This window comes from Mytilus edulis, chromosome 3 (assembly GCF_963676685.1).
Source record: "Mytilus edulis chromosome 3, xbMytEdul2.2, whole genome shotgun sequence".
Taxonomy (NCBI): domain Eukaryota; kingdom Metazoa; phylum Mollusca; class Bivalvia; order Mytilida; family Mytilidae; genus Mytilus; species Mytilus edulis.
In genome coordinates, this window is record NC_092346.1 from 16,935,276 (window position 1) to 17,000,605 (window position 65,330).

The 65,330-nt window shown below is 31.4% G+C and overlaps 1 protein-coding gene and 1 long non-coding RNA gene across 3 annotated transcripts in view; both read left to right on the forward strand.

The window, feature by feature from the left end:
* LOC139514800 (uncharacterized) overlaps positions 1-39 on the forward strand; it is a 1,582-nt gene extending 1,543 nt beyond the window's left edge. Inside the window, exon 3 of the long non-coding RNA XR_011662708.1 lies at positions 1-39. This exon is cut by the window's left edge and continues 33 nt beyond it. This is a non-coding gene — a long non-coding RNA (uncharacterized lncRNA).
* A 29,751-nt stretch (positions 40-29,790) lies between these two features.
* Positions 29,791-59,255, forward strand: LOC139515903 (reticulon-4 receptor-like 1). Of its 2 annotated transcripts, none has more exons than XM_071305657.1 (8): positions 29,791-29,875; positions 46,820-47,001; positions 48,205-48,276; positions 49,577-49,648; positions 51,164-51,235; positions 52,005-52,076; positions 54,144-54,215; positions 56,294-59,255. In XM_071305657.1, exons 1-8 carry the CDS (start codon positions 29,858-29,860, stop codon positions 56,457-56,459), a joined length of 726 nt encoding a protein of 241 aa, XP_071161758.1. In that variant the 5' UTR covers positions 29,791-29,857; the 3' UTR covers positions 56,460-59,255. The 2 variants fall into 2 exon arrangements, with proteins under 2 accessions (XP_071161758.1, XP_071161759.1); XM_071305658.1 differs by lacking the exon at positions 29,791-29,875 and adding an exon at positions 44,659-44,770.
* Positions 59,256-65,330: the final 6,075 nt, after the last annotated feature.

A 65,330-nucleotide genomic window follows, 5' to 3' on the forward strand; every position in this document is an offset into this window, starting at 1 on the left:
GAATGATACTTTTGAACATCTCCCCAGTTTACAAATTCTGTAAGACTTGTGTTTATAAATTTCAACAATTATTTGATAATCAATGATAAAATGACATAAACATCTTAGTGCGATATGTATTGATGAACAGTCACTTTAGTTTGAGATTGAATATTTGTCGCTCACCCAATCCTTTTGACAAGCAAGCTAATATCATTCCAAGCGCCCACTTCTTTCAAGCATATTGACAAAGTATTGTAAACGTAATCAAGGAAGTTGCTGTTTTGTCTTGCTTACCACATATGAGACAGATTCACCGCATGACAACTGCTCTTTTATTATCTAACCAGAAGTGATACGTAACCTATTGCAAGGCTACCAAAAATGACAACTTCAAAAAGGTTCCCAAATATTTGCTATGCGTTAAAAGTATTAACAGCACTGCATATGATAAATTTCACAATCAAACTAGTATTTCATAATGATCAGTCCCTTTAAATCGGAAATATCTCGCGACTACCTTTTAATTAAATTACGCAAAATATCATTTATTCGTGCATTATTTCGACAAATGTTTTTATAACCAGCTCAGTATTTTCCTATTATTGAGTCAAAAATGACTCTGTATGCAAATCATGTTCATATATATCATGCTTCTAGCTTAGACTTAGTCAGCACCGTACACCAATACGATGAATAATGATAATAAAATATGGAAATATGGTATGAACGACCTATAAGTAAATATCCACAGCATTTAAAACTGAAAAGGATGTAAACAATTGTAGGAAACCTTACGACCTTCAACATGGAGAATTAATACCGTATAGTAGCAAAAAAGGCACCACATACAAAATGTAGAACAGTTCAATTGAGAAAACTATAGGCTTTATTTGCAACAAAACAGTTTATGAAAAACAAATATGACAGGCTTGAACGATCGACAAGAACTGATTGTTAGTAGACATTGTTGTTAATGTGACCCGATGCTACTGTGAAAAGACTTTTCGTATTTTTAGAACATTATCTACCATGTTAAACGCGTTGTTGATCTGATGTGTCAAGGAATGCATTAATTTACGAGATAGTAATCTGCCTTTAGCATAAGAGTGGCGACGACAAGTTACTTGTTTGTTAATTCCTCCTGATTGTTAGCCGCGCCTACCTGAACAAAAAATGTATTTAAAACAGAATACAGTTATTTAATTTCAATTTCTTTTTCAAACAGAAGTCTTCGACTAGTCTGTGATTGTAAAAACTATCCCTTTTGGTCCTGGTTGAAAACAAATCAACAAGAGGGAATTGTAACATGTTTAGATCGAGGAAATGATAAACTATTCTATCTCCCAGAAAGTCTTTTTGTTAATTGTACCAGTAAGTATATTTTCATTTATTTCAAAAGCAATTGCAATGGCATGAAAAAGTTGTTTGTTGATTAAAGCATCCACTTATTTCTATACCAACATGTTTAAGATATGTTATTAGCAGTGGACTGTATGACACACCTGGAGCAGAAAACGTTTACCCTACAGGGAACCTGAATTTTGCAAAGAATTTTTACACAGGTTTGCTTTACTTTTAATTAGTTTTCGATGATGCATGTGTGCTATTTATTTTTTAGAATGTCTGTGTTGTCTTTACCGATAAAAGACCTGTATATTTTTTTCTATGAAATATTATTTTCCTTTCCAACTTTCACATGGTTTTGTCAAATTTTTTGAACTCATGATTTTCTATTGCTCATTTAGTATCTTCTCGATGATATGATTTGTTTTTGTAGGCGTCTACAGAATAATCATCTCGAAGCTATGTAATATTTGCTTTTTAAGATATAGTAAGAATTATATGATCTCAGTTGATGGTGTATAAATATAAAAAAAAAGACCTTTCCACCTTTTAGAATATTCTTGACTTTGAAATATTGGAGGTAACAGGAGTTTTTCGATATTCAAATCTGTTCATTCAATTAAGATGACACACATCAAAATAACGATTTCAGTGCTCGCTTGGAACTGTTTTGAGAACGATGTGTCGACAGATTTAGCGTCTCCTGTAATGTATTCCGTTACCCGACATTCAATTCGCAACCAGTCAAAATGATCTTCAAATGACCTTACCAAGTCAGGAATATGGCAGTTGTTATCAAATAGTCTGTTTCTATGTATGTCGACGTATTCAGTGTTTCTGTTATTCCGTTGTTTTCCTCTTATAGTCGACTATTGAATAGCAGTAAACTTCCGTGCCCTTTATTTACCATCGGAACTCAAAATACAAGATGCATTTCTTTTTACATTGACACATAAATTCTTTTCAACAATGTTTCATTTCATATAGTTATGGCGATCAAATGTTACGACGAATGCTGCTAGTTGTGAATGACTTCTTTATTCTTCCGTAGAAACAGAGATCACCGACACTTCATAACGGGATTTGTTTTGATCAGATTTTAGGTTTTCGGAGTCTGTCGTTCGGTTGTATTTTGGTTTTTTTTCATAGCGTGTTCGACTTGCAGAAGTAAGTGGTGGTTGTTCCATTGGTATATTCTGTCCCTTTTTTTTATAAAATAATTGTATACCTACAAAAACCTGGGGTAACTTATAATTTTGTCCAAGTATAGAAGCGAAATCATTTTTTTTTTTTCTTATATTGAGATTGGTTTAAATGAGTACGAGAAAGAGTGTCTAACAGTAAGTACAACCGTTGAGTACTAAGATAAGTGTATAAAAGTGTATTTTGCGCAGGGTATTTACAGTTTGTTGATTTTGTAGATTTCTTGAGCTGCAATGTCATTTATAGAATTAACAATTATTCAACGTTCTGGAGTAATGTTATATTTGCTAGTTATTATCACACTTTTAAAATTGGAGTTTCTGATCTGTAAAATCATATTTCATTTTGTTGTATGCATCCACAAAAGTTCGGATTGGTTTGGTAAATGTTTACTACACAAAAACTACACTGATCTCAGGTAATGTGTTCACCTTAATTGTGTCTTAACAAATTGAATTTTTTTTTTTCAATTTATATTATTTATAAAGATATGCATTTCTTTTGTCGTTGTTTTGTGTTTCATTGTCGTGAACTCATATAGTCAAATTATTGAAAAAGCTTCTTTAAAAGTTGTAAAATTTGTTCTATCCATATACGTAGACTATTTTTGTCATCCTGAGTACTGTTCAAATGGTGGATCTTGCAGTCAAAACAGTTATGGCGATTTATTATGAGCATGCTTTGGAAACTGGACCGGTGCTACATGTACAGATGAGAGTAAATCTATTTTGCTGATGTTAAGGCCAAATTAACAATGAATTTTACAAAGAATGAAAAAAAAACAATTTTTCCCATTCCATCGTTCTTAAACTCAGATACAAACCTCATACTTACGTTCATTCTAAATTTTAAAAAAAATCCAAAAACAGGAAAAATATTCCTTTTTAAATTCAGTTCAATTGAAAAAATAGCATTTAAGTGCATAACCAAATTAATTTGTCAAGTCTGACTTGTCAAACAAGTGCATTTATAATAAGACACAAATAATTAATATAAGACTTTATTCACAAAATTGTCTTATGCGTTTCTGTATTTAACATTTAAATGTCTTTCGAGTCTTTCGACTTTAATTGATTACCATGTCCCGTATCTATTATGTAAACTTCTTAGATCGGGTTGTTAAGCCTCTCACGAGGCGACCTTTTCACGTAAATTTAGTCATATTTACACTCTTCAATTTCAATTTTCTTTAGTCAAAGAAACCATACAAGGTAATGCATTTTCGATGGATAAAGTATTCTTGGTAAATTATAACATTAAGGCCTTTCGAGTGTCCCGTAGATTTATTATAAAAGTAATGAAATTTATAAGAACGGGACCGACTTTTTTATAAAACAAAACCCCGTTATTACTTTTATATATATTTTTTTCAAAATATATATGCATACTAGGTATACAGTCCGATGCTGTAAAAAGGTAAAGGCTTTGTTTAGCAATAGTTTGAAAAGAAATCTTCAGTATCTATGTAAATTATGACATGCGATAGTTATTTCGTTTAAAGGAATTGATATGATGTCTTCGATATTTAGCTCCAACAATATCCCAAATATGTTTAACTTATTTAAACTTTATGTGTTCCCTTGCAAATTGTGACATGTGTTTGTAAAACTGTATATTGGTTGACTTGGAATATAGATTGATGGTGAACGATTTGTCAATTGAATTTATCAGTCTAAAGGTTGTTTCATACTCGTATAAACACCATTTATAAAAGCAGACATATAAAATGTCTGATTCATTTTTGTCGAGAATTTGCTTTAAAAAAAGCTGAAACTTAGTCATAGGTCATTTTCATTTTTGACAAAATTTAAAGTTCTCTCATGTTAGATTTGCTTTATATGTAATACTATTATGCTATACACTATACATTGTTTTTAAATGAATAATAAATTAAAATATAAATTAAACACAGCTTATAGAATTATATATATATATATAGCAATGTACTCACCTCATGATACATGTATGTATAACTAATTTAATACCTACATTTAATGTTGCTGTTGTATTATCTAGGATAAGTAACTGCTATAAACATAAAGATGCATTTGTACTAACGATAGGAAATGTATCAGATATAAGATATTATTTTAACTATACATACCATTGAGTGTTTATTGATGTAAATAATACTATTGATAATTTCTTTATATCATCGTCAGTTCACTTTATTAATATGAAAACAGATTATGTCTTTTATTTTTATTCTAAGGGTAAGTCTGTTAATATTTTAAGTTTACCTTAAATATTCTTTGTTCTAATATTTTTCATATTTAAACATATTGGTCAAGGTTATAAATAGATCATCAATCATTCATTTACTAAATGGAATATTGAAATTATTAAGAATGTATTTGAGAAGTTACTATTCCTATAACAAGCTTGCCGATGATCTTTTTATTCGAGTTTTATTTTTCATTTCATTTGCATTCAGTTGTAGTACATATGTTGTTGTTTTTTTTTATTCCAAGTCATGTTCTGTTGTAGTTGTAAAAGATATTTGGCATCGTTTGAGTCGTTGCGACATTGTCGACATTTGATAATAATGGATCAAACTGTAGCTTTTCATATCAGAGAAGTAATTAAAATACTTTTAATCCTAGTATCTAGTGATGAGTTTATTCAGAGGTGAAATTAAAGTATCTTCTGATTCATTACTTTGATAAACCAATTTAATATCATCATGCGGGTAAGGAAAGAACAGGTGAACATGTTTGATATTTAATGATGTACCTTGATTGATAGTCAATAAACATCAAACTCGTTTTGAAAATACTGTTGATGGACACTAGGGATCCATTGTTTCATAACTGAAAATTCCAACCACAATAATATATTAAGGGGGCTCCTGGGTAATTATTTAGTTTATGTAAAGCTTATTTGAAAACAATAATTAAAAATATAGGTCACCGATGAGTTAAAAAAGATATTTCAAATTTAATGCCAAAAATGGCATTTTTGCACCAAAGGGAGATAATTTGGATCTTTTTCAATTTTTAAAGTCATCTGGGGCCAAACCAAATCAATTATTTGGGTTGTTTTTTGTACCATATCATAAAGTATCAACTAATAGTGTAATAAATAAAATTTGTAATGAAAAAATAAAGGTTTAATTTTTTTCTGAATTTTTTTTACCTAGGAGCCACCTTAATTGCAGCATAGTTCAATCACTCATTTATAAATTTCACGTGTGTGTAAAAAAGGAGACTCTAAGGTAATACCCCCAGCATTATTATTATTTCAAATATGGATGTTTTATTTTCAAAACATTTAATTACGGTTGTTAAAATCTTAACCTTTTCCAAATGGTGAACCTTTACAAAATGCTAGTTTCAAAAGTTGTATGTCACAATTTATATTATTATCAGTGATATTTATAGGTATAATCCAACCAAATATCACAACTACAAGGGTAAAACGTATGCATCTAAGTCTGTTCCTGTCCATGTTTCATTTGGGACGCTCCTGTTATCGGGAATGAAACTGTACTTGTTGTTGATTGTGTTTATGCCAACTTATATTTACCCATCTAAATATAAATTGAATAACCACAGTTAGTTTGTCCCTTGTCGTTTTCTGTCTGCAATTGGTTGCATCTGATCGATTGTTGAAAAATTTTAAAGTTTACCCAATGTCACTTTCCTTTTTTATTACTTCTGGTCAATATCGGGAACGACATATTATTAATCATTAGCTGCATAACTGACTTAAATAATCTATGTATGACATATTCACTTTTGATAAACACGAAATTCAATTTTGAAAAACAATATATATTTGATGTCCCAACCGTTATTGGTTACACTATGTTTACATAACTGAATACTCTTTTAATGTTAACATGGTTAATGAAGTAGCGTATGGTCGAGTTCTGTCACAAAATCACCGAAATATAAGCACCATTCTTCATTTATATTATTATATATCTTCTTCAAATTTGAGTCATAAGATTGCAGTGTGTTCTATATTAAGATTGCATATATATACTAGTGTTGTTATCGTACAATTATTTCCCTGACATTGCATTTTTACAGGATCATAAATCAATGGGGCTCTCGCTAGGCAATTTTGCCATCAAACGTGATACTTTCATGGATAAGATAACAAAATATAGTACAGTACAGAATGATAAGAACTGAGCTGAAGTCACTGAAATGAAAGACACAATATAGCTGAAATTATATAGGGAATAACTTCTTAAAACAATATTGGTACATTCAAATCATCATTCTGTATAATAAAGGTCATGTCCGACAAAAATGTATTTAATCAGAGTCATTCACTTTTCATTTTATATACTGATTGTCATTTAAAGCTCCCCTGACTGAGTGAGCTATGCGTTCATTTTCTCTTTTTATTCATTCATATTTCACATTCAATTTTTCCTCGGAAAGAAACTCCTGTGCTACCAATGAACACAGTTTTAATCAAATTTTCTTATTCTAGTACCATTTATTCAAGATAAGCCATAACAGGCTCCTGTAGGCCTCTATAGCTATAAACATAAAAATATTAAGATTTGGTTAATTGCCAATGAGACAACTTTTCGCAAAAGATCAAAATTACAAAGAAAACTACTATTGGGTACATCATTAGCACATTTAGAAACAGTTAGGATAAAACTATATGTAAAATTAACCAAATCATATCAAATATTGGGTATAGTTAGTAGTAATATTTATTTACAACTATACTGTAGGACTTGACGAAGATGTAACTGACCAGCTAGGAGAAGTTTCACCTTGGAAACAAATTATAAGTGAGGAAAACTTCTAAATAATGGTACTTGGTCTTGAGACCATCAGACTGTATATGTATCTCTGTGTATCTGTGATATAATCAATCAAAATTTACTGGTGCAAACGGCTTCATTTACATATATTTAAAATAACATAAGAATAAAATTCAAAATAATCTCATTTCTCCAAAAGATACACCATACATGAAAGCATGTGCTTCCCATGACAATGTCGCAACAATGCTTAGGGGAAAAATATATTACTCATACGGTTGAATTAAGAATATAATTAGAATTGAATGATTTTTGTAATATTGTTAGGTGGTAAAAAATATTGACTGTGCAAACATTCTTAGTATAAATCGATTCACCACTTTAATGTGCTTTGGTCAATGCCTTTACATCACAATAAAATACCGCACGATACAGAACAATCATTGGCATGTTGACATGCTCTTGTTTCGAAATTATAATAATCGTTATAAAAAGAAGATGTACTGTGTATTCATTTGTTGTCATGGATATCAATTTCGTGGATTTTGTTGGTACAGGTGGACCACGAAATTAAATATTCAAGGAATAAACATATTTTTTTATGCTTGTACGCAAACTTCAGTAAAACCACGAAAATGAATATCTTAATACACGATAATTGGTTCCTACGAAAATAAATGAATTCACAGTAGTATGATTACCCCTGAGACAACTCTGTACAAAAGACCAAATGGCATAGCAGTTAAATACTAAAGGTCATCGTGCAGCCTTTAAGAAAGAGCCAAATTCATACTGCAATCTACTATAAAAGGCCACGAAATGACAAATGTAAAACAACAAAAAAAACTAACAGCCTGATATATGTACCAAACAAGTACAGAAAAGAAATCCATATATTTTATAAAGTAGTAAATTTTTTGAAATAATTTACCTTATATTTTCTGAAGATTTAATAAACATTTAGTTACATTTATTCAGTTTGATTAAATGATAATTTTGTAAATTTCAGCTCGTCAGTCGGATAGTGTACATATAGCAGCAGTTATAATGAAGATGAAACAGCTTATGTGATGCCATAAATATATTACATAACGAAACTTGCATTCTTTGATTGGCTAATGTACCATAATGAAGATCCTGTGAAAAGTTTAACACCATTTGATGTTTTACAAATCTTATTGGTTTTTTTAAATTTTTATTTACTGTGGATTCATTTTTATTGGTGGTACACCAATTTTTGTGGTTTTCGTAGGACACAGCAAACACGAATTTAGGAATTCAACGAAGAATAATCCCGACAAATGTGAAATGAATCGGATATAAAAAAGAAGATGTGGTATGATTGTCAATGAGACAACTATCCACAAAATACAAAAATGACACAGACATTAACAACTATAGGTCACCGTACGGCCTTCAAAAATGAGCAAAGCCCATACCGCATAGTCAGCTATAAAAGGCCCCGATAAGACAATGTAAAACAATTCAAACGAGAAAACTAATTGCCTTATTTATGTAAAAAAAAAAATGAACGAAAAACAAATATGTAACACATAAACAAAAGACAACCACTGAATTACAGGCTCCTGACTTGGGACAGGCACATACATAAATAATGTGGCGGGGTTAAACATGTTAGCGGGATCCCAACCCTCCCCCTAACTTGAGACAGTGGTATAACAGTACAACATAAGAACGAACTATAAAAATGAGTTGCAAAAGGCTTAACTCATCAGATGGACAAAAATACAAGTGGACGTGGTTACTTCCGGTTTTCTTTTGCAATACTAGTGTATTGTTGATTCGGGACAAACATGGTAACAAAACACGTGTTTTAAGTAAAATAGAAAAGTATTTTGATTACATCTATTGATATACTAGTGTTCCACTTTCATTGAAACATTTTAACAAACATTACATACAAGTACATATAATAAATAAAATACACATAACAACACATTTGCACACATATTTTTAACAATCTTTAACAAGACTTTAATTCACATTCATACAATGTCACTCAGTACGAAACAAAGCACTAGCTAGAATGTTATAATGTCAAATTTGCAATAAACCAGCTTTACGGAAGCCAGTCTTGAGTAGGTCAGTACGGGTGGAAATGATCTGATGTATTGAAACTACCCACTGGGCATGAATGGGTTTCATTAAGGACGTCTTCATATCTACGATGAGCGTTGGTGCACGTTCACCGGTGATGTCTTCTTGATGGTTTGGCTGTTGCACTACTTGTGTTGAGTACCAGTCATGGAAATTAGATTGTAATTGTTCTTTATATTCTCAGTTTACAGATAAGTCCAACGGCTGTAGTTTGTCAGTACAGGCTGCAGGCACAAACAAGGGAATGATGTCATTTTTCTATAAGTGGCTTAGTAGCTTTTCTCCTGTGTGGGCTCTGTAAACATAAAAGATAGCTACGGCTTTCTGGTTTTATGAGAAAGAGGAAGATCTTCAATAATACCCTCTACGTAAGGCCTGATGACTTTATCTACAAAACGGATCATTGTGTCTTCGTTGCTCCAATATGTCTCGGTACTTGTAACATCCCAGTTGTCTGGCAAATCGACACCTTTAGGTAAGCTACGATCTGTTTTACCCTGGTAGATTAGCTGAGGTGGCAATAAGGACCCATTCATAGATGCTGCTAGAAGTAGTGTTATTTGACGTTTGTCATCAATACCGGTGATTGGTACCTGTTGGGAGCCCTGTTGCTCCATTGTCCAGTCGCCGCCGGGTATCAGCTGACACCCGGTCTGGTCCCAGTTAATCACAAGAGAGTCAGGAATGCTGTGTTGCTTAATGACTGTGCTGACTTTTTTTTACTTACCCCTGTTTAATGTCGTCAAAATCAGCTGGTTGAAGTTTTACACCCTTGGTTCCCTTACGCTTAACGAAGCCCATGCGGCGGAGAACGGAAATAGCGTAGGTCTTTGTGATGTTGATATGCCCGCCATACTTTTGCAGCTTATGTTTAGCGAACTTTGTCACAACGGCCTAAGCTGCTGCCATACCGATGCGTGAGTTGATGCCTCCGCCGTTCTCACGAACGTTAAGGATCCATTGTTGAACGACGTTATCTAAGTGACCAAGTAAGAGAGGATTTCAACGTGGCGATCTTGGTAAAACTTCTATGTCTACACCTCCTTAAATAAATAATAAAAACTTTAAAATATGAATCATAATTTACGTTTTTAAATTGATAAAAATTATGCATTAGAAAATAACGGTAAACGAGTTGATAACTACCGTGTCAAATTCCAGTTTTATTGCTGATTAAAAGGATTAAGGATGGGATATTGGCCTTAGGTGATATTCGTGTGACAGGAACAAGAAAATTCACACCTTTGACTTTAAAAATATGTAAAACAATCGTTTAATAAGATTTATATACCTATATGGAGTTATTTTCTTTCAGAACGACAGGTCATTCTTTTTCAGAATCAACCTGGACGATACCATGTTTCAATGATAAATGCTCCAAGGCATAAAATAATGACTTATGTGAGGTCATTATTGTCCTTGATAAACATGCAATCTATGATTTACTTCAAAAGTTTATTCGTCTAATAGTTTTTTGTTGCCGATTTTGAAATTTATTTTTTAAAGTTCAATCGATGATAGGTGTAAAAGAAACCGTCATTGTAGTCCCGCATTTTAATTTTAGAAACAAATAACGTGGAGTTATCGCTACAATAAAGAAACATTATCATATATGTCAGATGAATTTTAATGTAGACTTTCATAAGATAAATTCAGATTTAACATATTCGTGTGTAAGATTTTGAAAATATTATTGGGTCAAACTGAATAGGTTGATTGATTTTTGGTTGCTTGTATAACGTCAAGTGGCAAATATTTCATGCATGTTTAGTACGATACACACTGAATAGGAAATCATACTGTGACCTACATGTATTTATATTCGTCTTCGTGTCAGTTCTTAACTTTTTAAAATTTATGTATACCTTTTACTCTAGCAAATGATCAACGAATAAGATAATCTTATATTCTATTGAATAACATTAACGTAACTCACGAAAGGGTCGGGTGCGGAGGGTATATAATTATATCCTGATTATCTTTTAATAAAATGTATTGCTATTCAAAAGACAATCTTTCTGAATTTTTCATTCGATTCAAGTAAAATTGTTAAAAAAAACACCACTTTTCCGCGATGGAAATAACATAACAAATAGAAGAAAACAAACATACCCCTCCCCCTTTTCCATAAGCTAAGTGGTACCAGTAAATTACTTACAATGTGTCTTGAATTTGTCATACACCGTTATCGGATGGTAACAATACACTTGTGTCTTACTTCATGCAGTTACAGTAATATTTTTATTGTGTATGGATAATAATTTTTAAAAGTTTTATATCTAAATTATTTAGTGAGTTTTATTTCACATTCTAAATAAGCCGCAGGGCGTATTAAAACCTGAACGCATTAGAAAGGAATATCCCACTTTAGTGTTGTCGGTAAAATAGGATACTAAATTTTACAAATCTTTATAAAATTAATATTTTTTGACGGTATATAAGTCAGATAATGCATATTTTAAGGTTTTTCTTGTCGTTGAACACACCTCGGGGTGTCCGGATTGTTCAAAGAAAGACCTCCCTCCCCTCGGGGTGTTCTACGAAAAGAAAAACCTTAAAATATGCATTATCTATAACATCTCTTGTCCCTTCCTTGTTTCTCAAGAGAGAGAAAACCACACCAAAAAACACTTCTTTCGGAAACTATACATTGTTATCTATTATCTCTGAGTGTTCTCGGTAATATATAAAACAAAAGATTCATCACTGATGCTCGAGTAACAAGAATGTGTCCATAGTACACGGATGCTCGAGCCGCACTATCAGTTTCTATGTTCAGTGGACCATCAAATTGGGGTAACAAATCTAATTTGGCATTAAAATTAGACAGATCATATCATAGGGAACATGTGTACTAAGTTTCAAGTTGATTGGACTTCAATTCATCAAAAACTTTAACCCGAAGCGGAACAGACTGACAGACGAACGAACGAACGGACGGATGGATGGACGCACAGACCAGAAAACATAATGCCCATTAATGGGGGATTAGAATAAGTTGAATAGGCAAAATAGCGTATGAAGTATAACACCAGTCGGGGGAACCAAAGTTCCGAAGGTTTTTGCCAAATGAAGTTGAGGTAATTTATAACTGTGGTAGAAAATCCATAGTAATTCGAAAACATTCAATGTTTTTTTTTTAAAGTAAATGTACAATTATGCCCATATCGTAGATGAATCATGTCAACACTGAAGTGCTGACTTCTATGATGGTGATATCTTAGAGGAGGTACGTTTAAAAGATGAGTTATTGTAGTTACAGAGAAGAAATTTACAAGTGGAATAATCACATACAAAAAAAAGTAAAATAACAAAAGTATCGAACTTTCAGGAAAATACAAAACAAAAAGCCCGTTGTCAAATGGCAAAATCAAAAGCTGAAATAAATCAAACGGCTGAATAACAACTTTCATATTCCTGACACACATTTTCTGATGTAGAAATTGGTGGATTAAACTGGTTTTATAGCTAGCTAAACCTCTTATTTTTATGACAGTCGCTTAAAATTCCATTTTATTGACAATGTGTGAAATTTCTCTCTTGCAGCCCTACTTTTAATCCATTCATAAAGAAATAATAGATAAATACAAATTGTATTCCATACATTATGAAAATGTTATTTCTACAGTAGCAATCTGGTATGCCATCCAATTAGCACGCAATTACATTTTTTTAGAGCTAGGTTCTTCCAATAATCAGTCTTAGAACTTTGATCGGATTTTGGGTTATAGTTTCACTAAAACATTTGAAAGCTGAAACCATCAGAATCAAGAATTACCACTGGCGGCCATCTTCTTAGCTGATCAGAATAAAAGGTGGAAGTTTTATGGAACCCTTTCAATTCATGATAGCAGCTAAATTTTGTTCAGTTTTGTCCAGTTGTTTCAGAGAAGTTGATGGCAATGTGATCTGATACAGGCTTCATGGAAACATATGAGCCTCTCTAGCCGTCAGGTACACTTCCGGATCCTTACGAATTGATGATGTTTCGAAGAGAATCTCTACATCATTAATACTATACAGAATAATAAATTCACATTGTAGAAATTTAAAAAGGTGTGTAGTCAGAATCAAGAATTGCATCTAGGGTCTGTCGACATTGTTTTTCATCAGCTTGAACAAAACACGAATACTTCATAGACAACAATCCAAACATTATGCATACATTATGTGCTTCAGTTTGGCACAGGAAATTAAGAGAATACGATGCATTGTCTAACAAACGGAGACGGATGAAAGTGATGACAACTGTTCACTAGTCACTATACGACCTGTAGTCTAGAAAAGCTATAAATGGTCCAAGCTCCTTAACTCCTGTACAAATTTCCATTAACATTCAGTATCGTATCGTCAAGAGAATATAAGGACAAATCATCTAACCAAATATGCAAGATTTCTGTCAAACAATCTCTGCCAACTGGAACCCTGAAAGCAAGTATGGATTGGGACGGTTATAACTTGAAGTCATTGCTGTATGTTTGACAGATATACATGTATATCGATTTCATGGGATAAAATAAAACTTCAAATTATATAAACTGAGTTTTATTCATGAATTTTTTTTTATTTTAATCATAACAATCTACATGTTCACAACAATGAAATAAATAAAAACAAACAACGATGTCATATATTTATGCATATCAATAGCAATACAAAATGTTATCTTTCAAAAAAGCTGAAATAACATCCATTCAAGTTTGCAATGAAAAACAACAACATCAATTATCCATTGCTTACATCTCAACATCAAAACTTAATTAACACATTTAAGCTTAACATTCAAATCTAACATTCCATACTAAATTTTTAAAATGTTCATATTTTGGGCAAATCACAGAAACAATTTATTTGTCGCAAATTGAGTTTAGGCGGAGCGTCGCTTGGTAGACGTAATTTGCGACAGTGAACTCTATGTTTTACGAAGGCCAAGCTTAAATACAATGCAGTTATCTCCTAATTTGTAATTGAACAGACAATACTTTATATAATATATTATGGTAAATGATACAATAAGGTTAATTTTTAAAGCAATTTGTGTAATTTAATGAGCACGCTAAGTTATACATGCATACCTTATCTACTTAATTATTTACAATTTCTATAATAATAATTGTAATATGTGTATTGCACACCTGTGTTTGATATTATATAGACTTGATATATTACTTGTACAATTTGGATGAGAATGAACAAAACAATAATGATGGTTTCCAGAAACATATTTATAATGTATTATCAAAAGTGGGTAGGGTAAAGAGAAGTTGTTAGCCCTATCGTTGAAATTTGTAAACGATATAAAAACTAAAAAGTCTTTGTCTATGTTAAAAGTTCCCATTTATTGCTTCTTTACAGATATAATTATCATAATGCTTTATACTGGGCAAAAGTAAATGTTTGCAAATTGCTTTGTTATAATATACGCATTTACTAACTTTACCTAAATCATGTATAAAGAAAAATGGTTTCAGATTTAATGTTGTCGAAATTATATATCAATAAAAAATACAAGTAACTGCTATTTATATTTTAGTAACTTTTTTTGTATTTCAATTAAATGTATTGTATAATTTAATTTATTCTGATACTTTAAATTTCTTTTTATTACATCCAGGTTAATGAAAAAATTAATAAACGTATTTATTGTCATCATCAGTAAAACAAACCTAAACACTACAACCAGATTATATCTTCACGATCATTGTAAAGATTTTGTAGGTTATTTTTTGTTACTTTAGAAAAATGTAAGATGTGAAACGAGTGCCTATTAGACAACTCTCAATCCAAGTCCCAATTTGTAAAAGTAAACCATTATAGGTCACGGAGCCTTGGCTAACACAGAAGAGCAAGCTATAAAGGGCCCCAAAAATGACAAGTGTAAAACCATTCAAACAGGAAAACCAACGGTCTCATCTATAAAAAAAAAACAAAACAAACGAGAACCGAGAAACACTTACGAACCACATCAACAAACGACAACCATCGAACATCAGGCTCCTGACTAAGAACAGGTGCAAACAAATGCACCAGATTTAAAGTTGTTAAAGGTACCAACTTACCAGATCAATAGTTTAACATCACGACATAAAATTGAAAATAATTTGAATAAGATTATAGTATATGAATCAGAAGTATTGTGGTTTTATTTTATTTCACATAATCACAACAATGTCCATACCTATGAAATACAGGAATAAACATACTTTAATTTACATTGTACCTACATTGTATTTACATTGTGTCATATTGATTCGTTCAGTGTATGTTCACTTGCGTTTGTAAATATGTCTTTTGTTTGAGTTAATCCATTTCAATGCCAATTCAATTCATAATTTATAGAGTGTGACACTCTAAAAATTATGAATTGAATTCAAAACAACAGCAATGCAACATATAAAACCGAACTATTGGTATAAGTTAACAACTGCCATATTCCTGACTTGAAATTTTAAGAAAAAAATGTGGATTGAACCTTGTTTTGTGGCTCGCCACACCTCCGCGATTTATGAAAATGTTAAATATACCGCTATATAAGTATATACTGGTCTAAATTTAAAACAACGTTCAAACCTATGATTGCGTTGGATAAAAACCCCATTTTTTTTTATACGTGTGCATGTATAACAAATTTCGTTGTAGAGGGTTCTAAATACAGCACAAACAACATTTTCCGAAAGACCAAAAAAAGTGAAAAAGTATATTTTAACAAAACGCATTTGACTAACAGGTCGCACAACTGATGATCTTAAACCCTGCCAACTGCCATTGACGATGTCCAAAAAAAAAGTCTTTATTTCTGTCAGAGATTACATAATAGATAAAACCATTGTCCATTTATAGGCGATCTTGTTATGGTAGAGCATTTAATGCCATATCTTTGTAATATTTTAATTGATATTAGATAGTTATTTTTCAGGCGAAACTACTATATCGATATTTTTTTCAATTTTCAATTTGAAAATTGCTTTTTAAAATAACCAGGAAATTGAAAAAGAATAAGGGGTAACCATATAACATTTTAGATACAAGCTGTTGAAATTAACTGAATGATATTCCAATAATACATAGGGGAAACGGTAGGTTTTATTATATTAGAAGCAATTAGTCCGTATGTTGTTTGTTTTTTTATTGATTTCCGTTTTTAAGCTATATCCTGCGAAAATTTACAGCATTAGCAAAAGAATAAAACAAAAACAAAAAACAACCATCAAAGTTAGTAATGTTTACATTGAAAACGCCAGAACTTATAACGGTATAAATTTTTGTGACATACCGTTTGAAAAACATTCAAATGAAAGGAAACATTACTGACTAATTTTCAAATCCAGACACACATTAACCAATAGCTAAATAGATGTAATGTAACCAAAATTATGTTTTTCAATATCAAAAGTTACTGATCGAGTTTGAATTCGTCACGTTAATTACAGCGTTTACATATTAATGATACATTTTAGTCGGTTTCAAAAGGGTAACTCTTGCGTATAAACTATTTTTCCTACATCTATGTATGTATTTAATCTTAAAGATACCCATCATCTTCAATATCCGGTGATTTAAATTTGAGAAATTTCTACAACAAATCTCTATTTACTTTTTCGTATACATGAACGTATTCAAATCGGCAATTCTATATCCACAAATGATCGGTTTCGAACGCTCTCAAATAAATGACAAAGCACAGTATAATGTTAATTGACCGAACGGAGCTTCAGTGCAGACGAAAATATTTCTTGAACTTGTACTTTTCTATTTTTCATTACTAGAAGACTAGCCACTCCCTTTTAAGGTTAACCGTTCATCAATACTGGATCAGAGTGAAGGTTCATAAACAGATATCAACGGGCTTGTTAGCTGAAATCAGATGATATGAGAACAACAATACCCAAATTACAAACATTATGAAATGGAAATAGTATAAAGAACAAACAACCAGAGCGTAAGACTATACTCGAAATCAATGCATTTTACTTGTGACGACAGCCACGAATATTATGGATTGTCTTCTTATGATGAGGGCTTTTTATTATAACCATATGGCCATAAAGTTTTAGTCATCAACATAACATTTCACCGACAAAAAAAACAAAATTAGGTTGTGACCAGCATTTGTCATTAAAAAGACTATGGTTCCTTATATCAGCTGGTTGGTAGTTATATCATTGGCACATTTTCTTATTGTAATATAGGGGCCTCGGTGGCCGAGTGGTCTAAGCAGTTACTACTGTAATCACTAGCCAGCCAACACTTGGGTTGTGAGTTCGAACCCCGCTCGTGTGGGTGCACTCGACTCCAATCTTAATTGACTAGGAATGTCAGTTTTCATATCGAAGGTCGGTGGTTTTTCTCCGGGCACTCCTTATTTTAATAAATATGACAATTCCGAGAAAATTACGTTGACATCGGAATATTTTTAATTTTTCAAAAAGCACGAAATACGGAAGTATGTGCCCAATGCATGTGGTCTTGTAGAAACATTCATATGCTACCTCGATTTTATCAAATGACTTATAAATGCAGCCATTATCAGGGCATTACTTTGTTTGCTCTTCAAAAGGTTTACAAAAGGTTTACCAAAGGTTGATCAGTTGTGAATCTGTATTATTTTATGTTAAATCACTACATTTAAATTTTACGAAAAATGGTCATTATCCTATCAAACAAATGTATCGTTATTTGAAAATATTCTCTTTACACATATTTTAAAATATCGTGTAGAAACCTCTTCATAGATACCAGAATTAAATTGTGTACGCCAGATGCGCATTTTGTCTGCAAAAACTCATCGATGACACTCGAATCAAAATATTGGAAAGACAAAATCAAGTTTTGTTTATATTCTTTAGAGTTTATTTACATATTCCCCTCTCATAATTTACTCTTACTTGTATGGAATGTATTATCTAAATTGTATTTCATTTCATTTCCAGATAGTTGGATATTTTACTTGCAATTTTCATCAAAAAACCAACTTGGTGTAAATTTCTAGTTGTTTGTTAATGTGCCTAATTTTTTGTTACGCCTAAGGTAATATTATCAAAAGAAATAAAGTCCCCAAAACATTCACTTAAATTGAAGACAATCTTCCCTGAACCAATCAAAAATCTATGCCATGATAGGAATATATTGAAGATATTTATTGTTAACAGTAAGACGAACCAAAACGTCTTTCTCTTTTTTTCTCTTACTGCGAAAAAAAATTCCACTGTATGTAGACTGCAAACATGTTTTGCAATTTTCCTTCAGTAAATGATACTACAAGGTTCATTACGCATAGTTAAAAAGGATATTTATGTTGATAAAGTCTAACAATTCTCTAAACATTACGCTTGTAACCACCAGGAAAATAAACTATTCCTTTCTGCTCATCAACAAATATATAATTCAAATCTCAACCTTTAAACAGAAAAGATGAGGTTATATGTGCACTTTCGAATTCCTGCATGGACAATTATTTATCAATCCATACAGTTATCCAAAACTTGTTTTGTCGCCTTTATTCATACATTTGTACTTGTTAAATATGTAGCCACGTCAGATTCACAAGCAAATCATCATGGCGTATGTTCAGATTTCGACGGGAAGACTTCAAATTTAACATTAGGAACCCGTAGACAAGCAGGACTGAAACGCAAACTCTACAAAATATATTTTTCCAGACGTCATCTATTTTTTGTGTAAAAAGTAACATTTTATAGTGTTTCAATTGTCATAACTTTAAAGAATTCCAAGCAAAGCATTGCTTTTGCCATTGTTTATCGAGTGGGGAGGGAATGTTTTGCTGTTTACGGAGCTCTGGATGTCTGGTGTACTTTACCATCATTCTCATGTGCAAGTGATACTTCTTTTGAATCATTTGTGTATATTGTTTTTGGAGGTTTTAGTCAGCAACTTATATAATTTGGCATTGTTTTATATAAGTTGGATTTAGAATTTTGGGGTTGTATTTCGAAGAACTTATAGATATAAAAGAAGATTCGGTATGATTGCCAATGAGACAAATCTCGACAAGAGACCACAATGACACAGAAATTAACAACTATAGTTCACCTTACATGCCTTATTGACTTCAAAAATCAGCAAAGCTCATTACGCATAGTAAGCTATTAGAGGCCCCTAAATGACAATGTAAAACAGTTCAAACGAGAAAACTAACGGCTTAAATTAGGTACAAAAATTGAACGAAAAACAAATATGTAACATATAAACAAACGACAACCTCTGAATTAATATTACAGGCTCCTGACTTGGGACAGCCACATACATACAGAATATGGCGGGGTAAAACATGTAAGTTGGATCACAACTCTCACCCTAACATGGGACAGTGGTGTAAAAGTACAACATAAGAATGAACTATAAAAATCAGTTCAAAAAGATGTGGATTTTTGCATATCCTCCTTAACACTGCTAGAAATAAGCTAGAAAGAAAATAAATAAAATCATCTGGAGATAAGGTAAATGAGATGAACAGTAAAAGGATATACATATCTTAACTTGATTCGACCGTTGAAAGTAGAACTTTAATTTGAATGTTGATGCTGACACAAAATCGCTGCATTTAATGAAGCGAACAAAATCGCATTTAAGATAATGTTCGACATAAAATCTTGTTATTAACTATGTATATATGTATTAATATTGATCATACTGAACATAAGCTACTTAAGTAACAATAAAAGTAGTTAAAAACTATTGAGCAGCCTTAAGGTAAACTTCATGATATGCAGTAAATATATCATAATAAATTAACCAAGTTTTACGTCATTTAAAGGCTGATCCTGTAACTCTATTCAACGTAATTGTGATACTCAATATCTTTCACAGAAAATGTTCGACAAAGATGGATAAAATTTGAAGTGCTGTTTTTAAAGACTGAGGAAACAAGACGTATTTACCCACGAGAACCAGCGCTACAACCTTGTCAGATTTCAAATGAACGTGGAACACTTTACACAATCAAAGTTTCAAACATCTGACAAAAATGAATCAACTTCCTGAAAAGACTCTAGTAGTAAAAAATTCTTCAGAATCTTGTGACATTTAAGTTATTACTTTGAAATGTTATACTTATACTATCTGTTAACGTAGTTTATCATTTAAAAACTTCTGGTATAAAATGAAAAAGAATTAAAAAAAAGATTAAAGATGTTTAAAAAGAACAAAACAGAAAAAAGAAAAGAAAAAAAATACATATGGCAGAAAGCTTATCATAATTAGTTTTTGTAAAAATAACAACATATTTATATTGAACGGTCGATTTTTATCTGACAAAGTTGGTAACCCGACAAGTCGTAACTCAAACGTAGTTGACTACGTATTTGGCTCGGCAAATATATGTCACAAAATTGTTGATTTTGAAATAATGCAATTTAGCAATTTCATACACCAATCTTTTTACATATAGATTGTAATGTAAAAACAGATATGCTAAAAGAAAATACATGTATTGAAAATAATAAAAAATACATACGTAAATGGAAACATGAAAGAAGTACTGGTTTTTAGAGTAACAATAACAGAGTTGAGGTTAATGATGTATTGTCACATATCTTCGAAATACATGATGATATAAGTAAAGTGGATAAAAATAGTGTGAATGAAGTTGTTACCAATGTTACTAAGATGTTGCTTGATTCAGCAGAAATCGTGACTTTTGGAAAACAAATAATAAGTTTAAACGTCCAGTGAATAATGACATTGATATCAAACAGTTTTATGATTTTTTAAAGATATTAATAAAGATACTCTTACTAAGGCAAATTTAGAACTAGATAACAATTTTGATACTGATAGATCAAATTATTTTCTGAACAAAACAATAACAAGAGACGAGGTTATCAAAGGTATACAAAGTGTTAAAAATAATATGTCACCTGGTGACGACTTGACAATAAATGAGTATATTTCATCATCTTCTGAATTGATGTGAGATATGTTCAATTTTATTTTTTGCTACAGGTTTTTTACCTGAAATATGGCTTTTACGAAATGTTATTTCAGTGTTTAAAAACAAAGGTAGTAAAAGGGAACCGAAAAACTATCGGCCAATAACATTACTATCAAGTTAAGGTAAAATATTTACTTCCTTTTTAAGCAGTTGGCTTTGTGATTATTTAGACGAGTTTTTAATTTAACAAGACAACCAAGCAGGTTTAAGACCAGGATACAACACAAACAATCATATTTTTTCAGAGAGCTTTTGATTCTATTCAAATAAATCTCCTTTTATTTAAACTGTTGAATAATAATAATAACGGAAAATTTTCAGAGTTATACAAAATATGTATAACGATATAAAATCCGGTGTTGTTTTCAATAATGAGAAATCTTACTTCTTCCCATGCGAAATTGGTGTACGACAAGGTGAAAATCTATCGCCTACTCTGTTTTTTATATATCTGAATGATTGACAAGAATTTTTGGAAGAGTTAGATACAAAAGGTTTACAATCAATAAGTGCAGAACTAGAAAATGAACTAGATGTGTATCTTAAGATTGTCTTACTGGTATATGCTGATAATACTGTTTTATTAGCGGATAGTAACACTGAATTTCAAAATATGTTAAACAATTCTGCCATATATTGTAACAAATGCCAACTTAAGGTAAATGTTGATAAAACCAAAATTCTTGTTTTTGCAAATGGCAGACTTCCACAAAATTTGAAATTTGTTATTAATAATAATCTTTATTAGTCATATAAGTAACATTATACTTGTGACATAAACAAAAGTAACAACAACAATAAAATAACTGAGTTAAACACACACATATCTATATATATACAAGTAAAAGTAACTAAGAGTCCCCTGTCCTCAGCTCTAAAGACTGTTTTATAAAGGAACCTGTTTTTTTCACTTGGTTTATATTAGAAGGATTTAGTAGGACTACTAGTTTTTCAGTATCAATGATAATGATAATGAAATTGAGATTGTTAAAAATTATAAATATTTAGGAATATTTTTTTCTAAAAGTGGTTCCTTTTTACAGACTAGAAAATACTTACGAGATTAAGGAATAAAGGCTATGTATTCTATCTTAAAGAAAAGTAGAATTAATGACTTATCTATTGAATATCAACTAGATATTTTTGATAAGGCTGTTGTACCTATTTAGTTATATGGGTCCCATTATTTCTGTATGTAAAAGTTCGTATGATAAATTTTTGGGGCAGAATTATAAACGGTAAAGAGTGTAAAATTTCTCATGTTCTTTATAAATTATCACTTATAAATTTAAATGAATATGGTTTTGAAAGTAAATTGTTGATTTATATCCAAATCATGTTACTAATTTTTGAATGTCTAATATTTGGAATATGGTTTTTGCTGACAAATGGGTATTAAAAAGTGTGGAACAAAAGCTTAAAGATCAGTTCACACAATTACATGTATGTTTGTCACAGATAGAAACCTTACTTAAATGCCTATGTTACAGATTTTTTTTTAAATAATCTGATATTTGAGAATTATCTCAACATATTGCCTACTAATTTATTATTTTTATACTGCATACTTAGATGTGGTAGCCACCGTTTACCAATTGAGACGGGAAGATGGCGAGTTTTGTCACGAAACGACAGACTTTGTCATCTATGCAATTCAAGTGAAATCGGTGTCGAATATCATTATATAATGACTTGTAAATCTTTAGATTTGGAGAGAAAGAAATTTGTACCTAAATATTGCTATAAAAATCCAAATACATACAAATTTAATAGTTTATTTAATTCAGACAAAACTATCATTTTAGAAAAATTATGTAAGTTTATAAAAACAATACAGGTGAAAGTCAGTCCTCTAAGTCAAATTACGTTTTTTGTTCACACATGTGCATGCTTATATATACATATATGTAGTTCTAAATTTATATTTTCTCTATTACTATGACATGTAGTTTTGTGAGAATAAAGTTCATTCATTCACAAAGGTTCCTTGAATAATATTCGAGCAAACAGAGAACGATACATAAATGGCTAAATGAACTATGAGTTTCATATATTGCTTTCTTTATTAATAATCATTTTATAATAAGTTTTCTAAACATTACATTTTGACAATATTTACATTTGTTCATTTAAAATTTAATTTCATTTACATGTCGTTTGTATCATTTTTGGCATTTAGTGAAACATTATTTCTGATGAATTCAAATGTACAAAGAAAACTAAATGTAGAAGAAATGGTTGTAGGAATCATCACCTGATCGTTTTTCATTTTGTCCTACCCATTTATCAATAAATATTGTAAAAATAACTCTTTGTAATCGCTTTTCAGCTTTAGTGAAAAGAGTAAGGATAAAAATTCGTAGTATGGTAATATTTCATAATGCGTGAGAGATGTCATTTCAGGTATAGAACCACAAATCCTTGTCCGCCCGGACTAAACATACAAAAAAGGAGCATATATTTTAATCAAAATCGTTCCTACGCATAGCTGTTTCGTTGTCAATATGTGCAATATTTGGATAGTTTTGGTATAAAATGAAATTTTGGGGAACATTTGCTCTGTTGTTCAGATCAGTAGTACCTGGTTTTGTACTATTACACTTCGGGAAAGCAAAACACTCTTACATACAATTAAATGTATGTTGAATATTTCAGCACAAGTCCGGATAAGGTACAGTTTTGACATGAAATGACTGCCATTTTATTTGAACTTTATCCTTGTCGTGCGGGGGCCGTAATATTACGGCCGTACCCAGACCACCGTTATATTAGCATCAATGGCGCTCAATACATTTACAGGTCATCGTAATGCCATTTAATTAGTAGTGCATGCACGTTTTCTCAATCTGACACTATTGAGTGTCATGTTTCTACTCTTTAATAGTAATTTTGAGCTCTAATACTAACTTAAATATTTGATATCGGACAAAATTCGGTTTTTTAGAGGAGTGTGCTTACCTTCAAGATCTGAAACACGGAGTTAGGAGGACTGAAACCTTGACAAACACCGTTAACCTAAAGGCATATAACGACTGATTATGTTATTATCAAAATACGCCGAGGAAACAACTACTTCCAGTTGCAAGTCCAGTTAAATTTAAAAATTGAAAAAAATTGGAAATTTTGTGAATTTTGGTGCAAATAAACTCATCATAGATATCAGGACTAAACTTTGTATATACGCCAGACGCGCGTTTCGTCTACAAAAGACTCATCAGTGACGCTCGAATCCAAAAAAAGTTAAAAAGGCCGAATAAAGTACGAAGTTGGAGAGCATTAAGGACCCAAGTTCCTAAAAGTTTTGCCAAATACAGCTAAGATAATCTATGCCTGAGGTAGAAAAGCCTTAGTATTTCAAAAAATTCAAAATTTTTGTAAACAGTTAATTTATAAATATTACCATATCAATGACAATTTGTGTCAGCACAACAAGTGCTGACTACTGGGCTTGTGATACCCTCGGGGAAGTAAATCTCCACCAGCAGTGGCATTGACCCAGTGGTTGTAAATAAACTCATCATAGATACCAGGACTAAATTGTGTATGTACACCAAATGACCTTCTTTACACTGATGAACCCAGATCATTTTCACTCCGACCTAACAACTGTTGTGATAAAAGTGTTCACTGGTGTCCACTCTACATGAAAACTACAGATGGATGCATCTATTAGCATCTCTGGGACTTACAGGTCGTGAAAAAACGAAAAAACGTCAAAATGGACGCTTTTTGCACCGGAGGACCAACTTTGGGAAAACAACTCAGCATGGTAAGAATTAAGACAAAGTAACCATACATGCTTGAAATTGCCGAATTTAACACAGATGCATTAATGTGTTATACCTATTAATGAAAGGTATGTGAAATTCAAAATATAGAGATCATACCCATTACAGCAAAAAATAAAACTTTAAAATTGATTAAACATGTATATTATGAATGGTTTATAGTATAAATAAGCTTTTGGTAAAATTTTCTAGTGAGTGTTTATGTTTTGTTGGCTTTCTTATTGTATACTTTAATTGCAAGGAAATGGATGTACACTTAGTTTAAACATATTTATTTATAGTGGATTGCAACTTATATTATCCCTTTCCACATTGCGGGCGCGATTTCTGCCTTGTAGCGGCATTAGCCTTCTCTTTTTTCGAAATCTATAAGGGTGTCTTTTACGTGCAAGAGATATGGCTCTCTCTTAACACGGATCAGCCATTTATCGTCCTCTTCCGACGGACTATCATCGTTTCCTCAAGACCATACTCGCAAATGGTGTCAAGGGAGAGCTGAAAATTCAGTCCCTGAAATTTTCTCCCAGGAACGGGGATCAAACCAGGAACACTTGTGTTAGTAGGCCTATGCACTAACCACTACATCACGGCTCATACAAGTAAGAACATTGCTATTTCTGAAAATATCATGAGTAGGAACTGACCAAGTTTGTTTTTTTAAAGTCATAACTGTCACTATTAGTATCCATATGGAGATTTTTGTGTATAACGAATTTGTTACTACATTTGTACCACTCCAATTTGAACTTGAATTCAGTGAAATAGTGCTTTGACAAAAGCTCTATTTGTTTTCTATGGTAGAAATAAGTCATAGAAGGAAATTAAGTGAAGCAGAAATAAGTTTTACAATTTTGATGTTGTTATATGTGTAGAACCAATAATTCAGGCCCGGTCGGAAAGAACATACAAGACCGAAGTACACTTTTCAAACAAAATAGTTCGCACGCATAGCTGTATATTTGTCCATAGGTGAAATATTTTAGTAGTTTTTGGCATCAAATGAAAGCTTGGGGATTTGGGATCACTGTATAATCCTTGTTGATAGTTTTTATTGATTAATAAAGAGGTCTTTCTTTTTTTGTCTTCATGAAATACTAGTACATTTAGTATCATCCAATGATCCTATCCATTTTTGTTATATGAGTATCAGTAATGAAAATTCTTCGGATCAGAATTTCATTTATAAAACACTATAATTATGCATTTTCAACAATTGTCTATACCTACAGTTGTTGAGAACAATTACGATAGGTAAGATGTGAGGGGTCGTGTTAAAAACAAAAATTGAAAAAGAAAAGTATTGATTGCTATTGATTTTATTGCTTGATATTTATTTGATTCACAATAATACAACTTTCCAACAGAGTCCAAATGGCATGGATTTATTAAATATGTAAGAAAAAAGGGATGGGCTTGAAATCACCTTCACCTTTTTATGCATTTGTGCTGAAACAAATTAATCGTTATTGGCATGCTGCAAAATCGTTTATTAAAGACTCGCATAATCATAATAGTGAAGACAAAGCTGTAATACATGTAATAAGAATAGTATATGACAGAGAAATATCTCTAATTATTTGTTGTTTGATACATCTTCTGTAGCTATATGGTCACGACAGTATATAACTGAAATCAATTAAATATACATGCGTAATGAGAATCAGAATAGTTTTTGTCTTTGAGATGACTCATCAGTTTCACCTGTAAAGAGTAGGTGGCATTAGTCGGTGTCGAGAGTTGTTGAAAAGGTTTCAGTTTTAAATCGACTTCACTTTGTACATTGATGAATATCATTCAGTATATTAAAAAAATATTTTTACTTCATAAAAATTGCTAACCATTTTTTTTTGTTTGGAGCAAGGTCACATTCATTGTACTCCGTAACATGATAACTTGTACTGCGCAATTAATGTGACCCTTCTTCTAAAATGAAAAACCTCTTTTTGAAAGATTTGATGTAATTAGATGACAACTATTATGTCGTTTGAAGAATTTGTATAAATGTATTAACGAATTTAATTCGTGTATGATTAAGCAAGAAAATACTTCCCGCTTATATTTCATTTCTTTGACGTAAAGTAATTAAAAAACGTGCATCAGTAAGAAAATTTTAAATTTAAGTTTAAAGACACCTCGTTCCTATTGTTCATTTTAAACTAACAGATAAAGGTAGCAGATAAAAATAAAAAGTACTTTTAAACGGATTGAGAAAAACATCCTGATAAAGAAGGTTAACTACTGTTAAAAATATACCACGCATTTTAGTCATGCAAACTAATGCTTTTGTTAGTTTTTTAGAAACAAATTCAAAAAATGTTTACAGTGCATACACTGGAAGTCATGAAACGAAAACTTTGAGCTCTTCTTTATTTTCATACGCTGAGCATATTTGTATTTCAATCTATATCTATATTGCAAATGTATACAGATAGATATGTTAGACTCAGATCGATGTCCGTTCTCTAATCGACGTCCGTTCGTTCTTCAATTTGACGGAACATCCTCACAACAAGGATTCAATATTTTCACCCACGAATCGATGAACAATATGACTTAATAGTTGACTTATGAAAAGAAACAAAAACGATAACAACGCTCAGTCACAAAGAATCAAGTAAGATAAAATACAACAACGCGCTTGGTAAATAGATCCGCTGACATTGATTTAGTACACCAGATGCGTTTTTCGTCTCCACATACAACGCTCAAACTCCGATAGGAAAGTCGTAAGCACAATCATAAAATACATATAGCTTTATAGCTTTTGGCGAATGATTCATCGAACTCTGTGGCGAAGTAAAGAAATGGAAGTTTTTCAATGAAAATTAACTAGACACATAATTACAAACAATACGATAATTCGTCATGTCTTATGTTACATATTTCACTGAACACGACAAGGATTTAATCGCCGATTTTTTTTAATGTCAATTGATGTTGCAAATTCAGTGATCCATAGTATAAAACTAATGTTTAAGCTACGAGATATGAAAAAAGTCAAATATGATTTAGTTTGTTTCAATCATTAACAAAAGTGAAAAAATAGATTATAATACGCTTTTAGCTGCCAGTTTTTTTCTATTTTGTCAATATAAGCAAAGTTACATCGAAGACGAATTATTCACTTGCAATTCAATTCAACCCATTAGCTAGAGATTGGATACGCATGTATTAATCGTGTTCAGCCATTTTAAGAATGTAAACATGCAAAGTGAAACGAAGGTGAACCATTTCGTTGACTGATTTCATCCACAAAAAAATTTATTTATACTGATAAAAACGATAGTTGACTTATTTTTTAACATGTAACATTAAATCAAACAGACATAGAAAAATCCAATTGCACAAAGTCGCTTTCTATTTCTAATTATGTTTATGTTTATATCGGGTTATGTAACAGCCGGCAGTATCCAGAGGTCATCTAGATAGTTAATTAGATGGCGTCCATACACGAATTTCTGATATTTTATCGAGTGCATCCATTGTTAACTGTTTACTGCAGACTTATTGTATTTATGATATTCGTTTTAGTAAGTAATAAATCAAATATGAGAATTTGAATCAAATCGGTGAACATGATTTTGACACTTAATAACCCTTTAAACGACATTTACTTTCTATTGTTTATATAAAGACACATGGATTCAGATAACTGATACCAAATGCAAAATATTATTTGCAGATAAAAAGAAAAAAATCATAATCAAGAGAAGATATAAAATATCTGTTCATATAAAAACATTAAAAGTACAAAAGCTTTTGTTTATAGTGGTCACAGGAATAGTCAGAAACCTGATGTTCAGTAGTTGTCGTTTGTTGGTGTGGTTCATTAGTGTTTCTCGTTTCTCGTTTTTTTATATAGATTAGATCGTTGGTTTTCCAGTTTGAATGGTTTTACACCATTGGTGGGCCCTTTATAGCTTGCTGTTCTGTGTGAGCCAATGCTCCTTGTTAAAGACCGTACTTTGATCTATTATGGTTTACTTTTATTGTGACTTGGATGGAGAGTTGTCTCATTGGCACTCACACCACATCTCTTTATATCTACAAACAAATATCCTATATAGACCCAGCTTGTAACTAAATATGTTGTTGGAGTGCTAAGGTATGATAACATCGTCATGCCCATACGGAAGCACTGGATTCTTGTCGTTGTACCCTCTTACACAGATAGGACACAATAGCTGCATGTGTTAACCAAGTGGTGCAATGTATAATGCTTTCACTAGTCTGATACAAATACAATATGTAAGTAAGATGCTACTAGCAAACTGTAGGTATATCTTGTATTTCAATATGTATTACTATATAGTACAGGACTGCATACATTTGTTGTATTGTGTACTTCATATGATTTTGAAGATTTAATTTTTTTAATTGTCTTTTACCTGCTTTATCTTGTTGCTGTATTTTCTGTCTTCTATAAAAACCAAACAGTTATGTAATGAATTTTAATAGATAGTTACGTAACATACTAAAATTGATAAGTTTATAGGATTAATTGTTGAATACTTCTATGCATTCGACATTTAGTCTTGTCTCAAATCCTGCAGCTTTTATTCAACACTCCACATAAAAAATAAGACAACTATATTTGACGAATTGACGTAGTCAGGACACCTATGCACGGTAAACTAATTAAACTAAATAGAAGTGTTATCTTCCCTTGCACACATGTAGGTGTCGTTTAATAATAATATTATAGAGCTGTACAAAATACATTTAACGAAATAACGTTAAATGAAAGAGGTTATGAAGGTATGTTAGATTTTTTACCTTTTACTCTAGATAAGATATGAAAAATCATGTAAGAATGTTTATTTGAGTAACAATGACTAAAATTACATTATAAACACGAAATTTGTTAATTTCAATAAAGTTTTTAAACATTAACTGTACAAAGGAAACTTTTTAAAGGGACATGATTTGTATTTTTTGCGATCATAGGCAGAAAAAGGTGAATATATAAAGCACTTGAAAGCAGTCAGATACTATTTCGAAAAACATAGTTCAAGTACAAATGTTAATTAATTAGTAAATGTGGTTATTATATTGATATCAAATAATTCAAAGACTAAAATATTAGACTTTGAAAGATAAAAGTTTTATAATTATTTTATATATAGGCACTTTTATAGGTATATGTCTGCCTTTGTGAAAGGACAACCTCTTATACCTTGTCCATCGGATTAAATATGATTAAAAAATACTGGCGTTAGCTATATATATATAAATAGAAAATGCTATACACTATCATTCGGAAATAACATGATGCAATTTCCTAAAATCTATAAATCAAGCCTGCCTTTTTCCCCTTCAAAATTATCGCTGAAACTCATTTTAGATAATGTCTCATTGTTTATAAAAGCGATCTCAAAATTATTTTTTTCTTGATATATGTTCAAGATTTTCAAAGTTTTCATTTACAGAATACTTTCGTTTACGTATGACAAATAAATTTCACCTACAGATATAGCAATTTTTTTTCCACCATTGAATATTTCTTAAAATTTGCATACATATACTATAAAAACTCTGGATTTTTTTGAAGCCTTTGAAAGTATTTTGAAGGGTTTGTTCTTCATTTATTACAAAATTATTATTTAAATTGTAAATAAAACACAAATAATGGCAGTTTTATTCATATTCATTGATTTCGGCTCCAATTTTATCAACACTGCTCCACCCAAAAACACAGATTTTGTTAAAATTTCTATTTTTCTAAAATTTCCAAAAAAATGGTCCAATGAATATTTTTTTTAATTTAACATAAGATGGTCAAAACAATGAGCTTTAAAGAAATAAAAATAAAATATGGGTCACAAGACTATTTTTTGCCCGAAAAACGTTTTTGTGACCCCTAACGAAATAGTGACCAACAGCAGTTTTTTGTATATCTTTCATCATCGGTGAACCAATTTTGACATATGTTGTCATATCCTTTGTTAAACTAACACAGAATAATACAGTTTCACAAGGCAATCAAATGAAAGCATTTTTTTGGTTTCTACGAACAACGATTACCATTGCAACAGGACATGAAGTTGGAAAATTAAAGTTTTTGCATTGTTCTGATGTTCTGAGTTACAATCTAACAGACAATAAGAGATCAAATACCATGATTTCAGAACAACAACACATGGCTTCTATGTAGAAGTATACAAATATTATGATACATTGTAATGCAGCTTATATTTGCATTACTGTGGTCTTAAATGAGCAAAATAAATTACTCAGAAGTTAGCGAAAAATCACCATATATTTTTTTTAAATTATCGATTCATACATAATTTAGGGGCCAGCTGAAGGACACCTACGGGTGCGGGAATTTTCGCTACATTGAAGACCCATTGGTTGCCTTCGGCTGTTGTTTGCTCTATGGTCGGGTGGTTGTCGCTTTGACATATTCACCATTTCCTTTCTCAATTTTATAATAGTCATGCAAGTAAATGGATTAAAAAAATGTCAAGACTTTGTCACCCTTTCCTCAATTAATGATTTAAGTTTGATGAAGCATAATGATAATACATTATATATTTCAGTTGTCATATTAACATAACCAAAAAATTATGAAATAATTACTTTTTCAAATGTTTTTCAACTTTCTTTATTTTGAATGCCTCAAAAATCAAGCAAACATATAACTGTTATATTTACAAATATGTAAATAGATTACTCCTCTGATCCAGTCAAGTACTGATTGAACGTCATAGCATTATTAGAGTTCACTTTGTTCTCAGTCAAAATTGTCAATCCATCCATATTGAATAGTACATGTTGCTCCCAGTCAGATATATCATATTACTATTAGTGGCATTACGGAAAGAAAATACCAGTTATTTTACTTGCTTTATTTAAAATGTCACAACTTTACGTATTACATCCGTGGAATAGGTTTGATCCACTGACAGCTGCTACCTGAGTGATATTACAAAATTTTGAAGGACGTCTTGTTTGAAAATCAAAATCTTAAACATTGATCTATTTATATATGTATAAAGAATATATAAAGAATATGAGAAGGAATTGCTAAATGTCACAAACACTAAAGCATTGTCATTTACTTTAATTTCTATTTCATATGTTGCTCCTTCTTTAACATTTGAACTACGTGGGCCTCTTTCTATTCTTTTTATTTCAATTCTTTTCTTTTGAAATCTTTGTTTTCTGGTTATCTGTTTGCCTCTCCAATTTCTTATTCATATTTTCCCAAACTTTCGGCGTAAATTTTCCTGGGGAACGTTCTGATGCTGCATTTACCTGAAAGTTTAATTTATTTATTTGTAATGAAAAGGTTTAATATACTAATAAACTACTAAATCTATATATTATTTCAGTGAGTGCAAAATTAATCCAATCATGCATTAAAACATCAATTTAAAAAGATTATATTATACCTGACTAACAAAGGCACTCATTAAGCGTTTTATAATATGATATATGGCCAGGTTTTTGAAGTGATTGCAATAATTAGGTCATGTGATGGGTATGCTTTTTATATTGCTTCTGCCTATGATGGACATCCTTTTTAGTGGTTTTTGTTTTGTGTACAATGGCAATTTGTAATGCAATAATTGACAATATATATGATATAGGGAGCATTATAGTGTCCAATGCAAAATCAAGGTATAAAATTGAGAATGGAAATGGGGAATGTGCCAAAGAGACAACAACCCGACCACAGTAAAAAACATCAGCAAAAGGTCACCAACAGGTCTTCAATGTAGCGAGAAATTCCCGCACCCGGAGGCGTCCTTCATCTGGACCCTAAATAAATATATACTAGTTCAGTGATAATGAACGCCATACTAATTTCCAAATTGTACACAAGAAACTAAAATTAAAATAATACAAGACTAACAAAGGCCAGAGGCTCCTGACTTGGGACAGGCGCAAAAATGCGGCGGGGTTAAACATGTTTGTGAGATCTACATGTATATTTAATAGGTGTGACCTTTACCGTTTACCTTAAATCAAAACAGTTGAACTGTTCTTTTTGGTATAAATTTACATATACAGCATGTGACCAAGTTTGTGATAAACATAAGTAATCTACATCACATAGTTAGCTTCATTGTCATAATTGTGGCACATAAGAACCAGTGGCAGTCTTGATAATATACTTTATATTTAAATTATAAAATAAAGCACAAATCAATAGTGTAAAATGTGGATTACTGTGACCTTCGTTTTCCTGGAAGCTGAGTTACTAACTGAGACTCTGAGAGTGTATATATAAGTTTGTATGATCTGACATCTTATAGTTGCTGCGATATACATGTGTTGTATGTGCAATTAGATGTTTAACGTAACCAAAGTTAGTGAAGTGGAAAATGTAGGTCAGTGACATCTGTGTACAAGTTTACATGATCCTACATTTTATAGTTGAATCTACTAAATATAGTGTCCAAAAAGAAATGTTTATGCCTGCAACACACCATTATTAGATTAAAAAGTCTCAAATAAAACCTCAAGTTTTTTTCTCAAAGGTAACTACATGTAATTATCCTAAAATGTATGTATTTACCATTGACAGCCATCCTTTATTTTTCTGTAAAACTGCTGCTAGTAACCTGCTAGTAAAGGATAACCATGAGACCTACAATTGATGAAAAATATAACAAAAATTAAATAAGAAAATTTATATAATATAGGATTTAATAAGTGAGACTTTTATATTACTTGTTATCAATTTTGGTTGTTCAATATCAAAATAATGAATATAATGATAAACAAATCCATTTCTTTTAATAAAATAACTATAAATCCACTCACATTGAAACTGAAAAAAAATCATATTCCATATAATAACAAGAGCATTGCTAAGTATGGCATCCTCTCACCATAGAAGACTGTTGCTTTCACGTGGGTGTTTAGAATCTACAATGTCCACTTTCACCTTGACATTTGGGAATATCTTTTATATTAATAAAGCTAATGCCTAAATTCTTTAAATTTACCTGTATTATTTTCAAATTTTCAACCAATACCAAACATTTGCCATTCTGCGACAAAACTAGCTTCAACCTAATGAAAAAAAAGAGTAACAAATATATATAAATGAAAGTGCATGCAGTGTTCAAATATAATAGCTAAAACATATTACATTTGAAATTAACTGGAAACTCAGGCTGTTAACTATGAAATTTGTAATAATAATGTATAAAGGCTTTCAAAACCAAATAAGTTTCATTAAATTTGTTGAAATAATCCATTAATATAGATTTCATTTAATAAATACAAATGTAACTAATTCTAGTTCAATATTTTTGTCATGTTCTATACATGAAAGTCTTCAAGTATATATAACAATGCTTTACCACAAAATTGATTTGAAATATTGACCCTAAACTTGAAATTATTACCAAGATCTGTTAATTCTTTTTATGACTGCTTAAGAGCAAATATGAATATAACTATGGTCCTCATTATACTTTATATCTACTTTGGAAAATTATCAAAAAAGTACTTTGAAAATTATATAACTACAGGTTTAATTACCTTCCAATTACTCATTAAATTAACCATGTTTCAAACTGTGTCTTCTTTTAAATTTTACTTACAGGATTCTTTTGCAACTGCAAATATTTTCTTTCCAGGTTCATTCTCCTTTTACTTTAAGTATGGTTGATGAATTCACAGAAAGAACATTCAATCCATTAAGAAAATTGTTGAAATGTGTGGCACAAATTCCTGCATGTATCATTGGCACATGTATTGGTTAATTAGATAAACTATAAACTATTTAGACTTGAGTTCATAATTTTATTTGGAATATACAATTGATTTTTTCAATTTATATTTTTTTTTTACATAATATGATTGTGAATTCATGTTTACCTTTATTCTTATAGATCACAGACTCATATTAATTTCTAATAATGTGGAATGAGGGTGGGTGCCCCTTCTTAATTTTCTTTTTTGCCTTCATGCATTATCCTGCATTCTACACATCATTCTAGGTGTTTTTAAATGACTAAATATGTAAGGTATCAGACCGCTTGGTCTCTGATCCCATGCAAAAGATGACATAAGGTAGATCACAAGTATATATTTTTTTGAGACAGAATTGTTTTTTAATTTGTCAAAATGAAGATTTTACTATGCTCTTTTCAAATATTTAATAAAAAGTATAGGTAACCGTGCTATTTTTTTGAAAGAAATTGTGAGAAGAAAGGTTTCATAATATGTTTTAAGAAAATAAAAAGAAAACAAGGTGTCACCGTACTTGTTTTCTTGCTACAAGTAAAAATAAAAAATTTCCCTATTAGCCCAGTATAAATTTTGTACTAAAAGAGTTATCTCCCCTTAAATGGCTCATTTGAAAATAATGATTTTAAAACCAAAAAAAAATATATTTGTTAAAATATTTTGGATAATACGATTAATTAACCAGTTTTCTCTAAATAGAGAAAACAGTCTTACCATTGAATTGCAAATCTGTCTCCAAATTTGCAGATTTAGGTAAATAACTAGACCGATTGTGTACTGTGATTGTACAATCCAAGATGGCGGTATACCATGAATCTACCTTAATATGAAAATTCTGATTATAAAATAAAGAAAATTTGTAAAACATTATTTTTGTAAATGAATCATTGTGACTGTATTTGTCTACTTTTTCAATTCTAATTTCATTTATGGTTAATTGCTACCAAATAAGTATTTACAAAATAATCCTCCCTTTTTGGATGCAAAACTAAAAAGCCCCTTATGTATAGATGTCTTTGTGTTCATTGCAAAAATGATAAATAACTTCCAGGGGCAAAATTCAGGAAAAATTACTTAGTCCAGCTTCATAAAAAATTTGGGCAGCACTTCCCCTCAAAATAAAGCTTTTTACCCTCAAACCACATAAACCCCAGACCATATTATAGAGAGAAATTGAAGAAAGAAAAAGAGAGGTGTGGGGCAGGTTCATTTATACAAGACATGAAACCATACACCTTCTCCACCCTGTAAAATGTGTAAAAAGAATATATAACAAGAAGTAATTGTAACAGGATGCTGCTACGAAGTCTCCCAAACAAAGCTCCCATAACTCGCAATTCATATGGTCCCATGTTCATTTGATTTGATTTTTTGTCCCATACAAGAATATATATGGCTTACTGGTGGGGGTCTCCACCATTTACAAGTATTCAAACAGGAGGGGTGGTGATGACCCCCAGGGACTTTACCTACATTTCATTTGATTTGTTTTATTGTCCCATACAAGAATATATATGGTTTAGGGGTGGGGATGTTGACCATTAACAAGTTTTCAAACAAGAGTGGGGTGGGGTGACCCCCTAGGGACTTCCCTTTTATTTCATTTTATTTGTTTTATTGTCCCCTAGAAGAATATATATGGTTTAGGGGTGGGGATCTGGACCATTTACAAGATAATAGTACATTCTTAAATTGAACGGGGTGGGGGTGACCCCAGGAACTTCCATTTAATTTCATTTGATTAGTTTTATTGTCCCTTACAAGAATATATATAGTTTAGGGGTGGGGATGTTGACCGTTTACAAGTTTTCAAACAAGAGGGGGTGGGATGACCCCCTAGGGACTTTCCTCTTATTTCATTTCATTTGTTTTATTGTCCCTTACAAGAATATATATGGTTTAGAGGTGAGGATCTGGACCATTTACAAGATAATAGTACATTCTCAAATTGAACGGGATGGGGGTGACCCCCCAGGAACTTCCATTTAATTTCATTTGATTAGTTTTATTGTCCCTTACAAGAATATATATAGTTTAGGGGTGGGGATGTTGACCGTTTACAAGTTTTCAAACAACAGGAGGTGGGGTGACCCCCTAGGGACTTTCCTTTTATTTCATTTCATTTGTTTTATTGTCCCCTACAAGAATATATATGGTTTAGGGGTGGGGATGTTGACCATTAACAAGTTTCAAACAAGAGTGGGGTGTGGTGACCCCTAGTGACTTCCCTTTTATTTCTTTTTATTTGTTTTATTGTCCCCTACAAGAATATATATGGTTTAGGGGTGGGAATGTTGACCGTTTACAAGTTTTCAAACAAGAGGGGGTTGGATGATCCCCTCAGGACTTCCCTTTTATCTCATTTTATTTGTTTTATTGTCCCCTACAAGAATATATATATGGTTTAGGGGTGGGAATCTGGACCATTTACAAGATAATAGTAAATTCTCCAATTGAACGGGATGGGGTGACCCCCAGGAACTTCCATTTAATTTCATTTGATTAGTTTTATTGTCCCTTACAAGAATATATATAGTTTAGGGGTGGGGATGTTGACCGTCTACAAGTTTTCAAACAAGAGGGGTTGGGCTGACCTCCTAGGGACTTTCCTCTTATTTCATTTCGTTTGTTTTATTGTCTCCTACAAGAATATATATGGTTTAGGGGTGAGGATCTGGACCATTTACAAGATAATAGTACATTCTTAAATTGAACGGGGTGAGGGTGACCCCAAGGAACTTCCATTTAATTTCATTTGATTAGTTTTATTGTCCCTTACAAGAATATATATAGTTTAGGGGTGGGGATGTTGACCGTTTACAAGTTTTCAAACAAGAGGGGGTGGGATGACCCCCTAGGGACTTTCCTCTTATTTCATTTCATTTGTTTTATTGTCCCTTACAAGAATATATATGGTTTAGAGGTGAGGATCTGGACCATTTACAAGATAATAGTACATTCTCAAATTGAACGGGATGGGGGTGACCCCCCAGGAACTTCCATTTAATTTCATTTGATTAGTTTTATTGTCCCTTACAAGAATATATATAGTTTAGGGGTGGGGATGTTGACCGTTTACAAGTTTTCAAACAAGAGGAGGTGGGGTGACCCCCTAGGGACTTTCCTTTTATTTCATTTCATTTGTTTTATTGTCCCCTACAAGAATATATATGGTTTAGGGGTGGGGATGTTGACCATTAACAAGTTTCAAACAAGAGTGGGGTGTGGTGACCCCTAGTGACTTCCCTTTTATTTCTTTTTATTTGTTTTATTGTCCCCTACAAGAATATATATGGTTTAGGGGTGGGAATGTTGACCGTTTACAAGTTTTCAAACAAGAGGGGGTTGGATGACCCCCTCAGGACTTCCCTTTTATCTCATTTTATTTGTTTTATTGTCCCCTACAAGAATATATATATGGTTTAGGGGTGGGAATCTGGACCATTTACAAGATAATAGTAAATTCTCCAATTGAACGGGATGGGGTGACCCCCAGGAACTTCCATTTAATTTCATTTGATTAGTTTTATTGTCCCTTACAAGAATATATATAGTTTAGGGGTGGGGATGTTGACCGTCTACAAGTTTTCAAACAAGAGGGGTTGGGCTGACCTCCTAGGGACTTTCCTCTTATTTCATTTCGTTTGTTTTATTGTCTCCTACAAGAATATATATGGTTTAGGGGTGAGGATCTGGACCATTTACAAGATAATAGTACATTCTTAAATTGAACGGGGTGAGGGTGACCCCAAGGAACTTCCATTTAATTTCATTTGATTAGTTTTATTGTCCCTTACAAGAATATATATAGTTTAGGGGTGGGGATGTTGACCGTTTACAAGTTTTAAAACAAGAGGGGTGGGGTGACCCCCTAGAGACTTTCCTTTTATATCATTTCATTTGTTTTATTGTCCCCTACAAGAATATATATGGTTTAGGGGTGGGGATCTGGACCGTTTACAAGATAATAGCAAATTCTAAAATTGAACCAGGTAGGGATGACCCCCGGGGACTTCCATTTAATTTCATTTGATTTGTTTTATCGTCCCATTCAAGAATATATATGGTTTAGGGGTGGGGATCTGGACCGTTTACAAGATAATAGTACATTTTCAAATTGAACGGGGTTGGGGTGACCCCCAAGAACTTTTATTTTATTTAATTTCATTTGATTAGTTTAATTGTCCCATACAAGAAAATATATGGTTTAGGGGTGGGGATCTGGACCGTTTACAAGTTAAAAGCTTATTCTCGAATTGAAGGGGGTAGGGATGACCCCCCACGGACTCCCCCTATATTTCGTGTGATTTGTTTTATTGTCCTTTAATCATTTCTGAAGACTGCATGTATCTATCACTTTTTAGAAAATAAAATCCCCTCGGGGATTAATAGTCCACCAGCAGAGGCATCGACCCAGTGGTAGTAATAAAATTAACGGTACCAATTTTCTTGCACCAGATGCGCATTTCGACAATACATGTCTCTTCAGTTATGCTCGTGGCCAAAATATTTGAAATCCAAAGCTAATATAAAAGATGAAGAGCTATAATCCAAAAGGTCCAAAAAGTATAGCCAAATCCGTGAAAGGAATCAGAGCTTTGCATGAGGGAGATACATTCCTTAATTTAAAATAATTTCTAATATTTTGTAACAGCAAATTTTAATAACACAAAAAATCCATATTTTCATGCCAGTACCGAAGTACTGGCTACTGGGCTGGTGATACCCTCAGGGACTAATAGTCCACCAGCAGAGGCATCGACCCAGTGGTAGTAATAAAATTAACGGAACCAATTTTCTTGCACCAGATGCGCATTTCGACAATACATGTCTCTTCAGTGATGCTCGTGGCCAAAATATTTGAAATCAAGAGCTAATATAAAAGATGAAGAACTATAATCCAAAAGGTCCAAAAAGTATAGCCAAATCCGTGAAAGGAATCAGAGCTTTGCATGAGGGAGGTACATTACTTAATTTAAAATAATTTCTAATATTTTGTAACAGCAAACTTTAATAACACAAAAAATCCGTATTTTCATGCCAGTACCGAAGTACTGGCTACTGGGCTGGCTACTTGTTAAAGTGTGTTAAATAAAATTTCCTAACCTGTAAAATGAATGCTTCATGGTAATCAAAAAAGCTTTCGTCACTTTCTTTTTCTTTTTTATATATAGTTGTCTCTCGGATAACTAAATCAATTCTCCGTGTTCCTATAATGTTCGTTTACTTATTAAATATTATAATAAATACGTTTCGTGATTTTGAAACTGACTTAAAGACCCAATGGGTCAAATGTATTTTCTTGTTTATGTAATATATTTGTATTTTATAAAACTGTTATTACACATGTCACTATAATAAAATTTACTTACTTACTATTAATAGCTGTACATGTCTGTGATGAATTCATGTTCCCTCATTTTAAGAATCCTCTGTAAAAAATGTCGAATATGTCGATAATAGAACATATATTTATGTTTTAGTACCGATAAACAGACAAACTTATGTGCATGTCAAAAGCCAAAGCCTGTAATTCAGTCGATATCTTTGGTTCATGACTATCATATTGGGTTTTCGTAAATTGTCCTGTTATAAATTATGCCGTTTTTTCGATGAATTCAGTTATATTAATCATGTTGGGGGCTTTTTAAGTTGATCATACGGTATTCGGGTTTCTAATTGTTGATAGCTACTTGCCTACTTCAGCTTCAATTGAACTTTGGTGGATATTTGTCTTGTTTGCAATCATACCACATCTTCTTATTCAAATTTTTTAAGTCGGTTTTACGTGATTCTGTACTGGATTAAGAACGGGGACATTGAAGGTCTAGCCCATTCAGCTATGAATCTTGAATGCGTGCAGATATTCGATAGCAATTTATAACATAAGTTATAAATGTGCAGAAAATACCTAGATTATTTTAGATCTACTTCAATGGCCATCCAAATATTTGTTTTGTAAATATAATTAATAAATTGACTACATTAACATACAGTTCAGAAAGGAGATATAAGATGCATTGCATCATACTGCTATTAAATAAGTTATCACAAGATAACTTGCAGGGGTTACACAACATTTTGGATTGTTAAGATTGTCATACAAAGAATTGACTAGATGACGTTGAATTAAGTACTAGTATTCATAAAAATCATTTAGTAGTTTGTGGTATTTATGAAATAAGTATTGATCAGAAAAAAATCTTTCACATTTGAAATCAGTGCTCGTTGATCGTCACTAATTCGGACGTAATGTCTTTTAAATGACATGTCCCTAATTCTTCTTATAATATAATGTTCAACTACGGATTTTTTCTAATCTTTTCATGGCTAAGATACTTATCTTTTGTCAACACTCTCATTCAAAAGATTATTTTTTTCATTTTGTTTTTATGAAAAAACAATAATCACAAAGAACGAGGGTTATTGATAACTATACTAAATTTTTTGTGAACAGTGCATAAAGTAAAAACCTCAGTAGTCCTATCTGAGTTTGTTTAAGAACGCATGAAAAAAAATTTGATTATAATTACATCTGCACATTATACATTTTGCATAATTCCAACCCATGTTTTACCACATATTCTTCCCAATTATGACAATGTTTGCATCATACTTTCATACATCGAGCGTTTTTAGTAGATTTTTTTACACATAAGTTTTTATGTTTGAGCTACGTCATAAATTAGTACGTATAATATATAGTCCATTAATCATTCTTAAATTCCAAACTACCATTCATTTTCTGTAGAGCAAGGTCACATATATCTTAACATGATGAATTTTACTGCGCAATACGGGTGAATTTAGTCATAGATAGTATGTCATTTAAGGTAGATAGGGTGTCTTCCTCCATTTTGGATTTTGAAATACTAGAAAACAAGGTCTAGATCTTTGATGAAATGTGCAAATTTTTATAGTAGTAGGTAATTCATGTGTAAGAATTTTCATAATAATATAGAAAATGCCATGTTTGATCATATTTATGATTGTATTTTACAAAAAAAAGAATTCTTCTGTTTGATTAATTGTTTCCCAACTTTGTCAAATAAGGGGAGGCAACTCAAATGCAAGGACAGATAATTCAGATAGTGTTACTTTTACAATAAAATGTGTTAGGAATTTACCCATTTTTACACGTAGCAAGAAACCGAGTCCGGTGACCTCATTTTTTCTTTTTCTTATCTGAAAGCATAATATTGGAGCTATCTTCTCATATTTTATCTCAAAATTCTATGATGGGGTTTGCGTTTTATGGCAGAAAAATGGATTTTCCATGCATAATCTATACAAAATCTTGACAATTTTGCACAACCTGTAGTGTGAAAATAAGTCCGGTGACCCATTCTTTTTATTAATGTTTTTAAACAAGCAGGATATGAACTACATTTTGGCAAATTATTAAAAGATTCTATGGCTTATAATTTAGACACCCCATCTACCTTAAAGAACATTAATTTATGTCTGGTTAAGCAACGAAACGTCCCACCGATCTTTGATTATCATGATCACAATGTGAAGAGAAAACGTGAGACAGTAAGGAAGTTTTATATTTTTGCTTGAAAGTCACCTCCTTATATTTGTTTATTTCATATTGAGAGATGAAGTTACTGATAAAAATATAAAACATTTTCCAAATAATAGAAAAAAACATCCCGATAAAGAGAAGGTTAAACTATTGTTCATATACACTGTGTAACTTATGTCATTTAGGTTTGTGAAAAAAGTACAAAAAATATTCACTCCATTTTCTAACAAATTAAGCGTGATTATAATTATAATTTCAATTTATATCTTATACTTATTGCAACTATAGACGAATGTATACAAATGTATGTTTAATTATGATCATGCAGAGATTAATATATGACACTCATAATACCCTCGTCTTCTACTTGTCGTCGTTGATTGGAACCTATGATTAATAATATATTCCGAAATGAATGATTTTAATCAGGTAAAGTTATGTAAGATGAAAAAGGCGGTATGTGAAATGCCGGACGTTGTTGCTGTAGAAGTGACAAGAAAAATAAGGTTTAAGGTACGGATTCACAAGGACAACTTGTATCTGTCATTCCACACAGGCATATGCATGTATATTTCTCTCAGTTTATCTATCAGTTTTCTTTCAACTCATCCTTCCATATCAATGATAATTCTTATTAGCACAACTCTTTATGTAAAGCTATAGAAATTTTAAGGCGACATAAATAAAGGGAAGTTTATACAAACAAATACACTACGAAATAATGACCAACTAACTATTCGATGTTTTGTGTATTATGTTACTTATTTCACTAAGCACGACAGGATGTTTGATCAGCGGATAATGTTAATCTGATAAGTTGATGCATTTTAGTGACATATAGCATGTCTATTGTTAAATCAAATGTTCATTTACATTGTCTTCTTGTCGTTCATATAAAACCACCAAGATACAGATAAACGCATACTATTCCAAATATAATTCATATATATATGTATCGGGAAAAACATCCTGTTCAACGAAAGATAAAGTCTCTTTATATTTATATAAAAACATAAATTGTACAACCATTTTTTGTTTAAGTTGTATGCAAATGAATACCCAACAATAGCCTTTAGATTGAAGCTAAATATGTTGTTTCAGTATTTCAGTGTGATAACATCGTCGCGTCTCAATATTTGTACGTATCAAATTTCTTAAGTTTAAGAGTTCTGTTTCGTGGAAAAATATGATCAAGCTATATTTGGCATTCTGTATAATACAAAACAATCTGTTTTTCTACGCGTTGAAATGTTACCTATGACTGCATTTTAGTGTGAAAACAATTCACTGGTGTAAACCGTAGTTTTAATTTTACAAATAGAGGAATTAACAAAGTTTTAAGCAAAAATAAAAACATGTTTGGTTTTTGTGTTCACATCCTGTGACTTTTTATTCAGTTTTAAGATACTAGTATAGCAATGGCCAGCAATAATGATAATATGTATCACGAATAAAATCATAAACTTACCAAACATTGTATTAAACAACCCTGACTGCTCAAAGAATTATCTTTGTCGAATTTCAAAAATGAATAGCTCCAACAGATAAACAAATGGAAAACAAATTAAATGTAATATTTCTGACCTGGTTCATACATTTCCTTGCATGCTTAAAATATGTTGGATAAATCCTGGTTTTATAGATAGTCATTTGTGTGATAGTTGCATAACATCACATTATATAGGATACAATGTGTGAACAAAACAAACAGACATAATAGGTAAAATAGTGGTACAGAAGTCAATATTGTGGAATAATCTTAATCAACATGATAATCAAATAGATATGACAAAGATATTTTCCCCTTTCTTGATTTTGACCTATCGATTAATATTAATTACCGGGTGTGTACTAGCATGAGTCCTACCATAGATGCCACATGTGACGCAAGATATGCCTACCCTCCCTGATTACCTGAAAACACTCACAGTGTTTAAGTGGTGTTCGTTTTGCTCAGTCTTTAAGTTCCTATGTGGCGTTATGTGAACTTTTGTTTGTCTGTTGGTCCTTTTCTTCGAAAGTCATCGCGCTGTCAGTTTATTTTCGACTTATAAGTTTTTATGTCACTCTGGTGTCTTTCGACTCTCTTTAAATGCTGCTACTTTACTGTTTAAAATTGACTTTCACTTGCTTTCTATTGTTTTGTGTTCTTCTCTACTGTATGAAACAAACAGTAATGGTATTTCTCATATCATGTCTTGCAGTTTTTTTTTAGTTCTCCGAATTACAAATAGAAAAACTAAAGATGTATAAATGACATATACACAACACCTACCTGACTGAACTAAAAAGACAACACAGTGTTATCGTTCCTTGATCAGATGTAGGGGTCGTTTCATTACTATATATACGAAGCTGTATGAAACTTTTAAATGCATTGCACGAAATAATATTGAGAGATAGAAGTTAGAAAGGTATGTTTGATTTTTTGTCTTTGAAAATAAAAAAAAATCATTAACGAACTTAAATTCTTTAGATTGAATTTTAATGAATTAAATACTTTTTTTTAAACACACAATATTTTATTTTCTATTAAGCTAATACGTATTTACTGTAACTGTGAGATATTTTCAGTGGAAATTTATATTTTTGCGACCATTGCATTAAAACAGTTATCACATATAAAACAAGAAATCTGTCATATAACTGATGATTTGAACACAAAAGACAAGTAAATCTTTATGAAATGCTAAGTAGAAAATACGGGTACACCATTGATTAAAAATAATTTCGAAACTAAAACGTTCGATAATCTAAAAAGTGTATATGTATAAAAATAATGAATAAAACTGATGCCTTTTCTGTACACAAATCTTCACACCTTAGCATTGTGCAATGTACTGAAATATACGAACTTAAATGAACTGATTTTTTTAAAGCATTGTTTGAAATATTTTTTTCTTTAAATGATTTTCCTACTGTCATGACATTTTCAAAACATTATTTTCTCACTTTTGTTTACGTATTTCTTATATTTCAACAAAACATAAATTCATCGCGAGGTTAGTTCTATAAGAATATATTCGTATTTTAAGCACAAGTAAACCTTTTTGATTTGAAACGGTCGTTGATATTTGCACTAACCAGTCGTTATGCCACTTATTAAGATATTTTTTGACGGACCGAAACATGCAATCAATATGTGTGCAGTAAGTTGACGCTCTAACACATACTTTCAACGTAAATAACGTTATAAGTCGGTGTGTGTCCTTATATAGTTCCCAATCACTAAGATGTATTAGTACTTAGTAGATTCAGTACGACTGCATATTCTGTTTGAAACGCACTCGATACATTTACATAGTTACATGTGTCTTTGTCGGTTGCATTTGTTTTTGTGTGTGTTTCGTGCCGATCTGATACGTTAATCCCTGTGTAGCCTATCTTCTGCAATTGTTGTAATGATTCGCTGTTTTCACATTAGTTCAACAACGATCATTTGTACCATAGAAATTTTTGCATGTGCCTGTCTACACCTGATTACCTTGTGTGTTGTCTGTCGTAGTATTGTTTGTTTTCCGTTGTTTGGCTTACATACACATTCGTGTAAATTTAAACTTTTGCAGCTCAATTCCGAATTTACGAAAAGGGTTTTGTCTATTGTTGAAAACCAAATGTTGATCTGTAATTGGTTGTATTTATTCTGTTGCATTTGATATTTTTCTGGAAAGTTGTCTCACTGGCAACCACATCATATGTTATTTAAATCAATTTACATACAATCTGAATGAATCTATCGAGTATGTAAATAAACTGATTTTAACAGGTTACCGGCACAACAATATTTTTTGAAATCCGTATACATTATAACGTTTAATACATTATACACCAACTAAGCGTTATTGTTATGATCATATTCTTAATTTACGGTCTTACAAAACTCCTTTTTGTATATTGAACAAGATTTCTCTGACTTTAATTAATGTTTTTAAAGCTATTGGATTTGGATGTGTAGTGATTGATATTTTACTCTATAAATATTTTGTATGTCATTAGCTGTTTTGTATATTGTATCAATCTGATCAAGTTGAGCCTTTTGCAGCTGTTTCGTTATATCGTACTGTTACATCACTGAACCAAATAAGAAGAGGGTTTGATGACATTCCTTCGTATATGTGCCTGTCCCAGGCCAGGAACATGTCATGCAGTGGATTTTGTTATTGCTTTTTATCATATTTTTTTTCATCAATCATCTTGTCCCAAAAATTAGATCGTCAGTACTTTTATCGAAATTTGTTTTTCATGTATTTAGAGGCCTTTAATATATACAATGTGGTATGAATATTGCTTATTACCAAAGGGTCTACGAATTTTTATTATATTCCATTATTTTTCTTTTCTGATTTTCTTCGTTATGACAATTCATCTTTTCTTGATAAAATCTATGATATGTGCATAAATTGATCTATGATTTATATGCCTATCCTATATTGAACATAACGCAGATCACTGATATATTTTAGAATAAAGAGATGTGCTTTAGAACAGCAGTTGGTCTAATCATCCTTGCAGTGTCTTCTTATTTGGTATTATCTTGTCCGAACAGCTGTTTATGTATCACACAATATGAAGGAGTTATTGTACATTGCAATGGCACAGGACTGACTGATATTCCAAGAAACATCCCAAATGACGCATACGCTATGTAAGATGTTTTTGTTAGGTCTGATATGGATTAGAATTGGTTGATAAGGCACGCTTATTTATTAATAAAGTATTAATCCTCAAGAAATCTAACACGATATGTCCGTGTCGTAAATCATGACGAGTTAAACCTAAGCCATCAAAAGGAGTTGTGTTTTCAATATGGAGTGTGTATGTGTAAACAATACGTTTTATTGAATGCATACATACATCTACTTTTAAATAACTGAATATGTATCCGATCGAGGGGTAAAAAGCAACAACTAGCGTTAATGTTAATTTGTTTCCAGTGTCATATTAGCCAGTTCTAATGTTATGCTACGAAGACTATGAATAAAAGTGTGTTATTTGCATACTGTCGATGTTATCTTTCCATTTATTAGCCTCATCACATATTTGTAATATCTGTTTTTTTTTTTATTTCAATCAACGTTTTCCCATAAGTATTTTTTTATTTATCATAATGGGTGAAGTTTCTTTTGATTTTCGATTATTATACTTTTTCGTTATGGCATGATCACATTTTCATAATACGAAGGAGGAATACTTCATTAAAAAAAAAACATCAACATGACCAAAAATGGGGGGACTCAATAATCAAACTTCATCAATCAATGGACCAAGAGGAAAAAACTTCCATAAACCTCTTATTTTCCAATTTTATTCTTAATTTTGGTAAACTTTGAAATTTCTGCATAGGTCTAATGGATCCGGATATATTCAATAAAACGACAGTTCTTTCATTTAATACATAGTGATTCTAAATGTGGATAAGAGCATAGTAAGCAGACTGAAGGAGCATCTTTTTTATCAGATCTTTTTAGATATTATAAAATTACCACATATATGTAACAAATGGAGAAGCAAAATAGATGATCAATTAATGCAATCGCTTTCTCTCAAACAAGCAAGAAACATAAATAATCATTAAGTTCGACTTTGTAAGCATCACTTTTCAAGATCAAAAGCTAAGAAAAGAAGACAACTACCCGAAAAGATACCATACCGTCAAAATGTAACCTAAGTAACGACGATATATAACGTACTGAAATAGCCTAGACATTCCAATTTGAATTAGCAACCAGTTAAGATAAATAATTAAAAGATTATTTTTAACCAATGATTTTAACAGAAAGTACAATATATACCAACAATTTTCATAATCTTATATTATAAAATTATATGTTGCTTTTATGCATTTCAGACATATGGATAAAAACCCCATTACCATAATTGAAAATGGAACATTTCAAAATGTGACATCATTGTATACACTGTAGGTATCAGTAAGTTTTTTCATTGAACAGTAATTGATTGTGTGTTCTCATTTTGTGTGTGTGATAAGTAAAGAGAATAATAATCATGATAACATACATGGAAAGGAAGGGGAAAAAAAGATACATACCGATTTTTTTAATTAACTCATGTTTCCAACGGCATGCATATGTCTACAATATATACAAAATAAAATCAGTAGTGGTCTTACTTTTAAATAATGTTAATCAGATACTAGTACACGTATTATATTGCACGTATCATAATAACAGAAATGGTATGATTTTTGTTTACTTTCCCCCCCCCCCCTCATTTTTTTTTACATTTTGTTTTTATATTTTATCATAGATTTATGTTTACTAGTTTTTGATTATTATGTCTTTTGATTGAGGTAAGAAGCCATTTCAATTGATGCTTCGTAGTACTGTGTGTCTTTCTATATTGTCATGTTACACTATTATATCAGGTTAGGTTGAAAACTTGTGTGTTTTAAAACGTTTAAATCCGCTCCATTTGTTTGCACATGTCGTAAGTCAGGAACCTGTTGTTCATCAGTTGTCGTTTGTTGTTGTGGTTCTCCTTTTTCGTTTTTTATATAGATAAATAAGTAGTATTCTGCTGTTCAAAAATCATAAATCGATTTAGAGAAAACGAATCCGGGTTACCGACTAAAATTAAAGGGAAACACGTTAAATATAAAAGGAGAACAACGGAACAACAAAAACACTGAGATGCAGCAAAAAACACTGTTGAGCAACATACATAGAAACGAACTATTTGACAACAACTTCCGTTGATAAGGCCGTTGGTTTTCCTGTTTGAATCGTTTCACATAAGTCATTTTTGGGGATCTTTATAGCTTGCTGTTCGGTGTGGTCCAAGGTTCCATGTTGAAGGCATAACTGTGACCTATGATGGTTACTTATACAAATTGTGACTTGGAAGGAGAGTTACCTCATTGGCACTCATATCACATCTTCTTATATCTATGTCAGACTTTGCATCTGGTGATACTTTTTTATATATTTTATTTAGTGATGAAATAACATTCGTGAATAATTTGGTCCGCTCTCCAGAAGAATAGCATCAATCTATAAGTTAGTACTTTGGAACCGGAATCAAAATGAGGAAAACTGCTTTATAGACATTTACTGGTAAGCGTTTTCAAAATGCCCACCTAGTACAGTAAGATCAGATTGTTAATGTTATAGGTGATTGACTGAATTGTACAATATTGTTTTCTGTTTTATAACAAAGCCATCATAATACATGTCATATTTTGTTCAATTTGATGTTTTTAGAAATTTGTATTGGTGTAACATATCAACCATTGAGACGAATGCATTTATAAATTTGCCAAATCTTCAGAATTTGTAAGTATTACTCAATTAAATATTTTGCTTATTTCTTTTATAGGGAAAAACATACTCGTACTATAAAACAAATTTTGGACAGAGAATCATTTTATTTTGTCTTACAAATAAGTTTGGTTGCAACTGACAAACGCTGTAAATATATGGAAAAAAACTTTTTAAACTAAATTATTTAGTTAAACGACATTACGTTTGAAAAACTAAATTTATACTGGGAAAGCTACTGACTGCTTTCAGCAAAGCAACCTTATTCGTTTTTGTTTGATTGCCGTTATAAAATACTAAAATAGCAAACGCAGAAATAGCAAACTCAAGAACGTTTGCATACCTAGAACCTTTATTGAAAACAGTATCGAGATAATAAAAAGACTGAGATAAAACTTCAGCAGAAACCACATGGCTCCAACAATAAACGACCTTTATAAATTAGAGAAAACCTTTCACATCGTTGTTAATATAATGGAATTTGATGCGACTGTAATACAAATGAGAGTTTAAACCACCATTTTCCACATAAGAAAATGCCTGTACCAAGTTAGGAATATGTCAGTTGTTATCCATTCGTTTGATGTGTTTGAGATTTTTATTTTGCCATTTGATAAAGGACTTTCCGTTTTGAATTTTCCACGGAGTCAAGTATTTTTGTGATTTAACTTTTTTTATAGATTTCATCGTTTTTCGTCTGTAACAGTGAAATATTAACTACATGTTTTAATCGTGCCTTTTGTAGCACATGTTATGCGCGTTTGAAACTAATAACATCTTTCTATGTGAGGGCTAACTGCCTTCTGGTCTACTCGCATTGCCAAAAAAAGACAAACACACTGATTTTTCCGAAAGATCGAGGACTACTACCTAAAACACATATAACTTCGTTTGTATTCAGCAAAACATTTTGGAAAAGTTGTTTCTTACAGCTCTTCAATTTCGTACGTAATTGTCAATTGATAACTGGTTTAATTCGAGTGTGACTGAAGATTTTTTTGTTGACCGACCGGGCGTGGCGTATATATTTAAAAAAATTAGTTTTGTCTTAATTTTTATTGTTGCGATTAAACGACAATTTAGTGGATTTATATCTCTGTTCCTATGATACATAGTGTTCTGTTGCATCTTATCTTTTGAGGCATAAGAAGATTACTTTTAGAATTTATATGCCACCAGAACGTTTTGATAGTGTTTTGCTTCAAAATGTGACTGCAACATCTTATTACAGTAACTAAATTATAACTTAAACTATACAGTTAGCATGTAAATCTAGTTCTATATAAATCAACAAACAGACCATCAACGACCTTTTCAACTCGCGATATATTAGGGGGTAAACAATTCAAGTACGTCTTCTGTGCCATGAAGTTAATTGTAAAACTCCAATCCAATCAGGGTTTAGGAAAACATAAAAGCTGTCGCTAAAATAGAAAATATACAGACGATGTAAGGATACTGATGAATTGTAAACCTTCATTGATAACAGTACTTCAAGGACTATTTTGCCTTACTTTAATTTTGTTTCAGATATTTGGGCAACAATAGTATAACTTATCTACATCAAGCAACGTTTAAAGAACTATCAGCACTCATAAAACTGTATGTTAACATTATAACATTATATTATCTCAAAGCAACAGCCTATAGCTAATCAGTGTCCAAGTAATATACTCAAAGGCAAATTTAAAACTTCAATCGATTAGGCTATTATCATTTTTTCACGAAATTTTATCGATAAGTTAGCTTCTGTATATGTTGGTCTTTGGGTTTTTGTTGTAGCAGTTTAATTGGTGGTTTGTTTTTTTCTTTAACAGCTGATGTGTTTTCATCGGTTATATAACCTTTTTGCCTAATCGATTTATGACTTGTGAACATACATCTCTTCAACAGTTAAGGTTTTAATACATTCTTTGCTTTCTAATACTCAACATTGAGCGTTCCTGATGAAAGTAATTTTTGTGCAGAACATAGGACGCATTATCTATTGAATGTTTTTTTTGTGTCTAACATCTGTCTGGTCATTCAACTGTATGACTATTTGACGACTATAATTAACGCATGTGTAAGACAATGTTGATTGTAAATTTTTATTCAGCGAATATATGAAGAGTACAAATTGTCTATGGCCTACATAACTGTCTCAAATATACTGTTTTGAACATGTTGAAGATTAAAGTCAGACTCTACCCACTGCCATAACTAACGCAGTAAAAACATATGTAATCCCTTGCACGAAGCTACGATTTTTTTTTGCAGTTTGTGCTGAGTGGTTAAATTATAAATACAATCGAGGAATTATTATCCTACGGCGGTAACAAGATAATAAAACAATGATTTTTGTAAGATTCTAACTATTATTTTGTTTTAGTGATTTGCGCAACAATAGAATAACTACGCTGCAGAACGGAATATTCCAAGACAATCAAGCACTCCAAGACCTGTAGGTTTAAATTGTTATAATATGTTTTCTAGAAAGGAAGCTAAGGATACAGACGGGACATTCTAACTCATTAGTGTCTGTACATGCAAACTGTTGCATACAATGTTGTACTATAAATATTGTCTTTTACTTGAGACGGTTTACTTTTTTTCTGTAAACTGTACATTCACCCATATACTCCGATGAATATCAATTAAGAACAGTTACAAACAAGTACCGATATTTCATTGTTTCTCTTCAGTATAAATCATCTATCTTGTGTTGATTTTTGAGTTATTCTTCATGTAATGCAATACAATACAAATATTACTTGGAGGAACTTCTCCGAGATTTATCTTAAGTTTATTAATTTTTACTTTTTCAAGAAAAATGAACCTCAAATTCCTGGAAGGTCTTTAATTTTTCTGAAATAACATATTTTGATTTTGTATCATGTTTCCGTAATGCCGTAAACTTTTTTTTATTTTATTTTTACTGTCTTTATGTACACGAATATCTGTAGTCAGAATAATATAGAGGTCCAAAAATGACCAAAAATGACCACATATAAAAAAAAATGTTTTGATGATCATTTAAAGGTGACATATTGATGCTGTTTAAACGCACGTCAAATTCCAGAAATTCGTCTTACTTTTATAAACGTACCATCATTTAAATCATTTAAATACAGGCAACCTTTTTTTCTATTTCTGTTTATTTTAGAATCCAATCTTACAGAGTATTACTATGTTCTTACCATTCATTGTATACGTTTTTGGTCGTTACTTTTACTGCTGAACTAAATGTCTCAAATTCTCTGTAAACATTTAGAAACATTAAGAAATATTTAAAAAAAAAAAATGTTGTATGATTGCCAATGAGACAAATCTTCACAAGAGGCAAAATGACACAGAAATTAACAACTATATGTCATCGTACGTCCTTAACAATGAGTAAAGCCCGAACCACATAATCAGATATAAAAGAAAACTAACGGCCTTATTTACAGAGTAATATAACAGAGAAACAAACAGCAATCACTCCTGACTCTGGACATATATTATGTTGGGGGTTAAACAGGTTAGCGAGCGCTAAGTCCTCCCTAACCTGGAATAATAGTGTAACAGTATAACATATTAACAGACTATCAAAATAAAGTAAAAAACTCATTAGATAGATACAAATGAAAATGCATCTTACAAAAAGAACAAGGGAGAGTAAGTACTCTCCCTTGTTCGTTTTGTAAGATGCATTTTCATTTGTACGTCCCATCAACAAAACGACACTTAATACATATCTGAGATAGACCAGGTTTGGTAAAATTCTGAACTTTTTTTCATCAACATTAGATTTTGCATTTCTATAAATATCGAAAATGCTGTTTTCCATTGGAACTCCTTTTACGGCTAAAATATACAATTTTAACCAAAAGTATGAGGTTTTTTTTTTATCATAGAATGGAAAATTCGTATGCACTACTATTTTTTCAAGATGAAATAAATATAGAGCTGTGCAGCATATTTTCAATGTTTATATTGCCCGAAATTCTAAGAGTTTTGAAAAAGAGGCTCGGTTTGAGAAATAGCAGTATATACAAAGTGCAACCTTTATCTGTTGTGAAGGTTTTACACCTGTCAAATGGAAACAGAATTCCTCAAAAGCTTTTTTAATGCAATTAAATTATTTTAGATAAATCGAAAAACGAAAAAGAAAGATCATATCATGTATGTGGAATTTTAATCATCACAATTTTTAGGAATATAATTTCTGAAAGTGACCCAATAATCCGGTACAAGTACTCTTTTCAAATTCGTTTGTTTGTGGCAACAAAAGGTCAAGGAAAAATTAGAATTTAATACAATGTTCTATTATGGAATTATTGGTTGCTGAACGTAACAAAAACAAATCAATACATTCGATCACAATACAGAACGCTCTACAAGGTTATAGGTTTTTTTGTTGTATGTGTACATTTGGGGGGGGGAAGGTTTAAAGAACGATACATACATTTTGTCTAGATGGATCATCAATATTAGGTACTTTGGAGAGAAAATGATATCAAAAGATTGTTCACATTTTTTTCTACAGATCTTTGAGTGGAAACAATTTGACTTTTGTCAGGAATGACACATTTGAACATAACATCAACTTGCAATTTCTGTAAGTACATTTTCATATTGTATGATTTATAACCATATTGTCAAATACGTGTTAATGCAGTATTAGGTGAGATTTATTTTTCATTTTCTACTCTAGGCTGTAATGGCATCCATTTATGTTTACTTTCAAATACTCAATCCATAAAATGCAAAACTAATTAACATGAAAACTAAATATTTCAAACGAGAAAACAAAATATAATCCAATGCATATCACAAGATTGAACAGCTCTTTCAATTACAGAAGGATTGTCAAAAAAAGATCTATGTGTTTCCTTTAAAATTGATGTAGTTTAGAACCTTATAATTGCGTAAAATTTCACCATGAAGAACACTGTATTATTGTTACATAACAGAAGGTAAACAACAAACTTTATTCACCACTTATAAGTGTACTCAAACTTACACAGCAGGTACGTGTTCCATTTATTCATTTAAAAACAAATGATACGAGACACAAAGAGGGTGATGTTAAAGAGCTGGATTTTCAAACATATTTTTGATAGGTTTCTGATATATACAACGAAAACAAGTTTGGACATGTCATTCACATCCTTGTTGCTTTCTCAAAAAATCAAGCAAAATCAATCTGTTACAATGAAATACCTCTTGATTGTTTTATATATGTTATCAGGTATTGTATCGTATAGTTTTTACGCTTTTAAATTTCACCCTGCTTAGCCGAACCATTTTCTTTGTAAGAGTTATCTCTCTTTTCACTGTTTATCATCTGTGTGCATATTCTTCATTACAAAATAAAGATATCGACAAAATTATTAAATTTTTCGATACATCCTCAGAATTTTTTGGCTAATTTTTATTAACTTATAAACCGTTACCCGTATAACCCTGGAATGTTTATATTTGAGATCCCTATGTCCTAACGTAGAAAATGAGGTCAAGTTCAAAGGTCAAGGTCAAGTTCTAAATTTTGACAGTTCCATGTTTTTTGTATTTTCTCCAACACTTTAAAAGATATGTATAAAAGAACAAAATGATAACTATATGGTAATAAAGATATGTTACATTTGTTCTGATACCATCTACATGATCTAATGACATCTTATAGGAGTTAATGCCCCTTAAATGTTCGATTAAAGGTTATTTGAATACAACTTTAACTTGGTTCTTATAAAGCCATATGACCTTGAACAAAATGTAAGGTGATATATGACCTTGAAAAAATACAACCGGAGGTGACATTGAGAAAACCGGTAGTACATATTTTTGCACTTTTCCATGTAAAAGTACTCTGAAATCCATATATTTTGTAATATAGATACATAAATTATCACTCAAGACTAGAACTAACTTTCGATAAACCGGAAGTGGCCAATTATCTCCCGTTGTACACATAAAAGTAAATAGAAACTATATATTTTTGGAATCAGAGTGAAATAAGCTATCATATGAGATTGGAAGTAGCATATTATCTCCTTTAGTTCACTTTTAAGCATATCAAAACCATTTATTTAAAGCATCAGTTTGAGAAACTACCTTCTTTTCAAAATTTCCTTTAATTGTTCTCTAAACAATTGGGTTTTAATTGTTTGTTGCAATTCTTTATAGAACAAAATTAACAAAAATATCGAACTCCGAGGTAAATCTAAACGGAAATTTAAAGTCAAAATCAAAACCTCAAACATATTAAATGAATAGATAATAAATGTCATATTTCTGACCTTGTACAGGCATTTTTTAATGTAGAAAATTGTGAAATAACCTGGTTTTATAACTAGCTATACATCTCGCATTATGTACTGCGTGAGAATGTGTCTTCTTGCTGTCTACATTTTTTTAAATCGGCATCGGAATAACAAACAAAAAATGCATTCGAAAATATAGTGATCGGTATAAATAAAAGGATTAGTGCAATAACAAACAATAAATTTGCATTTTTCTTATAAAGATTTGCATTTAAAACTCAATTCAGGTGTTACTATTAAAATATACTTATGTACACCGCAGTTTCATTTCATCATATCATTGTTTATATTGCCTTAACAAAACTGTAACCTACAATTAAATAAGTACACGAATCAGAATGTATGCACGTTTAAAACACTCAATTTTAAACAGGTTTCTTGACTTAGTATGTGATTGTAACGTTGCCTTTTGGTCCTGGCTAAAAACGTTGGAGACAAAGAGGTATTTGTATGGAGTCATAAAATGTTTGGATCGGAATGGTATTGATCTGTCAAGTCTTCAAGCAAGTGATTTTGATAATTGTGACGGTAAGCTTTAACATTATTTCTGATTAAAAAAAAACCAATAATGATAAAAGGTTGTAGTCTGCATCGCTAATTTGGATTGTGATATAAACACGTAATTTTACAGTCGTTTTTATATTTATAATGGAGCGGGGAACACTACAAAAAGATAAACAACCACACTGACTACTTTTTTCTCCTGAATGACCAATTTATTAGAAAATCGTACAGTTCCGTTCCCACACTGTGGTTAAGGTATCAATATAAATGATTTTATTTTTCACTTTTTCCACTGAAATAATATTAATAAGTAAGAGTAATACAATTGAGAAATGCATGACTTCTCTTATGGTTTTTCTAAATAATGTTCGAAAACATGACTCTTTTTATTTATTATCTGTATGTTTTCTGTAGCCAAGCTACGATTAAGGACTGAACAATTCGAGTTTGTGAACTTAATGAACATATCTGGAAAAAAATAACATCTTTTTGTAATCACTTCAAAAGTTAAATATCCGATAAAAGTGATAATGCTAGAGGGGAAACCGCCAACAAATGCAAGAGTTACTTTATTTTATAAATGAACTAATGGTTTTGATAACTGCCAATATAAAGTAGAAAATGCAGATTGTTAATAGCGGGTAATACTTCAAGTCTTTATCCATAATAAGGAAATAGTGGAGACAGATAAGTCCTTAATATTGTCGAATCGTCCAGTCAGATAAACAACTCCACACTTAAATATTTGAAATAGCATATCGGGGACCCTACGATGTGTCAACGGTGTCAGTTGAAAAGATGTGTACCATAGGGTGCAGTAAGTTGATTCTTCACATTCACTTACAAACCTTGTTTCGAGTGTAAGATAAACTATTTATTTCTGTAAATTGACTGCTCCCTTTTCCATCTCTAGCTAAACCATATAAGAGATTGGTGAAATTGGGATTGCCGTAGATTTAAAACAACTAGCTACACGCCCGGTATCTTTGTCTATTCGTTTTTTTTAAAGACATACAGCAGGCTTCATATAAGCATTGTTAATTTTCTGTGATAAACGACGATATGATAATTCTTAAAGAAAACTAAATTTGAAGACAATTAAGCCGATGCACTTGATAAAAGTGGGTAATCAATGCAAGTTAATATATTTTTTTTATATCAGTTAAGTGACACAGGGTGAAAATTTGCCGGAATTTTTGACATTCCAATGTGGTTTAAAATTTGAAATGGAATCACCTTCGTTTAGGTAGTCTGGTTCGCATGTACTTTTGGTTGAAAGATTTGCTGTCCTGAAGACCAACAAAAGGGATTGAAACCATTTTATTAGAATAACTATATAACGTTTACTATTATCTCGTGTATCTGTTGTAAGGTGAAACGACTTTAAGGATTTGATTGTAACACCCCAATATGATTGGAGTCGTTGTGCTGTTCATCAAACGTTCAACGTCTATTGATATTCTCTCAAACTTATCTTAGAGTCTACGTTGTAATGAATAAACACTTAACATTTACTATTTATCACTTGGAATTGATCCCTCATTTAAGGTGTAGGTATACATTGAAGGGTTACTCCCTTTCGAGGGGTTGTTCCCAATCCTTTGCAAAGATTTCTTGATAACGACAGTTTTCTTTTAGTCTAGACCATCGTAAATGAAACAGTTGAGACGTAGAAACATGCTTGAAACATGTCGTGTCACACAAACGACTTTAAATCACTCCTTAAAATCAGTTATCTATATCAAAGTCAAAGGATAAAGTTTTAAATAGGGCGATTTTTCTTTCTTTTATTTTTTGTTTTCGTTATAACAACAGTTTTCGTTTCTGGACTATCATTAAAAGAAAAAGAGACGTCAAAAGTTTGCTTCGAACAAGTGCGTCGCAGAGTAGTTAATAAATGATCATTTTGTGACATGTGTCGGACGCCATTTAACCATATCATTTTGTTAAACAATACAATCAACACCTTTATTGATTAGTCCTTTGTTGTCGATATCACAAAATGCAATCAGCTGATTATTGATTATCTGTCAAAATCTAAACGAGTTTAAATTGAATTCCGAGTATATTGTCTGATCCGATAAAATCCGAGAAACCCCAAAAAATGTAAATAAACAAGATGACTGAAAATAAATCGTAAAATATATTTCTTTCGCCAAATTCTTTCGCCAATGATGAATTTTAATCGCTACAATTATTATTTGTGGCAAATTACGAAAATGGCGACCGCCAGTGGAAACCCTGGAAGTCCGAGCCCGATGTCAGAATAGGTTACAAGATAAAGAAAGCAAAATGACAATGACATAAATTAACAAAGGAGTACTAGTGGTTACTGACCCGCACTTTCAAATGTACAATATTTTGTTATAACAGATATTGGGACAGTCAGTGATAAATAAAATATTAATTATGCAATTTAATTGATTTATTACTTAAATAATGGTATATGTATAGGCACCACAAATGTTATATACAGTACCTAAACTTTGAATGCTACTTCCTAATGAAAAGATTAGCGAGTTCAATATGATTAGCTATCAAAGTATTGTGCACATTGAAGATAAAACAAAATATAATTTTACAATGACTATCATTATATCAGTAACGTGTGTAATTGTGACAAAATAGTTGTTTGCACATCTTCAGTAAAAGAAAACATTTATTTAGAAAACGAATGGGATCCTGGTATAGTATTATCAAAAGTGGATTAAATATTTTTTAAAGTTCTCATTATATTGGGTTTTTTTTTATAATGTAGTATAATCCTAAACATTGTACTTTGTGTGAACTTTGCTTTTTACTAATATACGCAGTTATAAGCCTTAATCTTCATATAGCTTCTTCTGTTTAACAAATAATAGTGTTCTATTTTTATATGTTGTATAAATATATCATATAATTTTAAAAATACTTGTTAATTAATAATAATAATCAACACATTTTGAATTGTAGTGAATTCATACAATATAAATGTGAAATTTCACTTTATTACACTATTTCAGTAAATTACATTTTAATCTCATCTTCAGTTAATCAAGTTATATGATAAAACAAGGTTGTGTCTTTTTGACATCTTGTATGTTACTTTTAATGTTACCTTTACTAACACTTTATTTATTTTCCAGGTATTGATCATGTTAATATAATTCCGGAATTATCTCCATTGTCAAAATATACATTTAAACAAAAAAGTGAGATGAGGTACAGGAGTCTATTCAATATCTAATGCAAAAATTGGTAACTCAAAGAAAAACTTCGAACAAAACAAAACACCACACAGAGATTGAAATATACGTAATTCATAAAACCCGGTGAAACCTACGTTGCTTCGAATTCCAAACATGACATACATGTGGTTAGTAATTAAACTAAATTGTATTGTAACGCAAACAAAGTTTGCTAAGAGTATTCGCTTATTCTAGATTACTGCATTTGTACATTCATTCTTAAGTGGCACAATCTGTGACGTAATTCCAAGTGAAAATTGCAGATGAGTCGAATTCAAAAATCAACTCACAATGGAGAAAACGAGGATGGATTATCGTTCTACGACAACTCGATCATGTCCATATACAAATGTAACAAATATATGACATAACGTGCCAATTTTAAACACCGTGTCATAACGTACTGTATTATTTTCTTTATGAATTTTTAAAGTAATTTGATTCCTTTACTCTGTGCATATTATAGAGTGTTAAAGATGGCACAAAATGATACGTATATATGATGCACTGGGTAATGCACCCATCATTTTTAGCTTTGTAAATTTCCTTTTCTATTTTTTAGACTTCAATTTCTTATTTTCTGCCATTTACAATGATTAAGAGGACGAATTCATGTTGTATTTTATTAATTACCAAATTAAAAGTATCTGTTATTTTTGTCTTCAGACTTATAATTGTGAAATGAACTTTGCAGTTTGGATCGCTTTTGTTCTTTAGTTTTTCCAGGTAGGAAATGCAGCATGTTGGAGTGATGAGCTGTTTGCTCTGGTGAGAGATTCTAATAATAAAATTGAAAGATGGTAAGACTGTTATGCCTGTTGTGTGCGTTGTTGACATTAAAATGATACCGATCCATTATCTCCTTAAAATAATGATATTGCCAGGAAAAATGTAAATGTACATTTATCAATAGTTTACCCATAGCTTTAGATAGTTTAATTATAATGTCTCTGATATAATTAATTGATTTTTCTTTCTTTTACAAACATTGAAATTTGGATTAAAATATAATAATGTTAAATATTTACCAATATTGATAGTGTACAGCTTACTTCGCTTTTATTTTCTCTAATAAAATATATCATCTTGGAACAGAGAATGGAAACTAGGAATATGTCAAAGAGACAACAACTGGACCAAAGAGCCCCCTTACCAAAAAAGTCAAAATCACCAATGGTTCTGCAACGTAGCAAGAAAACTCTGCATCTAGATGCGGGCTTAAAAGAGGGACGAAAGATACCAGAGGGACAGTCAAACTCATAAATCGAAAATAAAAGAATAAACAACACGAACCCCACAAAAAACTAGGGGTGATCTCAGTAGCTCTGGAAGGGTAAGCAGATCATGTTCCACGTGTGGCACCCGTCGTGTTGCTTATGAGATAAAAAAAAAATCCGGTAAATAGTCTAATTCGGTAGGTCACATTTAGGAAAGGGAAGGGGATTGTAGTTACGCCGTAAGCAACATATCCGTTATCATTTGTGAAACGGTTATTCAATAACGGTCAACTAACTCGTGATGGCGTCCGTAAAATTTACGAAGAGATGATTTCAACTTCACCATTTGGAACTCTTGATTTAATAGCTTCCTTATCAGCAACAACCCTCTATCAAGAAAATCATGATAGGAAATGCAAGCACGGGAATATCGTATCAATTGGGAGATATATACACCGTATGCAGGTGCTGCTGGAATGTTGATACTTAAAAATGGAAAGTTCACAATTGGGAAGCTGAAATCATCTCTTTTGTCGTAAAGTTTTGTTTTCAATCGACCCTCATTGTCAATTTCTAGATGTGAGTCAACTGTCTTTAGTAGGCTATGTCTCAATGATATGATATATGGAGAGTAAGACAAAGCAAAATAGAATAAAATATGTATATGAAACATCTCCCCAAAAGAGGCGTGTTTGTAAATCAGTTGTTTACAAAATGCAACCTTTAAAATGTGATTTGGATTACCGGAGAGAAAATTTCAGAGTCTGAATTTTCAGTTCTCCTTGACACCATTTTCGATGATATTCCGTCAGATACCGACGATAAATGGTTAACCCGTGCAAAGAGAAAGCCATATCTTTAATACGTAAAAGACACCGTTGTAGGTTTCGAAAAAGAGCAGATTATGCCGCTACAAGGCAACACTCGCACCCGCAAAAGGTAATAGGGATTAATATAAGTTGCAATAACTTGTTTCCCAATCCACTTTTAATAAATTTAGCATGACCAATAAAACTCAGTATGTCAAGTTTAATATTGAAACAGTGAAGCAGACAATGGGCATGATGTCAGAAGAATTGCATTCTTTAGTTTGGAAGAGTTGCGTTCTCTATTTTAACAAATAATTATAGTTAATCTAGAACTGAAAAGATATCATTCTGGCAAGCAGCATTTAAAATCACGAAAGAAATAACTAAAACAAATATTAATAAAGGAATATATATATATTTCAATATCAATTCCTTTAAAAATCATGCGAATTTCACTAAGAGGCTGCCACATCAATAACTTTAAAGGTGCTTGAAGAAGCATTATACTACTTCTTATGCTCTCTCGATTGGAAGCTTTCGAATGTCAAACCCTGTGTAACTCTTGACGCTTTTTTCAACATTCTTCAGCATCAATTTTAAGACATGATAGACAATTATCAGACCCATAGTGCCATCTTTTTCTACGAAAGTGAGCTGGCAATGTAATAAAATTAGTTATACATTTTGTCAAATAAGCGATATATTAAGACCAAGAGTTTCTAAAAAGTAAATTTCTAAAAAGTAAAGTTTCTAAAATCACAAAATACTGAACTTCGAGGAAAATTCAATCGGAAAGTCTATAATAGCATTGCAAAATTAAATGACAAAACACATCAAACGAATAGACAACAACTGTCATATTCCTGACTTGTTACTTGGACCATTTCCTAACTGAATGGTTCTTTGTGTAGAATGATAACATATATTGAGTATCAAAATTTTCTGGATCATTTGTACCAACTTTACACATCTTACATGCAACCGTCTGTGCAAACGGGAAAAATATATCTGCACTAATCCTTGATGCGCTTTATTACAAATGTTCGACTCATTTCAGTCATTGTTTTACAAAAAAGTACAAATTGTTAATATGGGAAAAGCTGAGTTGTCCGAGCGACCGTCTTGTGTAGAAAGATAGACAACTTTGGTAATTATTATCGGTAAAGAAGTAGAACGGAGTGCTTTCATATCTGTTTAGCATAAAATTTGCGCTACACCTAAATCAGATATTGGTTATGTCCTAGATTACGTTTAGGACAAACATTGTATATAAAAATATATATGTCCTATATTTAAATCAGATATCGGTTATGTCCTAGATTATGTTTAGGACTAACATTGTAAATAAAAACTGTGTTTGTGTCGCAAAACACAGAAAGTTTGTATTTCTATCAGATTGTATGAACTACATTTTTAGCTCACTTGGCCCAAGTGAGCTTTTCTCATCACTTGGCGTCCGTCGTCCGTCCGTTAGCTTTTACAAAAATCTTCTCCTCTGAAACTACTGGGCCAAATGTATTCAAACTTGACCACAATCATCCTTGGGGTATTGAGTTTGACAAAACTGTGCCCGACGACCCGTTCAATCAACCAAGAGGGCCATCATGGCTGAATAAAGAACATAGTAGTAAATTGTAGATTGTGGCTTATATCTCTGAAACCGAAGCAAGACGAGCAAATCTGACATGGATAAAATTGTTTATCAGATCAACATCAGCAAAGAAAACGCTACAAATAAGTCATCATGACCAAACTGGTCAATTGATCCCTTAAGGAGTTATTGTCCTTTATAGTAAATTTTTAACAAATTTATGTAATTTTTTGTAATCTTTGTAATAAAACGTAGGGGTAAAATGCAGAATTTGGTTTATATCTCTGAAACCAAAGCATTTAAAGTAAATTCGACGATTGGTTAATATATTCATCAGGTAAAGATCTATCTGTCCTGAAATTTTCAAACGAATCAGAAAAGCAGCTTGTATGGTTGCTGCCCCTGAATTAGTAATTTTAAGGAAATTTTGCAGTTTTGAGTTACTGTATTGAATATTATTATAGATAGAGATAAACTGTAAACAGCAGTAATACTCAGCAAAGTATCATCTACAAATACGGCAACATGACCAAAATGGCCATAGGAGTTATTGCCCTTTACAGTCAAATTTAACAATTTTTCGTAAATTTTTGTAATCTTTACAAAAGTCTTTTCCTGAAACAATAGAGACAAATTTAACTAAACTTGGCCACAACCAGCATTGTGTTATCTAGTTTAAAAGGAAAATGCAGTTTTTGACTATATCTCTAAAACTACAGCAAAAATATTTATAACGGTTGCATTATTTCATGCATCAATTGTAATTTAAAAATATCAGGTAAGCCACACAGGCTCCTTTGAGCCTCTAGTTGTTTTCTCTGCTGGATCAAATACACTATTTTTTTTAAATACTATTGGAACTGCATAAATATATCATTCCTATTGTAAACGCCAATATTTGACAGGACAAATTATTGAAAGATACATTGTATTTTTATCTCATTTATGCACGGTTTAATTTCAGAAAAAGAAAATCAAAGGGATCAAATTGGTCACTTAGCTTCAACATGTCATTGATGTGAAATATATCTTTAAAACAGCACTAGTATCATTGGTATGTTATCTATATGAGTTAAGGCCCTGCATTTAAGATTCTACCTAGATGTTTTAAATGCTTTGTAAAATACATAAACAATGAGTTATAACTTCAATTTCAACGAAAAAAATTCTAAAACATATCATCATCAGCTTGAACATTTACGAAAATTCAAATCTATTGAATATTTCATTCCTTTTTTGTGAAGACCAATTATTTGTTTATATGATTCCCGAAAAAAATCCAAGCATTGCCCTTCTTGACATTATCTGTTTAGTAGTTCCTTCAGTAATTGTAACACTGATTGATCAAAATTCGTTAACCGTTCTAGGGAAACAATATTTGTGTTAACAGATGCTGCATGCGGTTTTTTTTAATACACATGAATTTTTCTTATAAAAATGTGTGTCTTTGATTTATCATATTAAGTCTATATTGACCCTGTTTTACCTTCTTTCAGATGGTGCTTATTTAAAGACTAGCCAGATTTGAATCGAAAGTGGCTGTGGATCATTCGAACTTTCAATTACCCGACTACATCTTAAAAAAACTCTGTTTGAACCACAGGACTTTTAGAAAAGGTTTCATTGAAAATATAAACAGTTACTAAAGTTACATTTTTGTCGAGCCTTCGACTTTAGTCGAAAAAGCGAGACATAGCGATCCTACATTCCGTCGGCGTCGGTATCGTCGTCGTCGGTGGCGTCCACAAATATTCATTCTGTGGTTAAAGTTTTTGAAATTTTAATAACTTTCTTGAAATATCCTGGATTTCTATCAAACTTGGACAGAAGCTTGTTTATGTTTATAAGAAAGTATCCAGGAGTAAATTTTTAAGAAATAAAATTTCATTATTTCCGTATTTTACTTATAAATGGACTTAGTTTTTCTGCCAGAAACCATTACATTCACTCTGTGGTTAAAGTTTTTAAAATTTTAATAACTTTCTTAAACTATCCTGGAATTGTACGAAACTTGGCCAGAAGCTTGTTTATGATCAGAAGATAGTATCCAGAAGTAAATTTT

Bases quoted from the DNA above. Each gene is read 5' to 3' on its own strand.
- LOC139515903 (XM_071305657.1), top strand. The intron at 47,002-48,204 runs GTAAGATGTTTT...TATGCATTTCAG, and splicing joins CCAAATGACGCATACGCTAT to ACATATGGATAAAAACCCCA. The intron at 51,236-52,004 runs GTATGTTAACAT...ATTTTGTTTTAG, and splicing joins CTATCAGCACTCATAAAACT to TGATTTGCGCAACAATAGAA.